Source organism: Coregonus clupeaformis, chromosome 8 (assembly GCF_020615455.1).
Source record: "Coregonus clupeaformis isolate EN_2021a chromosome 8, ASM2061545v1, whole genome shotgun sequence".
Classification (NCBI taxonomy): Eukaryota; Metazoa; Chordata; class Actinopteri; order Salmoniformes; family Salmonidae; genus Coregonus; species Coregonus clupeaformis.
Window position 1 is genome coordinate 48,253,620 of NC_059199.1, and position 72,089 is coordinate 48,325,708.

Genomic DNA, 72,089 nt, shown 5'->3' on the forward strand with positions numbered 1-72,089 from the left:
ACATTTTAAACCTAGCCCTAACCTTTACCACACTGCTAACCTTATGCTAAGACCAAAAAGCAACAAAAAAAATAGCACATTTTGACTGTGGCTGTGGAATCTGACTTTGTGATTATGGAAGCTAGTTTAAACCATGTTACAGCTACAGCTAGCATAATCCCCTCCCCAGTGATGTGTGATCCTCAGCACTCCCACACTGATATGCTTGATACATACGGCCCAAGAGCTCCGCAGATAGACAATAAATATATAGGCTAACTCTAGCTCTGGCTAGCTTGCCTCCCACTAGAGGTGCTACATGGGCTCTATGCTACAGCAGAGCATAATGCCCTCCCCAATGGTGTGCCCTTACCTGTGCCTCTGTACCAGTGCCTGTCTAGATGGCATCCTTCCCTGTAGTTCGTTACATGGCCTCTGATCCAGCTATAAGCCTATAGCCGCCTGACATTGTAAAACATGTACATTCTCTATGTAATGGTTTTACATGTGATTGTCCAGATTTCAAGTTTGTTTTGGGCTATTGCTGTAATTTACATTCAGAATAAATATATTTCTTAACTCTCTGTATAGAAATACATTTATTGTAATTGCATTGTTGCAAAGCTGATAGCTGGTCTTTCATGCATTGCCATAGGGAGTACTGGGGGGGAGGGGGGGAAGCATTGTTTTTTTTACTGCAGGTTCAATTTGATGTCACAACACAGACACATTTTAAGGCTTGTAAAGCTTTTTGAGTGTATTATTTTGTCTTGCACATGTATAGCCAGACTTCTGACATTATGGCCCTAACATGCTGACCACACCGCTCGCGCGTGTGCGTGCATGTTGATTTTGTCCACCCACACCAGACACGATCAGGACGCGCAGGTTGAAATATCAAAACAAACTATATTAATTTGGGGACAGGTCGAAAAGCATTAAATATTTATGGCAATTTAGCTAGCTAGCTTGCTGTTGCTAGCTAATTTGTCCTGGGATATAAACATTGGGTTGTTATTTTACCTGAAATGCACAAGATCCTCTACTCCGACAATTAATCAACATGCGCACGATGGTGGAAGCACGTGCGCGAGTGGTGTGGTCAGCATGTTATACTTTTGAAAGTGAGCCTTCCTTTATCCTAGAAACCCTAGACCCACTCCAATTTGCATACCGCCCCAACAGATCCACAGATGATGCAATCTCTATTGCACTCCACGCTGCCCTTTCACACCTGGACAAAAGGAACACCTATTTGAGAATGCTATTCATTGACTACAGCTTTGTGTTCAAACCCATAGTGCCCTCAAAGCTCATCACTAAGCTAAGGACCCTGGGACTAAACACCTTTCTCTGCAACTGGATCCTGGACTTCCTGACGGGCTGCCCCCAGGTGGTAAGGGTAGGTAACAACACATCTGCCACACTGATCCTCAACACGGGGGCCCCTCGGGTGCGTGCTCAGTCCCCTCCTGTACTCCCTGTTCACCCATGACTGCATGGCCAGGTACGACTCCAACACCATCATTAAGTTTGCCGATGACACAACAGTGGTAGGCCTGATCACCGACAACGACGAGACAGCCTATAGGGAGGAGATCAGAGACCTGGCCGTGTGGTGCCAGGACAACAACCTCTTCCTCAACGTGATCAAGACAAAGGAGATGATTGTGGACTACAGGAAAAAGAAGAGGACCGAGCATGCCCCCATTCTCATCGACAGGGCTGTAGTGGAGCAGGTTGAGAGCTTCAAGTTCCTTGGTGTCCACATCACCAACAAACTAACATGGTCCAAGCACACCAAGACAGTCGTGAAGAGGGCACGACAAAACCTATTCCCCCTAAGGAGACTGAAAAGATTTGGCATGGGTCCTCAGATCCTCAAAAGGTTCTACAGCTGCACCATCAAGAGCATCCTGACTGGATGCATCATCGCCTGGTATGGCAGCTGCTCAGCCTCCGACCGCAAAGCACTACAAAGGGTAGTGCGTACGGCCCAGTACATCACTGGGGCCAAGCTTCCTGCCATCCAGGACCTCTATACTAGGCGGTGTCAGAGGAAGGCCCTAAAAATTGTCAAAGACTCCAGCCACCCTAGTCATAGACTGTTCTCTCTGCTACCGCATGGCAAGCATTACCGGAGCGCCAAGTCTAGGTCCTATAGGCTTCTAAACAGCTTCTACCCCCAAACTATAAGACTCCTGAACATCTAATTAAATGGCTACCCAGACTATTTGCATGATTGGTGTGCTTGGACCATGTTAGTTTGTTGGTGATGTGGACACCAAGGAACTTGAAGCTCTCAACCTGCTCCACTACAGCCCTGTCGATGATTTTTTTGTGTGCTATTTTTTTGGTATTCTTTCTTAAAACAGCATTGTTGGTTAAGGGCTTGTAAGTAAGCATTTCACTATAAGGTCTACCTACACCTGTTGTATTCAGTGCATGTGACAAATAAGATTTGATTTGATTTGACCCGCCCCAGTCACTCTGTCATATCTGCTTACAGTGACTGAACAACAGGGGACAGTGTTGCCCAACATGAAGCAGTGATGGAGTAAATCAGTGTTTTCCAAACTGTAGTCAAAGGGAGTCTTTAAAGAGTTTGAAACCAGCCAGTTAACATTTCAGATGTAGCTGTATTTCAGTGTATCAAGACATATGTTGTGACTGTTGTGTAATCCCGGTTAACCCAGAACTGAAATCTAGAATTTAGTCAGATTGGTAGTCTGTCTACGAGAGATTAGTGACTGTATTGTTGGGGAAAAAAAGCCAAGTCCTCTTGCTATCATTTGCTTCATTTGGAGGAGAGATGAGCATCCCTGGCAGTTATATGGCCAATGGTGAAAATGTTTGAAAATAATTTTGAAGCCATTTTAATATTAGAGGGCGTGAAACTTTAGGAAACCCTATATATACTGAACAAAAATATAAACACAACATGTAAAGTGTTGATCCCATGTTTCATGAGCTGAAATAAAATATCCTAGAAATGTTCCATACACACAAAAAGCTTATTCCTCTCAAATTTGGAACACAAATTTGTTTACATCCCTGTTAGTGAGCATCTCTCCTTTGCCAAGATAATTCAACCACCTGACAGGTGTGGCATATCAAGCTGATTAAACAGCCTGATCATTACACAGGTGCACCTTGTGTTGGGGACAATAAAAGGCCACCCTAAAATGTGCAGTTTTGTCACACAACACAATGCCACAGATGTCTCAAGTTTTGAGGGAGCGTGCAATTGGCATGCTGACTGCAGGAATGTCCACCAGAGCTGTTGCCAGAGAATTGAATGTTAATTTCTCTACCATAAGCCGCCTCCAACGTTGTTTTAGAGAATTTGGCAGTACGTCCAACCGGCCTCACAACCGCAGACCACGTGTATGGCATTGTGTGGGCGAGTGGTTTGCTGATGTCAACTTGGTGAACAGAGTGCCCCATGGTGGCGGTGGGGTTATGGTATGGGCAGGCATAAGCTACGGACAACGAACACAATTGCATTTTATCAATGGCAATTTGAATGCACAGAGATCCTGAGGCCCATTGTCGTGCCATTCATCCGCTGGCATCACCTCATGTTTCAGCATGATAATGCACGGCCCCATGTCGCAAGGATCTGTACACAATTCCTGGAAGCTGAAAGTGTCCCAGTTCTTCCATGGCCTGTATACTCACCAGACATGTCACCCATTGAGCATGTTTGGGATGCTCTGGATTGACGTGTACGACAGCGTGTTCCAGTTCCCGCTAATATCCAGCAACTTCGCACAGCCATTGAAGGGGAGTGGGACAACATTCCACAGGCCACAATCAACAGCCTGATCAACTCTATGCGAAAGAGATGTGTCGCACTGCATGAGGCAAATGGTGGTCACACCAGATGCTGACTGGTTTTCTGATCCACACCCCTACCTTTTTTTAAAGGTATCTGTGACCAACAGATGCATATCTGTATTCCCAGTCATGTGAAATCCATAGATGAAGGCCTAATGAATTTATTTCAATTGACTGATTTCCTTATATGAACTGTAACTCAGTAAAATCTTTCAAATTGTTGGATGTTGCGTTTATATTTTTGTTTAGTATATCTGCCTTCATGAGCACCTAGCTTGCCTGTGTTACGCACTCTTCCTACACTGTGGGTTAGTGGTGAACCAGAGGCAGGCATTTATGAGTTGTTTGGCAAGCTGCCTCTCTCCCCGTCCCACACAGACAGGAGCGACCAGGGCCCATAAGACTCTGGTCAAAAGTAGTGCACTATATAGGGAATAGGGTGCCATTTGGGATGAGTTCCATAGCACCGACCGACCTCCAGTCCTGAAATAGCTAATTAATTCATCAAGCACTCTCAGTCTCCAGATCTGCAGCGTTAATTCAGCCGAGGGCCATTTCTTTCTATTGTTTGTTTCGGAGCCAACCACTAGATGTTCCTGGATGCCATTATTAGCTAACGATAAATCAGTACAGAATCTTGTCAGGCGGGACCTGAGACTTGGGGAGAATGACACATCCTCCTGATTTACTGTGTTAATCCGCAGTCTGGGTTAAATTAAAATCCTTTTAAAAGTCATTCCAGAGCGGATTCCGTTTTCTCTTCTCTTCCCCTGGGATAGCAGTGAATGGAATGCAGCAGGTGATAAAACCACTGATGGCTTGTTAAGAGTCAGGCTCTGTGTGTTCAGTTTTCTGATTGGGAGCTGATAGGGGGTTGGTATAGGGGCTATAGGCATCTCCTCTATACCCCTTTACCAGTCCCTTACAGCCACAGGCCCACCTCTCCACAGGGAGAAACAACAATATATATAAAGTATATCTCAGTCAGGCTGTAATGAAAAGGAGGGACAAGAGGGGTAGAGGTAAAATAAACAATATATGTTTTTGAGCTGTATTTTAAGGCCCTGTGTGCATATCCAATGCCTTTCATTAGATGCTTGCACTATACAGTATGTCATGCCATAATACATGGTTCATCTGTGTACTGTGCATCAACAACTATGTTATTACCCTTAACCACTGTGTTATGACATTTTCTAGATGAAAGGAGAGAATGCTAAAGATAGTTTCCAGATCAAGACCAGTAGGACGTGATGTTCTGTCCCCCTATAACCCCACTCCCACCTCCCTAACCACACCATAAAGGATGTTCCACAGGCTAACTAAGACTGATCATTTGGCATGGATGGGCTCCTTTGCACTGGCCCTGCCCCGCTTACCGTGAAATCCTTTTAGTCCTGTCTTTCATCGTCCCCTCTGAGGCTTAGATGGTATTAAAAAATCCTCTTTGAATATGACATGGAATGGAATCTGGGAGGATAAGAGCGAAGGTGAGGCGACTTATCTTGATGTTAACACATGATCGACTGCATCTACTACTAAGTATTCTAAGAATACCAAGTCTACTTCAACATACCGTACATTTCTGTTGTTGTTACATTCTCATTTACAGTGGCTTGCAAAGGTATTCACCCCCCTTGGCATTTTTCCTATGTTGTTGCCTTACAACCTGGAATTAAAATGGATTTTTTGGGGGTTTGTATCATTTGATTTACACAACATGCCTACCACTTTGAAGATGCAAAATATGTTTTATTGTGAAACAAACAAGAAATAAGAAAAAAAACAGAACTTGAGCGTGCATAACTATTCACCCCCCCAAAGTCAATACTTTGTAGAGCCATCTTTTGCAGCAATTACAGCTGCAAGTCTCTTGGGGTATGTCTCTATAAGCTTGGCACATCTAGCCACTGGGATTTTTGCCTATTCTTCAAGGCAAAACTGCCCCAGCTCCTTCAAGTTGGATGGGTTCCGCCTGTGTACAGCAATCTTTAAGTCATACCACAGATTGTCAATTGGATTGAGGTCTGGGCTTTGACTAGGCCATTCCAAGACATTTAAATGTTTCCCCTTAAACCACTTTTGTGTTGCTTTAGCAGTATGCTTAAGGTCATTGTCCTGCTGGAAGGTGAACCTCCGTCCCAGTCTCAAATCTCTGGAAGACTGAAACAGGTTTCCCTCAAGACTTTCCCTGTATTTAGCGCCATCCATCATTCCTTCAATTCTGACCAGTTTCCCAGTCCCTGCCGATGAAAAACATCCCCACAGCATGATGCTGCCACCACCATGCTTCACTGTGGGGATGGTGTTCTCAGGGTGATGAGAGGTGTTGGATTTGCGCCAGCGTTTTCCTTGATAGCCAAAAAGCTCAATTTTAGTCTCATCTGACCAGAATACCTTCTTCCATAAGTTTGGGGAGTCTCCCACATGCCTTTTGGCAAACACTAAACGTGTTTGCTTATTTTTTTCTTTAAGCAATGGCTTTTTTCTGGCCACTCTTCCGTAAAGCCCAGCTTTGTGGAGTGTACGGCTTAAAGTGGTCCTATGGACAGATACTCCAATCTCCGCTGTGGAGCTTTGCAGCTCCTTCAGGGTTATCTTTGGTCTCTTTGTTGCCTCTCTGATTAATGCCCTCCTTGCCTGGTCCGCGAGTTTTGGTGGGCGGCCCTCTCTTGGCAGGTTTGTTTTGGTGCCATATTCTTTCCTTTTTTTATATAATGGATTTAATGGTGCTTCGTGGGATGTTAAAAGTTTCGGATATTTTTTTATAACCCAACCCTGATCTGTACTTCTCCACAACTTTGTCCCCGACCTGTTTGGAGAGCTCCTTGGTCTTCATGGTGCCGCTTGCTTGGTGGTGCCCCTTGCTTAGTGGTGTTGCAGACTAAAGGGCCTTTCAGAACAGGTGTATATATACTGAGATCATGTGACAGATCATGTGACACTTAGATTGCACACAGGTGGACTTTATTGAACTAATTATGTGACTTCTGAAGGTAATTGGTTGCATCAGGTCTTATTTAGGGGCATCATAGCAAAGGGGGTGAATACATATGCACGCACCACTTTTACGTTATTTATTTTTTTGAATTTTCATTTCACTTCACAAATGTTGACTATTTTGTATGTCCTTTACATGAAATCCAAATAAAAATCCATTTAAATTACAGGTTGTAATGCAACAAAATAGGAAAAACGCCAAGGGGGGTGAATACTTTTGCAAGGCACATTCAAACATGACTAGTATCTTTGTTCATACAGTGGGGAGAACAAGTATTTGATACACTGCCGATTTTGCAGGTTTTCCTACTTACAAAGCATGTAGAGGTCTGTATGTAGAGGTCTGTTTGGCCCACTCCTCCATACAGACCTTCTCCAGATCCTTCATGTTTTGGGGCTGTCGCTGAGCAATACGGACTTTCAGCTCCCTCCAAAGATTTTCTATTGGGTTCAGGTCTGGAGACTGGCTAGGCCACTCCAGGACCTTGAGATGCTTCTTACGGAGCCACTCCTTAGTTGCCCTGGCTGTGTGTTTCGTGTCGTTGTCATGCTGGAAGACCCAGCCACGACCCATCTTCAATGCTCTTACTGAGGGAAGGAGGTTGTTGGCCAAGATCTCGCGATACATGGCCCCATCCATCCTCCCCTCAATACGGTGCAGTCGTCCTGTCCCCCTTTGCAGAAAAGCATCCCCAAAGAATGATGTTTCCACCTCCATGCTTCACGGTTGGGATGGTGTTCTTGGGGTTGTACTCATCCTTCTTCTTCCTCCAAACACGGCGAGTGGGGTTTAGACCAAAAAGCTCTATTTTTGTCTCATCAGACCACATGACCTTCTCCCATTCCTCCTCTGGATCATCCAGATGGTCATTGGCAAACTTCAGACGGGCCTGGACATGTGCTGGCTTGAGCAGGGGGACCTTGCGTGCGCTGCAGGATTTTAATCCATGACGGCGTAGTGTGTTACTAATGGTTTTCTTTGAGACTGTGGTCCCAGCTCTCTTCAGGTCATTGAACAGGTCCTGCCGTGTAGTTCTGGGCTGATCCCTCATCTTCTTCATGATCATTGATGCCCCACGAGTTGAGATCTTGCATGGAGCCCCAGACCGAGGGTGATTGACCATCATCTTGAACTTCTTCCATTTCTAATAATTGCGCCAACAGTTGTTGCCTTCTCACCAAGCTGCTTGCCTATTGTCCTGTAGCCCATCCCAGCCTTGTGCAGGTCTACAATTGTATCCCTGATGTTCTTACACAGCTCTCTGGTCTTGGCCATTGTGGAGATGTTGGAGTCTGTTTGATTGAGTGTGTGGACAGGTGTCTTTTATACAGGTAATGAGTTCAAACAGGTGCAGTTAACACAGGTAATGAGTGGAGAACAGGAGGGCTTCTTAAAGAAAAACTAACAGGTCTGTGAGAGCCGGAATTCTTACTGGTTGGTAGGTGATCAAATACTTATGTCATGCAATAAAATGCAAATTAATTACTTAAAAATAATACAATGTGATTTTCTGGATTTTTGTTTTAGATTTTGTTTTGTTTTAGATAAAAATTACAGACCTCTACATGCTTTGTAAGTAGGAAAACCTGCAAAATCGTCAGTGTATCAAATACTTGTTCTCCCCACTGTATATGAAAACGTGAGCTGTTTACCATCCGGTCGTTATAATATCTATTTTATTTATTTCCACCACACCCAGCACTGGGTGAATGTAAGAGATGAATACCAGGCTTTGGCTGTGAGTTTCATTGTTGGTGCCAATATTGTGTACCAGTCCAGCCTATTTGGTCTCTAGTTACTGCTGTATAGTATCCAATTAATACAAATATATCTGGCTGGTCCACCTGTTGTGTGTATGTGTGTGTGTGTGCGTGCTTCTGTGTGGGCAATAACATCGTTCGGTGAGCTTTAACAACGCATGGTTATGTCATGTCATGTGCACTGTCTAAAAACAAAATGGCGCCTTCTAGTCTTCTAGCAGTTAACAAACTTGATAAAAAGACACAGTCATATGGGTAAGAACAGTCCTTTACTTTGTCTGTTGAGAACCCTACCACCTTCAATAAAAGAAGTAAGACATCAAACGATTTACACAAAGTACTACTGTCATTTCCAGCAGTAGGGTGCGTCAACAATCTACAGGTGAAAATGAAAAAAATTGACATGTCATCATCAAGTTGCTTTATAATATATTGAAACGGGAATGTTACGAAAATATGTCCAAGTAACCCTAAAAAGCCACGGATATCATATCTATATATTCATATCATAATTAATTATATAAAACAATCTACACAAAAATAGAGCAAATATTTACAGAACAGAGAAAACAATACTATTTACAACAGCCAAAACATTTTCTTTTAAGATTAACAACGAGCAATAGCTCTCTCTCTCTCTCTCTCTCTCTCTATCTCTCTATCTCTCTCTCTCTCTCAAAATATATATATATATATATATATATATATATATATATATATATATATATTAGATACTGTATAGCAACACATAGGTTGCTGTGGTGAAATAGGTGGGACCAGGAAGTGACAATTGACAACACAAACTATCACAAAGCAGCCATCTGCAGCAGCTGTTCTTTGAACTGTTGAGCGTGGTGTGAGAGATCTGTGACTTTGTCCACCATGTCCTGCACGGCGGCTGTGTTGGGGTAGTGCAGCGCGGCCGTCTTGGTAGCTCCCACCACTGTCTTCAACAGGTCACACAGCACGTTGCTGGAGTTCATCACCCGGTTGGCCACTTCGGGTGTGGCTGCCTGCCTGGACAAGGTGTCCCCGATGAACACCAGTTTGTGGGCGCTGAGGATGACGAACTTGCTGTGCGCCACGAAGATGCGCGGCGGCTGGCCGGCGCCCACGCAGCCGAAGAAAGCGTCCACGGCATTGAGCAACGTGACAAAGTGCAGCTGGCACTGCTCCGCATAGAAGCCCAGCAGCTGACGGTCCCGCCCACACAGCTGGGCCCCGCCTCCTGCCAAGGAAGGGGAGGGAGAGGAGGAGGAGTCTGATGGGGAGGAGGAGGGGCCTGTCGGATGCTGGTGGGAGATCCACTGTGTGATGTCATTCTCCACCGGTTTGATCACCTCTTGCTCCAACTGCTTGAACTGGTTAATCTGTGAAGGTGAAAGAGTAAAGTCTGATTCATATTTTTGTTTCCATTTCTCAATTCTCTTAAATGTACACAACTAGATAAACTGTGTGGTATTATAGAGACAGACATCTCTCATATAAACAATAAACATGATGAAAATACATCCTACATATCAATTTCATCATATTAGTAGAAGTCTACATGGAATTCTCATTCTTTTTCCATAGAGAGCATAACATAATTGGTGCAGGATTACAGGAGTGAAAAGGTGAATCTCCTGTTTTTCATTTTTAGCAGACGCTCTTATCCAGAGCGACTTACAGTTAGTGAGTGCATACATTATTTTTATTTGTCATACTGGCCCCCCGTGGGAATCGAACCCACAACCCTGGCATTGCAAACACCATGCTCTACCAACTGAGCTACATCCCTGCCGGCCGTTCCCTCCCCTACCCTGGATGACAATTGTGCACCGCCCCATGGGTCTCCCGGTCGCTTACAACAGGCCTTAGACCACTGCGCCACTCGGGAGGGTATACATACTGTTCTATGCTAGTATGTTTGACTGCTCTGTCAGAGTGGGCCAGATGTGTTCTCCTGGCTCTGCTCTATTCTAGGAGGTAGGCACTGTCTCTGAACCCATGCTCGAAAGGTCACCCACTGTGAGTGTTTGAATAATATTGTATGTTCGATCAATTATGTGAACAGTATGACAAGTCTTTTTGAGAGTGGATACATTTCTCTGCCCACATCTTTCAGCTTTATAGAAAACCAATGTGGCAGAGCTACCATTTTGTTGTTTTTCAAATTGAGGAGTGGGCCTTTAACACTGTAAATGTAATGTATAGAAAAAATACTAAGACATGAATATGCATGACTAAGTATGGTGGCCCAGACTGGCCAAAAGAGGAGAGAAGGCTTTACCTGTTCCTGTCCCAGCTGCACCTTGCTCTGCTTAATGATGTTCTCTTTCTCCAGGAGCTCCTTCTGCTGCCGCTCAAAGTCCTCTTTTCCCTGAGGAGAAACAAGAGTGTGACTGAGGAGAAGACCAACCAAGGCAGCAGATTCAAACAGCAGAGGGTAGGTACACGTGTAATTCAAAATGCATAATTTTAATTAAACCTGTGCTACTATTCCTGTGCTGTCCCCCATAGGAGAACCCTTTTTGGTTCCAGGTAGGAACCTTTTTGGTTCCAGGTATAACTCTTTTGGGTTCCATGTAGAACCCTCTGTGGAAAGGGTCCTACATGAAACCCAAAAAGGTTCTACCTGGAATCAAAAGGGTTCCACTTGGAACCAAAAAGGGTTCTCCTATGGGGGACAGCCGAAGAACCCTTTTAGGTTGTAGATAGCACCTATTTTTCTAAGAGTGTACTATTAATGCAGCTAGCATGCTCAACACCACCTGATCAGCGTTTCCCTCAAAGGTTAAATATTGTGTCAACACACCTAAGACACTGTATAGGAATGTAGTGATTGACATCTAAGCTCTCACGCATAGATCAGGAATTATATGGTGATGTGAGGGGCTAACATTTTACCTAGCTACCGTTTGTCTTACCTAGCTACCTTAAATTGAATGCTCGACTGTATGTCACTCTGGATAAGTGTCTGCTTAATGACCAACGTTTTATGTACAGTAAATGTAACATCTGTGTGGTATGTCAGACTAGAATCAGAGTCAGAGTGAAACATACCTGCAGATGAACGTAGTCATAGTCCTCCATCCAGCTCTTCACACATTTCTCACTATTGTTCATGTTGCCTTTGTCTTGGTTGGAGGGCACAGGAAAGGGCTTGGTCTGGCCTCCGTAGTTGTCGCTGTCTGAGGACGGGGAGGTGAGAGGGTGGATGATGGCCTCCTCCGGTGTGCTCCCCCTGGGGTAGGAGGACCCTTCCATGGTTGGCGCCCGCCTGAAGAGCAGCTCGGCGTTACCCCCCACGGAGGAGGCCAGCTGTTTGGCGTCATCGGGCACTGTCCTGGACACCATGACGAAGCGGTCCAGGTTGTCACTCTTGATCTGGTGCTTGGTGCTGCTGGAGGTCGCCAGGGCATTGAGGGCCCAGCCGCAGTTTTCCAGGCTCTGGTAGGTCTGCAGGATAATCTGCTGGGAGTCCTCCAGCCTTCCCAGCTGCCTCCTCAGCTTACTGTGCAGGCTGGGGTCCGACAGGGCCGTGGCGTTGGCCACAGCACCCCTGCCGAACACCACAAAGTCCGCCAGGGCTGCCCGCACCCTGTCCAGCACGGTGCGCACCTCGTTGGTGTGGCGCTCCATGAAGGGGTAAGTCCTCCAGTGGGAGGAGGAGGCCAGGGTCTGCAGGGCCCCCACTGAGGCCTCCACGGCCTTCTGCAGGCGGCACAGCCTCTGGACTGCCTGGTCCACATTCAGGGCCAGCCGGCCCTCAGCGCTGGAGACCGTGGAGGTGGAGGTGGAGGAGGTGGACATGGAGCTGCGTGTGGAGCCCGTGCTGGAGATGGACAGGCGGTTCACCCCGTCTGTCACGTCCCCCAGAGCAGGGGGGATGTCATATACGCCCTGGCCCTTCCCCCTGTCCCTGTCCCTCTCCTGGGGGGTTGAGCGGTGCTGGGAGGGGGGCTGCTGCATCCCCCTGGGGATATCATACAGATCGCCACGAGGCCCGGCCCCTGAGAGCTGGTGGGCGGGGGGCGGCACGTCGTAGATGCCTTCGTTGTCGCTGGCAACAGGGCGTTGGAGGTGGTGGGGGCCGATTGGTTCGGAGCTGGGGGGAAAGTCATAGTTGGACTGGGGGGACGGGAAGGGGGAGGGTTTGGTGAGGGCGGGCGGGGGTACGTCGTAGATGCCCTCCTGATGGTTGTGTTGTTTGAGAGGCTGGGGGAAATCGTAGTTCCCCTCCTGGAGGGCTGGGGTGTTCCGGCAGGGAGGCACAGAGTACACCTGTAGGGACAAGACAAGCATTTGGTTGAGTGCCTCATAGACTACAATAAGGAGTGGAGTAGACAGTGCATCAACCAACTTGCAACAATGAGTCATAGCTACAGAAATACAGCTTACCCATATCAATAACAAGCAAGCTTTGCACCACATGATTTCAGTTAGATATTGAGGAACTGACAGAACTGTTTCGGTTTATACTATATTTGCAAACCTCAATGCTCAGCCTCCTATTCCTTCCCCATAACTAAAAGCATAAGCAATAAACATCTGGCATTGTCCAGTGTGGAATATGGATTATGATGTAAATGGCACGTAGCGTGAAAGCGGAGCTGGATAAATAAAAAGAGTGGGCTGTAAGTGATTTCAGTCAGCCTTGAAATCTGTTCCTCTCTGCGAGACGGCCCGACCCCAAACTGTAATTAGGAGCCACGCAAATAACGGGTTCCCACATATTTCACGTTATTACAAACAAACTGATGGCCCTAAGCCTTGGCTGGGTCTGGAACACTGGATCCAGGGTGTAATGTAAGATGGCCCAGTCTGCATCCCAAATGACACCCTATTCTCTACAAAGTGCACTACTTTTGACCAGAGCCCTATGGGGCATGGATAAAAGTAGTGCACTATATAGGGAATAGGGTGCCATTTGGGACATATCCCCAGAGACGTAATAATTTAGTCCTTGACTTTCCCTGCTGGAGTGTTAACAGACAGAGAGAACGCTACTCAGCGAGTTTTGCTCGAACACTATTGGCAGGCAACGCTTTCATTTAGGGAACCGCGAAAATGTCATAAATACGATAATTTGACATATTATTCATTTATTACCAAGCAATTAAGAGGGATACTAAGGCCTGTATCAATAAACAAATAGTAACATTTTCCGGACCAAAACGGCTACAGCTTCCTTGTGACTTTATTAGAATGTAGAATGACCAGGCTATAAACCTTATATATGCGGTCTCAGTGTGGGTAGTGTTTCTCTGTGTAGTTTGAGTGGTCTCAGACATACCCTTTGCATAGAGGGAGGGATATCATAAACCCCTTGTGTCCAGGAGTCCATCTGAGTGGATTGGGGAACATCATAGACTCCTCCTTGGGAGGGAGAATTGTGATGTTGTCCAGGATAAGGCGATCCCATAATTTTCCCAGGAGGAATGTCATACACCTGGAAAACACAGTGACATTCCCAAATCAGGATACCATAGATTACATTAAATGGCAGAATTAGCGAAGTAAAATACTGAGGCTGTGTCTGAAATGGCTCCCTGTTCCTTATATAGTGCACTACTTTTGGCCAAGACCCTGGCCAAAAATAGTGTACTCCATAGGTAATAGGGAGCCATATCAGACACAGCCTCAGTGTTTCATACAAAGTAGCTAACTGCATAGGGAATAGGGTGCCATTTTAGATTTTCCCTGATAGATTTACATAAGGATTGCTATGTTATGTGTAGAAGTAGAGACACTGACCCCCTGTGGTCTCATGGGAGGAACGTCATAGAGGTCCTGTTGGTTGTGCTGACCAGGGCTGTAGGCGTACGACTGTCCCACTCGTGTTGGGGTCACCACCTGTCCACACCAGGGGTACACACAAGAATCAACACTATAAGGACCTCTGTCTTGACAACTGGTTCATGACAGTTCCACAACAATGATAGTCTTACAAATTACACACAGTACATTCACCTCATGCGTCCTATGACTTGTTACTGCAGGCCCTGAGTCATTCTGACTAAACCTGCATATCTCTCTCTCGTAGCTCACATAGCTGGGTTGTATTCATTAGCGCACAATGGAACGGCAAGTGAAAACCAGGGCCCTGGTCAAAAGTAGTGCACTATATAGGTCAATAGGGTGCCATTTGAGACGTATCCTCTGTTCCTCAGTCAGTCCTCATGGCGGTAATTATGTCTCAGAACAAATCAGTTCTGACAACCTATGGGCCCTGGTCAAAAGTAGTGCACTATATAGGGAATGGGATGCTATTTGGGATACAGCCACGGAACCATGAAGTAGGGGACTGAGCTGTCATGAGGTGTGGTGCTGCGAGAGAACAGACGTCCCAGAAACGTGGGTGTCACTTTGGCTCCTCAGGAGAAGGGAGGCGAGAAAGAAAGGAAAATACAAAAAAAATGGGAAAATGCAAAGACAGCTTTTTCCTCCCTTTCCATCACTTTTTCACTCGTAAGTGACCCATTCCTCCACCTCTCTCTTTCCCGTAAGTGTTAATCACCCTCCCCATCTTTCTTTCTCCCTCTTTGTCCCTTCTCTATTCTTCCCCTCTATATCCCAGCATTCCAAGCTCCAGACCTCCTCGCTGCGTCAGACAGGCAGAAGAATGTACGGAATGCTCTTCTCCCTTCCTTGTATCCCGCTACCCCCTCCTCTCTCTCCCTGTCCCTTTCCCCCCCTCCATAGACACACCACCATCACCACACTGGAACACGCAGGGTTCACTGACAGGGCTGGAAAATGGGAAACATACGTATGGCTTCCTGTTCTAAAGCCAGAACGACTCCAGGGCGGTAGCGAGAGGCTGCTTCCCAAATAGAACCCTACTTCATAGGGCTCTGGTTAAAAGTAGTGCACTATATATTGGGAAAAGGGTGCCATTTGGAATGCACATACAGACTACACTGAGATCTCTATGGTCTCTTCTTTAGTCCCTGTGAAGCCATCCTAATACCTCCTCTTTTTGAGAAGTAATGAGCTGAATGATGGCATCCATAACCCAAGCATTAGACCCCATCCATCCACCAGACTAAGATTAATGTCTCAGTGGATATAGAAAGAAAGAGAGAGAGAAAGAAAGAGAGAAATAGAGAGAGAGAAATAAAGAGAGATACCGAGAGAGAGAAAGAAAGAAAGAGAGATACAGAGAGAGACAGAGAGAGAGAAAGAAAGAGATACAGAGAGAGAGAGAAAGAAAGAAAAACATACAGAGAGAGAAAGAAAGAAAGAGAGAGAGCGAGAAAAAAGAGATACAGAGAGCGAAATAAAGAGAGAGATACAGAGAGAGAAAGAAAGAGAGAAATAAAGAGAGATACCGAGAGAGAGAAAGAAAGAAAGAGAGATACAGAGAGAGAGAGAGAAAGAAAGAAAGAGAGATACAGATAGAGGGATGTTGGAGATAGATATGAAAAGACACAGATGGTAGAGAGTGGAGTGTAAAGAGAAAATGTGTGTAGAGAGGAATGCGTTTCAACCCAGAGCCTGAGTGAAGACTGCTATAGAAGAACACCAACGGTGGGGCCATATGGTTCTCATCTAGTCCCATCTGTAAATACCCTCCCTGTGTGATTTAAGGTGCTCATTGTTGGCATTCCTGTCCATACATACATCACCCTGTAGGACCTATAGACTAAACATTTACTCACTACAGGTTAGTGTGAGTCAACCAAGCTATGACTGACTGAAATAAGCCATGATACTATTATTAAGACTAGGCATGGGAACAAAAAGCCCTGCTACATTCTATTCTTCTCACGCACACACGTGTTTCTTTGGTTGGGTACAAGCTCCCAGGCATGTGTAACCAGACACACCAGCATAGCTTCCCTTTACCCAACGACAAAGGAAAGTCCTGGACTAAAAGGTCCTTGTTGCTTTCTCTGTAGTTCCTATACTCCCTGTGGTGTGGCTTTGTGTGGGAAAGTTGCAGCGAATGTGCATTGCACAAAAGGAGATCTCTGTTTTGGAGTTACCCTCTCTCACACTCAGTCCACAGAGATGGCTGCTCATTTATTTCCCATCTTCACCCACTGTTTACCCAGCAGGATTTGCTGCTGCGGCGGGCTCGGCCGGGGTACTTGGCGCTCCTAATGGTGGTTGGGTAAATATTGACCTGACCGGTTCCTTTACGGGGGTGGGCGGGCGGACGGCGGCATCAGAGAATATAGAGTCTTGGTGGGTGAGTGCTGATGACATCATACAGTATATGCCAGGGGACTGCGTAAACACTCATTCCCACTCAGGTGACAGGGGATGTGTCCCAAATGGCATCCTATTCCCTATACAGTACACTGCTTTTGACCAGAGCCCATAGGGAATAGGGTTCAGTTTGGGATGCAGACAGGCTCTTTAGGTGGATTCCATCATGGACGAGTCATACAGGACTGTGGGTGACTACAGAAGGATCAGGTTCAAAATGGTGTCCTCTGGACCCCAAGGTGCTGCCTGCATTGTGGAGATCATACTGGGTTGTTCTGAGTGACTCATTGTTCTTTCAGCACATACCACATTAACTTTAATGTGCTGACAGATTCTAGTTGGGGCAGGTTGTTTTTCCCCCCGCATATGATTTCAATGGTAATCATTGTGTCATGTTGCCAACAATGACCTCATGGGTTTGATAAATGCATACATAGCCTAGTATTTGAAGTAGATTTAAAATGTCATTGTCAACTGTTCACTACGACTTTATGACCTCTATAAGTTAACCATGCGTTGTGATGACAGTGCTGCTTCAGCCCTGAAAGAAAGCTAGTTTGAGTGTGAATGTTTGTGTAGGTTTGTTTGTGTGTGTGGATGCTGGAAGGTGTGAGCGTAGGTGCAGAAAGGTGCACTAGGTTGTCATTTCACACCTTTTCATTGCTCATTCACACGCTGATGACTTGATGACATGTATCAACGATCCCATCAGGCCTGTCAGTGGTGGCCAGATCACCCTAATGGTGACAATGATGTTGCCAGGCAGCCATTGACCCCTGTTAGAACTGGATGGATGGTGATTCCATCCATCTATCCTTTCCATCCATCCATTCCCCCTTATATCTCCATCCTTGTCCTGACAACACCACTGTGCCCTTACCCACTCCTTTACTGTGCTGACACAGTAAAGCCACCATTCTCTCATATAACTGAGTGGTCCTCTGTAGCTCAGCTGGTAGAGCATGGCACTTGTAACGCCAGGGTAGTGGGTTCGATCCCCGGGACCACCCATACGTAAAAATAATAAAATAATGTATGCACGCATGACTGTAAGTCGCTTTGGATAAAAGTGTCTGCTAAATGGCATATTATTAACTTTCCCTCCTTCATCCTCCCCCATCCCTCCTTCCCGCTTTCATCTTCCTTCATCCTCCCCCAATTCTCCTTCATCCCCCCCCAATTCTCCTTCATCCCTCCCCATCCCTCCTTCATCCCCCATCTACTCATTAGCAACAGTCAACACAATGCTGTTGTTTCAGCTTTCAGTCACTGAGGGTGGGCAGGAGCCACACAGGGAACCACTCAAGGATACATGTCAGTACCAAGGAAATTCAATCCGATGCCACCCAATACACATTATTCATGAGATGACTAATAGCGTGTAGGAGAGTGGTGTTAGTGATGTTATTCTTCAGAACTGTCACTCAAAAGGGAAGGGGGGGTGGCAGAGTTCCTATAATAGCCTTTTAAGAGGGCACATTTTACATTTTAGATTTAGCAGACGCTCTTATCCAGAGCGACTTACATGAGCAATTAGGGTTAAGTGCCTTGCTTAAGGGCACATCGACAGATTTTTCACCTAGTCGGCTCGGGGATTAGAACCAGCGACCTTTCGGTTACTGGCACAACGCTCTTACCCACTAAGCTACCTGCCGCCTTGGCACCTTGGTTTACAGAGGGCACCTGCGCTGCTGAATCATGGGCTACGTCCCAAATGACACCCTATTCCCTACATAGTACCCTGCTCAAAAGTAGTGCACTACATAGGGAATAGGGTACCATTTGGGACACTACCCTTGTCCTCTTGGTTTCAAGGGGGTTTCAAGGGGGCACCTGCGGTTGCTGAATCACAGTCGTATAGCTTTACAGTGTTATTATAGGTTATTTCTCATCAACGTTCACTTCAGCTGAACACCAATGTTCCCTTCCACAGCTCGGAACAACGGTGGCCTATATAACATGGCAAACTAATTAATGCAGGTAATTAAGTGGCCAATCCCACGAGGCCTCGATCAGCCGTCTCCATGTGACCATGTGGCCAAAGCCAAGTAAAGATTGGGCATTACCAGGGACGTTAAAAGAGCACTCACACGCACTTACGCACACACGCACACTGATTACATCGCTAATAAGGATAATATTTTATTCCCTCTGATCAAAGACCTTGTTAATCTCAAGATGGGCGGAGATTTAATGTGAATATACTAATAGGGGTTGTTTTAATGATGCCACGGCCATTTTCTGTTTACTTTCCAGGAATGTATTCATTATTAAGATGTCCTTCTTGATTTGTGAGAAAGTGAAAAAGCAGGGAGAGGGGAGATGTAGAATGTGACCTACTAGCTGTCCCCTGTCAGCATAGATTTTAAACAGGGGAAAATGTAAGTTACCTTTCAGACAAGCATTTCCTGTCCTCCCTCCATTCTTTCCCTCCACTTTCTTACTCCTTTGCACTGCAGAAATAGCTTCTTTTTTTTTTATCTGAACTTTTCTGGAAGGATCTCTCTCTCTCTATCTCTATCTCTATCTCTATCTCTCTCTATCTCTGTTGGTGTACGGAGGAAGGACGGGGCCAATGCCTTTTGATACAATGGGTCAAATCGCACAGGCCAGTGATTCGTCACCATGGCGACAATAGAGAGCAGACAAGTGTCTAAAGGAGTGGAGCGCCACAGGAAGGAATAATTCATTTCCCCCACATGATTAGAGGGAGAAAATACAGCTGTGTCCCAAATGGCACCCTATTCCATATATAATGCACTACATTTGATCAGGGCCAATAGGGCTCTGGTCAAAAGTAGTCAAACAATGTCTTGCAAACCTCACAAACAAGCCATTTATTGGAGCTTAACCTGGTTACCTCAAAGAGAAAAATCTTATCAAGGTAGACGCTCTTCACTCTAACGGCCAACTCAGTTACCCAAGCAGTTCACTTCCTCAACCCTCTGTGACTTGTGGGAGTTTATTAACTCAGTCACCCTGTATTTCTTACTGTTTCCTCATGCTATGACCACAGTCCTTATCAGTGAATGATAGGATCTCTACATGGGTATATGACAGAGACAGGAAGTGGCCATAGAAGGAGCTAGCCTTGTCTTGCTGAGGCAGGATGTGAGGAAGAGAAGGCTGGTAGGAGTAGATAAGAGGCTCGGCGGGGCCTTTGAACACAGAGAGAGAAACAGACGCACCTTTGAGAATCAGAAGAACCAGGGCCAGTGACTGACGATAAACTGCAGTCTAACACCAGTGTGACAAAGGGTGGTGCAAGGCAGCTCCTGGCATCTGTGTGAGGGGCTCTTTGTGTGGCCGAGAGCCCCAGAGATGGCTCCCACCAAACGGCCAGCTTTGGGCCAACACTGGGGCCTTGAATGGGGCAGCTGTGGTTGGGGTGCTTTAGCTCACCCTCTCTGAAGGGTTACACAAGGACAGACAGCCAGGGCCGCAGCATCAAACTGAGCAGCCTGAAAGAGCTAGCTAGAGCCAATGCCAAACCTCAGTGTGCATTTATATACCAAAGCCCTACGTCACATGAATAGAAAATAACCAGTCAACAATCTGGAATTTCACTGCGGGGTTGGCATGTTATATAAAGGAAAGATGCCAAGAGACAACAAAAAATACTATTTACATATACATATTCATATTCTTATATAAAGTACAGTTAAATTAGATCTTTAGAAAGAGGAGAGGCGCTGTGATACAAGATGTTTTTTTTAATCCGTTTTTTAAAGCTAACCTTGTTTTTTGACTATGTAACAATGCTGGGTCCTTTCACAGCTGTAACATGTCGACACATGGTGGCTTTGGTGGGATATGAGAGGGGATTCTCAGTATAGGAGGCTGTCTGCCTCAATGCCCATAATCATTTGACTCCTTGGAAGGAGGAAGTGTGTGTGTGAATGTGTGTGTGTGCGTGCGTGTGTGTGTGCTTGGGAACCAGGAAATCCCCCTAACCTCCCTTTTAACCAGAACACCACACCTGAACAGCCCGTAATACAGTAACCACTCAGCCAGTCAACAGCAGAGCTGGCCTGCCTCTTACTTCATCAACCTAGACCAGCGCTACGTCCCAAATGGTACCCTATTCCCTAAGGGCCCTGGTCAAAAGTCGTGCACTATAAAGGGGATAGGGTTAAATTTGGGCCTAGCACAGCTCTGTGTTGGCAAATCAGTGAGTCACTCAGAACTCAGTGGAAAACAACACAGCCCTGTCAGTCTGGACTCCACAGAGCACACAGAGGCATCCATTGCGGCTTTCTTTAATGGCCAGTATTCAGGAACACAGCTGAAATCTGCAGTGGCACCACTTTGCTAAACACAGATTTAACTTTTAGACGTCGACACAGACTCAATTTAATCTCAAACAAGGTGATTATTCATTGTAGAGTGTAGACACGAGGCACATTCATATAGACTAATTTAATTGACCTTTTCACCAAAGCCTTAATTCCGTTCCCTTAGTAAAACTCCCTATCAGTGAGAGAGGAGTGATCGTGATGGTAGGACTGGTCTGTAAGTGTGATTATGATTATGGCTACTCTATCCTACGTAGTGCACTACTTTTGACCAGAGCTCTATGGGCCCTGGTCAAAAGTAGTACACTATATAGTGAATAGGGTGCTCTTTCAGACGGAGACTGCGTGTTTGCACAGTACAGGTGGGATTGATTGACAGGCCTTTCTGTTCTGAGCTAGTGTCTCTGTTCTCGGAGTCTCTCTCTCAGCCCCCTGGTGCCTCCTGATTGGCTGACTGGTTTATCGCAGCTCCGTTCCTGGCCTGTGAATCACACACCTTAGTCAGGCTCCGAATGTGCGTCCCAAATGGCACCCTATTCCCTATATAGTGCAGTACTTTTGACCATGGGCCCTGGTCAAAAGTAGTGCACTATAAATGGAATAGGGTGCCATTTGGGACGCATAGCTAAGCTCCAGGCGCCTGCTCCCTATTTACCCCACAAACACACACCTTAGTTGGGTAAAGTCTCTGTTAACTCAAGCCTTCCTGTTGAAAATACCCCCGGATAGAAGAAATACCACCAGATTATAATTAATTTCTCTCTCCTAAGGGGATGGAATAGAGTGTCTTATCCAGTCAAGCTTTTGAATAAACAAGAAAATATATATTTATTTTACATAACTTCCAGTGATGTACAGTGGCTTGCAAAAGTATTCACCCCCCTTGGCATTTTTCCTATTTTGTTGCTTACAACCTGGAATTAAAATGGATTTTTTGGGGGTATGTATCATTTGATTTACACAACATGCCTACCACTTTGAAGATGCAAAATAAAAAATGTTGTGACACAAACAAGAAATAAGACAAAAAAACCGAAAACTTGAGCGTGCATAACTATTCACCCCCCGAAAGTCAATACTTTGTAGAGCCATCTTTTGCAGCAATTACAGCTGCAAGTATATTGGGGTATGTCTCTATAAGCTTGGCACATCTAGCCACTGGGAGTTTTGCCCATTCTTCAAGGCAAAACTGCTCCAGCTCCTTCAAGTTGGATGGATTCCGCTGGTGTACAGCAATCTTTAAGTCATACCACAGATTCTCAATTGGATTGAGGTCTGGGCTTTGACTAGGCCATTCCAAGACATTTAAATGTTTCCCCTTAAACCACTCGAGTGTTGCTTCAGCAGTATGCTTAAAGTCATTGTCCTGCTGGAAGGTGAACCTCCGTCCCAGTCTCAAATCTCTGGAAGACTGAAACAGGTTTCCCTCAAGACTTTCCCTGTATTTAGCGCCATCCATCATTCCTTCAATTCTGACCAGTTTCCCAGTCCCTGCCGATGAAAAACATCCCCACAGCATAATGCTGCCACCACCATGCTTCACTGTGGGGATGGTGTTCTCGGGGTGATGAGAGGTGTTGGGTTTGTGCCAGACATAGCGTTTCCCTTGATGGCCAAAAAGCTCAATTTTAGTCTCATCTGACCAGAGTACCTTCTTCCATATGTTTGGGGAGTCTCCCACATGGCTTTTGGCGAACACCAAACGTGTTTGCTTATTTGTTTCTTTAAGCAATGGCTTTTTTCTGGCCACTCTTCTGTAAAGCCCAGCTCTGTGGAGTGTACGGCTTAAAGTGGTCCTATGGACAGATACTCCAATCTCCGCTGTGGAGCTTTGCAGCTCCTTCAGGGTTATCTTTGGTCTCTTTGTTGCCTCTCTGATTAATGCCCTCCTTGCCTGGTCCATGAGTTTTGGTGGGCGGCCCTCTCTTGGCAGGTTTGTTGTGGTGCCATATTCTTTCAATTTTTTAATAATGGATTTAATGGTGCTCCGTGGGATGTTCAACGTTTTTGATATTTTTTTATAACCCAACCCTGATCTGTACTTCTCCACAACTTTGTCCCTGACCTGTTTGGAGAGCTCCTTGGTCTTCATGGTGCCGCTTGCTTGGTGGTGCCCCTTGCTTAGTGGTGTTGCAGACTCTGGGGCTTTTCAGAACAGGTGTATATGTACTGAGATCATGTGACAGATCATGTGACACTTAGATTGCACACAGGTGGACTTTATTTAACTAATTATGTGACTTCTGAAGGTAATTGGTGCACCAGATCTTATTTAGGGGCTTCATAGCAAAGGGGGTGAATACATATGCACGCACCACTTTTCCATTATTAATTTTTTAGAATTTTTTGAAACAAGTTATTTTTTTCATTTCACTTCACAAATGTTGACTATTTTGTGTATGTCCATACATGAAATCCAAATAAAAATCCATTTAAATTACAGGTTGTAATGCAACAAAATAGGAAAAATGGCAAGTGGGATGAATACTTTTGCAAGGCACTGTACCTCCGCCACTCCCTTTCCATTGACTTCCATATGTTGTAATTATTTTTCTGTCCCTGGCTAAAACACAATGTGAAACTTCTTGGAAACTACCTCAGAGAAACAGCCAGATACAGTGCATTCGGAAAGTATTCAGACCCCTCAACCTTTTCCACATTTTGTTACGTTACAGCCTTATTCTAAAATGGATTAAATAAATAAAAATCCTCATCAATCTACACACAATACCCCATAACGACAAAGCGAAAACAGGTTTTTAGAAATGTTTGCAAATTATATATATATATAAAAATGTATTTACATAAGTATTCAGACCCTTTTCTATGACACTCGAAATTGAGCTCAGGTGTATCCTGTTTCCATTGATCATGCTTGAGATGTTTCTACAACTTGATTGGAGTCCACTTGTGGTAAATTCAATTGATTGGACATGATTTGAAAAGGCACAGACTTGTATATATAAGGTCCCACAGTTGACGGTGCATGTCAGAGCAAAAACCAAGCCATGAGGTCGAAGGAATTGTCCGTAGAGCTCCGAGACAGGATTGTGTCGATGCACAGATCTGGGGAAGGGTACCAAAAACATTCTGCAGCATTGAAGGTCCCCAAGAACACAGTGGCCCCCATCATTCTTAGCTTGAGAGGATCTGCAGAGAAGAATAGGAAAAACTCCCCAAATACAGGTGTGCCAAGCTTGTAGCGTCATACCCAAGAAGACTCGAGGCTGTAATCACTGCCAAAGGTGCTTCAACAAAGTACTAAGTAAAGGGTCTGAATACTTATGTAAATGTGATATTTCCGTTTTTTATTTTCAAACATTTGCAAAAATGTCTAAAAACCTGTTTTTGCTTTGTCATTATGGGGTATTGTGTGTAGAATGATGAGGGGAAAAAACTATTTGATCCAATTTAGAATAAGGCTGTAACGTAACAAAAGGTGGAAAATGTCAAGGGGTCTGAATACTTTCCGAATGCCCTGTATGTATTTATGTGCTTTTATTTATATACTGTAGCGTATAGGTTATTACACTACAGAAATACACAGGCTATACTGTACCGCATGGAACATAAATAGACATATAGACGACTGATGAATCCATTTGCACTGGGCTTGGTTGTTGTCTGTGACCTGAGTATCGTATTTGAGTGCAGAGACCTAAGTACAGGCAGCTGGTGCTGCACTGTTTGCTTTTCCATGAGTTGTGCCCCTGTTCAGTGCCCTGCTGTAGCTTCCCTGGCCCTACACACAGCTCGCCAACACACAAATAAGCCAAATGGGAGTCTCGCTCTCTCTATGCATAAAAACACTGACCTGTTCTGTGGTGAACTAACATCAGGGCACACCCTGTCCACATTTCATTTCACATTGCAGCCCTGCAATCCCTCTGGCCTGTGACTGTGTCTTTGTAATGACTCTCATAAGACTGGTCTGTGGCCAGTGGCGTGGCAGTAGCCTCACAAGGCAGGAGAACAGAACAGCCCATGGTTTAAACTGGAGTAGTAACTCGGTCTCTCTCTCTCTCCCCCCCAACCCTCTGTCTCTCCAGGTCTCTTACCTTGCTGGGGGTGTTGTCTGCAGCCAGGGCGCTCCTCTGTGGGGGGACCTGGTACACATCCTGCCCTGGAGGCACCTGGTAGATGCCCTGCTGACCCGGGCTCTGGGAGGGCGGCACCTGGTACAGCCCCTGGGACGACAACATGCACCCCTGCTGCTGGTAGGCTGAGCCCGTATGTGACGATTGGGTGGGCGACGATTGGGCGGCCGGGGACTGGGCGTCGAACATGGGACCAATCAGCAGCTTGAGGCGGTTGCCGGGGGCGATGCCCTGGCGTCCATGCAGCGAGCATAGCCACCAGCCCTCCAGGCCGCCCGTGTTCTGCTCGATGATCGTTAGGATGTCTCCCTTCCGGAAGGCCAGCTCCTCTGGGGACTCTGGGACATTGTCGTACAATGCCTTGGCCATCAGGTTCTACAGAGAGAAGAGAGAAGAGAGGAAGTCAGTCTTCATTGAGCAACATACAGTTTATAGTCTTTTGGCCTGCCACTGCTTAAAGAAAAAGACTGTAGGTTGGACTATATGCTAGTCTACAGTGAGCATTGAGCAACATACAGATGAGTTTATAGCCTAGTTGTAGCCCGTCACTGTTTTTAGCAACACGTCATAGGGCTAGAGCACATGTACTGAACATTACCTTAAGCCTAATGCTATCTAACACATGTAACATGATGGTCTTCTAGTTCCCAAACCTTTTCACTCGGGCCGCCCTTACAACATTGGGGAACATCCCGCACCCCAATCCCAATGCAGTTTTAACACACATTTTCTTGCAGTTCTATACATGTCTAATGTGTATTCATATGATATTTGAGTGACTAAAAAATTACAACAATATATATGGGCTAAAAAAACTAAATAAAAAAACGTTAGCTGACATGGGCTAGTTGATCTGGACATTTCTGACAAGTTATAAATAGCTCTCTAAGGTATGCAATGACTAACATGACGAGGAACTGATGATGCACTACCCTATTTCTAAATTGCACCTTGTGCATTCTACTATTACAACATTCTACTATTACAACTTAGGGAGCATGCCCCACAGTTTGGGAACCACTGTTCTAATCCATGGGGTTGTTATCTAAAGTAAGTCCTAGGGTGAACTGTCACAACTGTGCAATGTGCAACTTGCAATTACCACGCAAAATTCTATAAGCGCCCATGCCAGATGTCTTTTTGACTGATTTGAACTTGATAGGATTTTCTCAGTCTTTGCTGTGTGTGCTCCAGGGCACGGTTACCCAACCGGTTGGTTGGTGTGCAGTGGTTAAGGATAATGGTTCCCAACCACAGCACTTGAGATACGAAACCCCTAGGGGATGCCACTATTGTGTCTATAGGGGACAGGAACTTAGCCCAAATTGCCTTGGTAAAAACATCCATCTGAGTAAACCGACATGTAGTGCAAAATAAATACATCATATAGATATCCTCTGTGCTAGCAAAGCCACTGCAGGGCATTACTATAATATAATATTATTATCTCAACATACTCTTATCATCACATCTCAACCAGAGATAAACTGCCACAGAGCGACTGTCAGGAATGAGGTCACTGTGTAACACACGTCCACCAGACTTACTGTTAATTTTATTTCAGTCAGTGTGCTTTACATAGTGTGCTTCTGCGTTTCACTCGCTACGACACCAGAGAACACTGAGCTGGGTTGGGCATAAAATCTGACACAAAATCTGATACAGTACAACACCATTCACTGCAGTAACAAACAACTCGTTCTACAGAGCAATGAATAGAACACAAACACATATAGACAGTTTTCAGGAAACACTGTCTTTATATGCTGTTCCTGCATATAGCCTCTCATTTGAGAATTCAGGCTAAGCCCCCTCTCTCTCACACACTCTTTTTTTCTCTCGCCCTCTCAAGCACACGTTATCGGACCGCTTGCTCTGTCACTCAGGAAGCCTTCCTCTCAGCCTGACCGTTCCCCGACCGCTCCCCGACCGTTCCTCGACCGCTCCCTGACCGTTCCTCGACCGTTCCATGGCCTTTTCCTTTTTCCCACCCACTCTGATTCACAGGGTTCCCATGTGAACCTTTACTAGACCGGTGGAATCGTTATCTCTTACTGGGCGTCTGGCTTCACTAACCATTGTGTCAGTGCTCTGTCAGAGCCACCAACACCCACTGCACCGTGCACTCTCTGCACAATTACAGACCACAATTACCCCCCACCACCCGGCTGCTTGCCTGCACGCCTGAAGCTCGCTTCTACTTGACCCCAAAGGTCACGGCATGCTGCTGGCCAATGGGAGAGGATCTGCTGGGATCTGTTCTTGTTCATTGATAATCTGATGATGAACGTATTAGTCATACTGTTTTAGGAGTAGGAGGAAGAAAAATGCTGATTATTTTGAGTTGAACTGCCTTGTTAACCCCTGATACGAATATAGACATCTATATCCATCCAATCTCATTTATGGATGAAGGTTTGGTCAATTGCTGAGACAACAGTTCTATAAGTAAATCCTCTGCTATAGTGGTGTTCACGCTGCATTTCAATATTTAGTGGGTGTGGAAGACTGGAGAGGTGTCATTAGTCACTGCCACAGCAGACATGATAACATCATCATCCTTTGCAGACTGTTGATCTTCTACTAATTACACAGATTATTGCTATCATCTGCCAACACAAATGACCAGAAAGTTCATTTTAGCACAAACACAAACATCCACACACACAGTGAGAGAGCTTTGCTCAGCTTTCAGAGTGTGAAAATAAGAGCAGTAAGACACTGATGAAAAACGCTAAACTAACACTTCCAAAAAACAATGGATAGAGAACTTTTGATGGTGAGGAAATACAACACATGTTCAGTGCGGCCCTTTGGTGCAAAGTTTGACACCCCTGCCCTAGTGTCAACTGCTCAGCCTCACACACATTGAAAACACACTCACACCTCTGTTCTTTGCAGGTCTGAAGCACCAAGGGACTTACCCTGACATGACATGCTTTAAACTTATTTTCAATAGTTTTTGGCCTACTATTTCATCTGAACAAGTGATCCCTTATATGAGTGATTCCATAAACCTCAATCTGTTCAAAACACTTGATCTAGATACAGTCTCTCCCTGCTGTTTGATGAAGGTAAGAGGTCTTGATGAAGGTCTTGATGAAGATAAGAGGTCTTGATGAAGGTAAGAGGTGAATAATCTCAAAGGTTAGACTTCTTAGGAGGTCTGACAACTGGTTCAGTGAGCGTGTGGAGAAATGCTGTGACAAACACTAGGCCTAACTAACTAACACACATCAACTGTTGGGGTCCCTGGAACACAGAGAACATGGTGAAACATACAGACACACACACACACTCACACAAATTCACACTACTACTACTGATCTGTAATTGGAGCAGGTGTGACTGACCAATCAGCGCATGTGTACATATATCCCTGGTATAAACATTGGTTAGTCATAACGAGGTGACTCAGCTGGCTGCTGACTGGTGATCCTCCAGTAAACACGTGTTTGCCATTTGTCAGAGGGCTGGGAGGACCCGGCTCTTAGGCTGCGACGTAGCCTTACTCTACTGATGAGAACCAATGGGCTTACTGGCACTTGGTAGTTATCTTTAAACTAGCTGTTAAGTAGCTTGGTGAGAGAGGCATTCCACCGCCTCTCACCACACCAACCATGACCAAGGGCTTTCTGGTCTTTATCTTACCTAACGTCCCTAATGGCATGATAACACAGGGTGACCAAGGCTTACTAGAGTTGGCGAGAGACAATGACTCACCTAGGTTTCCCACCAGGTATCTACAACAAACATTCTTCAGTGTGTTGACTGTGACTGTGTTCGTTGCTTGGCAGGTGGCTTCATCACAAACTGATAACAATAGTTACTATCCAGCACCAGTACTTAGATACGAGTTTTAAGATACGAAGTAAACACACACAGAAACAGTTTGTGTGTCTAGAGACACGTACGCTAATAACTGAAGGGAAAGAAAACCCTGATACACACACGACCTAGTTGGAGATGTGCCTCACGTTTCTCTGTCCTTGGCTAGTTATATCTGGCTAGTGATATTTAGCCTTGGCCTCATGCTGTTGTCAGTAGAAAGTGTGGAATAGTGCTGCGTAGCGCTATCCAGACCCACACCTGGAGGCTGGAGCACACACACACACACACATATCTAGCTGTCTAGTCCCCTTTCATTCCCCTTAACTTAGACCTAACACTTTTCCATCCATGACTCACACACTTCTATATCAACAGGGGTATTTTTCACCGGTGTGTCTCGCCAAAGCACAAATAACAGTTCTCTCATTTGAGTGTGGGAACACGTATACTGAGTTGCTGACCAACCAAAAATAAAAAGCCCTTACGTAACGTTACCACTGAACGGGGCCCCAGCTTCCCTCCCAGTCAATAAGTGTTCAGGAAGGGCTCACTGGGTGGTTCTGGCTCTGCTTCCAGAGTACACATCAACCTAATGAAGGTGGCTTTGGGTATATGAGCTCACAAATACGACAGTCCAAATTCCCCCTCTGCCGCAGCCAACTTCACCACCACGACCACACCGCAGCACAGCACAGATCTGTGTCCCAGGGCAATGGGAAGGAGGGAGTCGTAAATACCAGTTGGACCATTCACGTGCTTTCGAACTCATTGAGAAACACCAGAATGGCTAATGGCCAACATGCTGTGTCAACCATAAACTAAAAGTGCAGCTATCATACTTGTAAACAAATTATAGTGTTCAAAAACCATATTAATAGATAGCTTTTTATAAATAATGTTTTGTTGTTGCATTTAACTACTGGAAATGCTCTTATCGAGGTAATTTCCTTAGTAGGTGATGTCAGAGGTCAGCATGTGAGAGAAGTCGGAGCTCAGGGATGATAGACGAGTTTCCCACTAGCAATTACCAGTTGGAGGGGAATTCAAGTGGATTTTTCCCAGTCGTATGTGGTATATACCAACTTCCCACTTAGTTATGAACGCAGGGTTAGCTGCATTTAAAGAGACAATGATTTAAACCTCTCCCAAGTCCCAACAACGAGTGCCACCCCCCCACAAAAAAAAGTGGTAGGCTCCAACTGTGAGAACACCACGATGTTCCCATAAAGTGCAGATGCGGTACCCCAACCCCAGCAATGGGCTGCTAGTGTGAAAATTAGGGCCATCCCACTGTAACACATGCCCCCGGGGGTGATGGTGGCACATACTGCATAAGAACGGGTGAACCAGCACATCTCATTTGGCCTCATTACCATAGGTAAATATAGAAAATAATTATAGTAATGACGGTAATGAGGACCTGATGACTATGAACGGCCTGTTCCTCTGAGTGTAGCCTGCTGCTGAGGCTGAGGGTGAGAGCCAGTTCAAGGCTGTGTCCCAAATGGCACCCCCTTCCCTATATAGTGCACTACTTTTGACCAGGGCACATAGGGTTCTGGTCAAAAGTAATGCACTATACAGGGAATAGGGTGCCATTTGGGACGCAGGGCGAATAAATGGGCCGTGTGAAGGGTTCTAGGTAAAACAGACTCATGGGACTGGAAGGAAGTTCAGAGATCAGGGTACATGGTAATTTCTTCATTTGGACTGATCCTAGAGCACACTGCTGACCCTCTGATTACTAAGGCTGTTTAAACGCGAGCCAATGTGCTTGTAATAACATAATTACACAGGGAGACTGGGTAAAACCTCACATCCTGAGATTCTCAGATTCTCTCAATACCAGTAAGGCCTATACCACGTCACAACTTAGACTTTTCCATTTTTATTGTAGCCTACAAACCGTACCAGTCTGTATGTAGGCATTACCAACCATCTATCATGGCATGCCAAGTTTCCTTTCCCCTTGCATTAGTGCATTAGTGTATGATGCCACGTGTACAGTACAGTAGTGAATCAATACTACAGTCCAGTTACAGACTACAGTACAGTAGTGAATCAATACTACAGTCCAGTTACAGACTACAGTACAGTAGTGAATCAATACTACTGTCCAGTTACAGACTACAGTACAGTAGTGAATCAATACTACAGTCCAGTTACAGACTACAGTACAGTAGTGAATCAATACTACAGTCCAGTTACAGACTACAGTACAGTAGTGAATCAATACTACAGTCCAGTTACAGACTACAGTACAGTAGTGAATCAATACTACAGTCCAGTTACAGACTACAGTACAGTAGTGAATCAATACTACAGTCCAGTTACAGACTACAGTACAGTAGTGAATCAATACTACAGTCCAGTTACAGACTACAGTGCAGTAGTGAATCAATACTACAGTCCGGTTACAGACTACAGTGCAGTAGTGAATCAATACTACAGTCCAGTTACAGACTACAGTACAGTAGTGAATCAATACTACAGTCCAGTTACAGACTACAGTACAGTAGTGAATCAATACTACAGTCCAGTTACAGACTACAGTACAGTAGTGAATCAATACTACAGTCCAGTTACAGACTACAGTACAGACGCCCTTCCCCTATCTGACCTAAATAACTTGTATGTATATGTCAACTGATATGTATGTATACAAGCATGAAATTGCTAGATGTGACTGTAGGCCTATGGTATAGGTATCTCTGTCAGTACAGGACCTTTTGTATTTCTATATTTATTTTAAATGTATGTAGCTCTGTCCTTGAGCTGTTCTTGTCTATTGTTGTTCTGTATTATGTCATGTTTCATGTTTTGTGTGGACCCCAGGAAGCGTAGCTGCTGCTTTCACAACAACTAATGGGGATCCTAATAAAAATACAATAACAAAACGCATAGTTCAGACGTCGAATTTATGACGAGTCGAACTAAATAGAAATTAAGAGCGGGCTGGCACGGTTACGAGCTTTGCTTTGCGTACTGATTGGTTTCATACAACTGCTCTCAACACTGCAGCAGACTTCCTCATTGGTTTTGTGTCGAATTCAGGCATAACAGCGACCTCTCACAGAAGTCCTCCACCTGCGAATCCGAGTCCATGATTGTACTGCTGTTGTAGGAGTGGTAGCAAAGCAACCTTTATTTGCATGCAATTAACATACATTAATATGCATTGCCATTTCTCCTGACAGTGTAAGAACTGCTCTGGCACGCTCCATGAAAAGGCGTACATTACCCACACCGCGCCGAAAGAGCGGCAGAGTCTGCCGAACTATCGTCAAAAGTCTGACGAGGTGTACTTAATAGTTTCAGATGATACTTTATCCCCAAAGACAAAGTGAAGTATTTTTTAGTTCAGTGTGGCGATAGAGTGGTGTTTGAACAAACAGTATTGAGATAATCCATAAATGACACACTCCAGGCTGAATCTAGCATCTCTGTCAAACTAAGACAATAGTCTATGGGAGGTGGGTACAGCCACAGTCATGGTACTGAACTAGCAAGCTAAAGGGAAACAGATTAACCACAGCCAAACAAACCATGTTCTGTTAAATCATGATTTGAGGGACTCCAGCCCGAATATAGATGTCACACACCAACTTCCTCCACTCATCTGTGATTCACTCTATTCCACCACACAAAGGGCCATGACACCTAGAGATACTATCACTGAGATCCCCACCACACCACCCCCACATATAACAGTCAGTCACATCATGGCAACTGTACCTTCAACAGGATATGCCATGTTGTGTCTAACTGCAATGCATGCTGGGACAAACCACACGCCCTACATTTCACCTTGATATTTGGGCATGATGTCTTCTAGCACCAAACTGAAGTCCTCAGTTTATACAGCCTCTGTGGGTCAAGTTTCAGAAGAGATGTTGGTCTATCCAATTTTAGTCTTCCATGAGATCATTTCACATATCAAAGGTCAAATCTACTATTGTTGATAGAACCCTTCCAATTTGCTGTATCAGGTATTTCACATCACCAACTTCCACCAAACTAATGTTCAACCAAGACAGACATAAAAGTCCAGATGAAAGCTGTAGGTTGTGGGCAGGGCCAGAATGACAAGTAAAACAACATCTAAAGACCTTCACTGACCCAAATCACAGAGTACAGTCAGACTGCCTATTACGTAAAACAAACGTCTTCCAGAGCCTTAGGCCAGCCCTCAGTTAATTAGTGTTCGGTTTTATTGTCATATTGAGGTAACTTGATGTCCACCGCTCTCCTCTCTATTTCCTCCCATCTCCTCCTTTAACCTGCAGCAGTACTGAGGGATCTACTGCTGTCAGACAAGGCCACCTTGCGAAGTCATCTCACGACAACACCAGCTGCCCTGCTCTCTCTCTGTCTGGACACGTAGTCAAAAGACACCCTCTACTACAGAAAACAAGATAAGATAGTTAAACTGGAGTATATTCTTTCATATGTATCGAGTGGCCTTCTCCGGAAGGACTTAGCCTAGTAGTATATTGTGTAATGCAGTCCTTGACATAATTGCAAGTCATGCCAGAACTATTTCTACTCTCAACTAATGTTACAGTATTCATGGGTTCAACGATAGGTCTCAGCTCTGGAGAGGGAGGGGGTTCTATTGAGAGGAATGGGGGGTGTAGTAGGATTATGTCTCCCTGTTACCCTTGGAGACATAATCCTTCAAAGCTATTGGCTAAGACGTACGATACGTTTATGGTATCTCTACAGGACCACATTTCATGGCTTTACATAGAAAGCTATAGATTCACTTCACACTGTCTGATCAATTTCACACTTCTCAAAGGGGTCACAAAAATATAAAACGTCCTCCTCCGCCATAAACGGCCCAGAGCATTTACTCTGTGACAAAACAAGATATTTGCTCGTTTGCCAAGTTAAACCAGTAGAAATTATGCAAACAATTAATTTGATAGAACCCAAAATCTATCTGCAATATTAAAACTGTATAAAAGGCATTGTTGTGTTGTGAAAGCTGAGATTGAAGAATGCCAGCAGCATGGGGACTACTTGGCTGGACCCCCGTGTTCACAGCTGACAAGGTCCTTGTAGTTTGACATCAGGACAGAGTCACAAATGGCTCCCTGTTCCCTATATAGTGCACTACTTTTGACCAGGGCCCATTTTCACAAAGTGTCTCAGAGTAGGAGTACTGATCTAGGATCAGTTTTGCCTTGTAAGTCATAATTAATAAGAGCGGGGACCTTATCCTAGATCAGCACTCCTACATGGCGGCGCTTTGTGAATATGGGCCCTGGGCCTATAGGGCTCTGGTCAAAAGTAGTGCACTATAGAGGGAATAAGGAGCCATTTGGGACACACCAAAATGGCTGTCCAATCTCCACAGGGATGAACTAAGCTGACAGGGGCCTAGCTAGCTAGACTACCTCTGAAACGATCACCCTGTGAAATGCCTGGCATTCTTAAGGGAGGGGGGGCAAAACGTATTTACGCCGATGGTTAATCATGGAAAAGATTGGTCTTGTATTGTGGCTTATGTAAGACAGGGAACTCTAGGGCGCCGCAGCCCATAATGCAGTCTGCCTCTCCCCGCTGGCTGTTCAAATGGTAATGCTCGGTCCAGGGTGCGAGGACACAGAAGGGGGTGGGAACCTTTGTCCATTCATAGCAGGGGAATTTGCTCTTCACACTCACAGTGGAAAATGTTGACGGGGGTGGAGTGGGGTCAACGAGAGGGAGAATCCTCAAATAGGTCCAGAGAGATGTAGAGTCTCAGTGCACACACACATGCATATAAACACACTCTCTCTCAAATGTTTCCCAAAGTTTCCACCACCTTATGAAAACAAAATAGCTAGTCTGTTGTGTGGGGTCTTATATTGTAAGGACAGAGAATACTTTTTTATTGATAGTAAGAACATTGAGATACATCGCTGCATGGTCGTGCCTGCATAACAATGTCTTTGTAATTACAAGGGAACTGGACTCCCTCAGTAAAAGGTTGATTTGTGGGAGAAAGGCCTTGTCCGACAGTAAAGTACTGTATGGTTCACCGGTGGCTGAAATCTGCTCCATGAATATACACCGTTCTTCTACTGGAGAATACAAATGCCTGTGTGGAGAAGTGCTCTTTCTGCACAATGCCACACACACACACACCACACACACACCACACACACTGAAAAGACTGTGAACTCTTGGTATGCCCCCTGGCAGGGGACAACCCTCGTAGCCGAAGAGGGGGCACCTTGAAACAATCAAGTGCATCTTTTAACTAACCTTTCCTCCATGAACAATTGCACATTCCTCCAGAATGTTTGTTCTCATAGGAAGCTCCTTGACCCAACCACCCCACCCCACCCCACCCCCATCCCTCTATACACCCAACTCTATTTACCCTCCCTCCGCCTCCGCCTCCCCACTTCCTATTTCTTTCATTTTCTTTCCCTTTCAATATTAGAACCCCCCCCTCTCCCTCCTCAATCACTCTCTCGCAGAACAATGTCTGCTCTGCGCTCTCCTCCGCCCCACTCTCTTTGGACCACTGCCTGGAACCTGAGTCCGTAAAAAAGAGAGAGAGAGACAGAAAAAACACCCCAGAAGAACTTTGGTTCACCTAATCACTCTTCACTGGTTTTGGAGCTATTTCTGCCACGGTTATGTAAGTCTCAAAAGAACCAGTGAAAAGGGGGTGGAAGGTGTAAGACTATGGGACGGGTGTATACTGTGTATATGTCAGTGTGTTTTGGATAGGGGGAAAGGGGTCTCCTTTCCTCTCATCCCAGAAAATAAAACTTGTGTTGTAACACCCTTTAATGCCAAGGGCCACATCATTCAAGCTCTCTTTAGCATGGGAAACAAATGTTTACATTGCCAAAGCAAATTAAATTAAAATAAACAATCAGAAATTAACAGTAAACGTTACATTGTCTCTCGCTCTCTCATTCTCTCTGTCATACAAAAACACCCCCCCCTCTCTCTCTCTGTCCTCTCTCCCCCCCTGTTTCTGTGTTATGATTCCCTTAACCCTACTCACTCAGTCAGTGAGGCAGCCAGTCTCTGTCTGTACAGACTCGTCCTGGGGGGATTACATGCATTAGAGGACCTATGGAAACCGAGCCCTTCCCTTCACACCTGCCCACCTGTTGGAAATCATTTCTGATGTCACAAACAGAGGCTACTGCCGGATACACCGACCAGTAGCGGTGCGTGGGTAAAATCACTGGGGAAGCTAAGTCAGGAGGAAAAGACATATTACAACCTGTGTTGTGATAATTGCGTTGTTTGCTCTGCAGTCGCCGTAGCTCAGTTGGTAGAGCATGCCGCTTGCAACGCCAGGGTTGTGGCTTCGTTTCTCACGGGGGGCCAGTATGAAAATGTATGCACTCACTAACTGTAAGTCGCTCTGGATAAGAGCGTCTGCTAAATGACTAAAATGTAAAATAACCTGTTAGTTCATATGCCTTGTCACCGTGATATATATAGGCCTAAGGCAGAGACAATAAGAACATACAACCACTAATAACAACAAGATAACTCATGTAAAGCATACTGTGTCCATTATAGGTTATAGGTTGAGAGCTTTTGTGAAAGAGCACAGTTAGAAAGATATGGCATATAGAAGCAAACCGGATGGACATCATGAAAATGATTGGAGAGGTTGAGGGTAGAGGAAGTTCAGGAGTAAAAACAAACAAAATAGAATGTAGAAAGTATGTATAAGCTGGAAGTAGAGGCCTAAGCATTGTTGTTCACTAGTTTACTCCAAGTAGGGAAGGGGTGGTGGGGTTGGAAAGTGATAAAAATAAATAAATAAAAAACATACAACCACACCTTTGTTTCATCACAAAACCGGAGAGCAACATCTGTCTAGTGGAGTCCACAAAGCATATTGCATGTAACAAATAGTTATATATTTTATTTTACCTTTATTTAACTAGGCAAGTCAGTTAAGAACAAATTCTTATTTACAATGACGTCCTACACCGGCCAAACCCGGACGACGCTGGGCCAATTGTGCGCCGCCCTATGGGACTCCCAATCACGGCCGGTTGTGATACAGCCTGGAATCAAACCAGGGGGTCTGTAGTGACGCCTCAAGCACTGAGTTGCAGTGCCTTAGACCGCTGCGCCACTCGGGAGCCCACAGTTGACCTACAGCATGGTCAAACAAGTTAATGTTTCCGACATTTTCGGACTACTAAACAACTATTGATTTAAAACACCGGAGAGTTACTGCAAATTGCAAGGAAAACAGGAGCTGCCTCCACTATTCCAGCACCGTTTCAACTTCAACATTTCAACATTATCAAATCACCTATGCTTAGTCTAATACAGTGACAACTAAAAGATTCCAAAAAACGATTATGTCCAAACAACGTAAGCTAAATACCATATGTGTGTGTGTGAGCGTGCGTAAGTAGAAAAAACATGTTGACTCACCCTACTTGTATAGAAACGTCAATGCCATCCTCCTCTCTTTCATGTTGCTGAAACGGTCTATGACATTCAGTACACACTTGTAGTTTTTGTTGTCCTAGGCTACCTGGCTAAAATACTTGCTCGCTAGCCTAACTTCCTTTCATGGGCAACGATTAGCCAGCTAGTTAACATTAGCCTAATAGATATTGCTACATATTGAACTTCCATCCGCTCAGGCCAGGGGCACAATGTATGAATTTATGGTTGAATCAGAATCGACGTTATAATCACTGGCCAGTACGGAGAATTAAGTAAAACCACAAGTCCAAATCCCTATCTCCATCCATGGCTAATTTTCCTTCAATTCGCAAGAGGCTGAATGCATCTCACCGGAGGACAACAACACAACGAGATGCATCAATTCAAGTTTTGTTCTGTCAATGACATTTGGCTTTTGATGTGATCTGATTGATGTGATCTGATTGGCTTCCCTTTACACGTTTTGGTTGTTGTGCCAGGACCATTCACATTTGAGCTCATTCAGTTTAGCTCAACGCTGATTGGCTATTCTTGTATAAAAAAAAATATAAAGGGAGGCCAAATGCTCGCTGGCTTCCCTTGCAATATAATACTATTTTTGGCCAGACAGCATCAGATACATGGGCTAATAATAATAATAATATGCCATTTAGCAGACGCTTTTATCCAAAGCGACTTACAGACATGTGTGCATACATTTTTACGTATGGGTGGTCCCGGGGATCGAACCCACTACCCTGGCGTTACAAGCGCCATGCTCTACCAATTGAGCTACAGAGGACCACATACAGAGACAGAGGGGCGCTGTTTCATTCGCTCAAATGCTTTCTCCGGTGAGATACATTCAGTCTCTTGCGAATTGAAGGAAAATTATGAAACACAGAGAGACGGAAGATACATTTTCTGTATTTCTTTAATTTTTTTGGTATATTTTTTGTGGAAGACTGGCTTCCCTTGGCATCCATGAATACACACCACTGACACCGACTGACCTCTGTGACTATCCAGTGGCGTTGTGCATTAGAACGTGATCCAGTCACTTAAGCTCTACTTGGACACATAGGATGCATTCCAAAATAGCACCATATTCCCTATATAGTGCTCTACTTTTGATCAGAGCCCTATTCCATATATCGAGAGCTTGGGAATATAAGGTTCTAGCTGCATTTTTGTCAAAATTGAGTTGGCGACATAGCCTCGTTCTGTTCAATGTTCTCTACTCATATAGTACTCTAAATAACCCAATTAATGTTGTTAAGTTCAAAAGAAAACTAGTTAAAGATTGCTGACACCAAACCAATGAGGGTTCGGAACTTTAAAGTCAATTATTTCAGAATCATCTTTTTGCAGATAGAACCTTATAGTCCCAAGCTCTCGATACAGTGCACTACTTGTGACTGGCCCCTGTCAGCCCCTGGCTTGCGAAAGTATTCACCCCCCCTTGGCATTTTTCCTATGTTGTTGCCTTACAACCTGGAATTAAAATAGATTTTTGGGGGGTTTGTATCATTTGATTTACACAACATGCCTACCACTTTGAAGACACAAAATATTTTTTGGGGTGAAACAAACAAGAAATAAGACAAAAAAACAGAAAACTTGAGTGTGCATAAATATTCACCCCCCCAAAGTCAATACTTTGTAGAGCCACCTTTTGCAGCAATTACAGCTGCAAGTCTCTTGGGGTATGTCTCTATAAGCTTGGCACATCTAGCCACTGGGATTTTTGTCCATTCTTCAAGGCAAAACTGCTCCAGCTCCTTCAAGTTGGATGGGTTCCGCTGGTGTACAGCAATCTTTAAGTCATACCACAGATTGTAAATTGGATTGAGGTCTGGGCTTTGACTAGGCCATTCCAAGGCATTTAAATGTTTCCCCTTAAACCACTCGTGTTGCTTTAGCAGTATGCTTAGGGTCATTGTCCTGCTGGAAGGTGAACCTCCGTCCCAGTCTCAAATCTCTGGAACACTGAAACAGGTTTGCCTTAAGAATTTCCCTGTATTTAGCACCATCCATCATTCCTTCAATTCTGACCAGTTTCCCAGTCCCTGCCGATGAAAAACATGTGGTGTTACTCGGGGTGATGAGAGGTGTTTTCGCCAGACATAGCGTTTTCCTTGATGTCCAAAAAGCTCAATTTTAGTCTCATCTGACCAGAGTACCTTCTTACATATGTTTGGGGAGTCTTCCACATGCCTTTTGGCGAACATCAACGTGTTTGCTTATTTTTTTCTTTAAGCAATGGCTTTTTTCTGGCCACTCTTCCGTAAATCCCAGCTCTGTGGCGTGTACGGCTTAAAGTGGTCCTATGGACAGATACTCCAATCTCCGCTGTGGAGCTTTGCAGCTCCTTCAGGGTTATCTTTGGTCTCTTTGTTGCCTCTGATTAATGCCCTCCTTGCCTGGTCCGTGAGTTTTGGTGGGCGGCCCTCTCTTGGCAGGTTTGTTGTGGTGCCATATTATTTCAATTTTTTTATAATGGATTTAATGGTGCTCCGTGGGATGTTCAAAGTTTTTGATATTTTTTTATAACCCAACCCTGATCTGTACTTCTCCACAACTTTGTCCCTGACCTGTTTGGAGAGCTCCTTGGTCTTCATGGTGCCGCTAGCTTGGTGGTGCCCCTTGCTTAGTGGTGTTGCAGACTCTGGGGCCTTTCAGAACAGGTGTATATATACTGAGATCATGTGACACTTAGATTGCACACAGGTGGACTTTATTTAACTAATTATGTGACTTCTGAAGGTAATTGGTTGCACCAGTTCTTATTTAGGAGCTTCATAGCAAAGGGTGTGAATACATATGCACGCACCACTTCTCCGTTATTTATTTTTTAGAATGTTTTGAATCAAGTAATTTTTTTCATTTAATTTCACTTCACCAATTTGGACTATTTTGTGTATATCCATTACATGAAATCCAAATAAAAATCAATTTCAATTACAGCTTACAACCTGTAATGCAACAAAATAGGAAAAACACCAAGGGGGATGAATACTTTTGCAAGGCACTGTATAGGGAATAGGGTGCCATTTGGGACACATCCATAACCATTCCAGGATGAATTTAATACTTAATACTTAATTTCAGCGCTATGAATAATCCACCCTCAGTAAGAGTGTATAGGGACATCTGATAGAGGGGACAAACTTCCTGTAAATATTTAACTGAAATAAAGTGGGCTACATCAGAAGACAAAGGCTGTAAACTGTAAACTTAAGTGGCTGACTCAGGAGCGGAGAGCAGATACATTATGTCTACGTCCCAAATGTGCACCCTATTCACTATATAGTGCACTTCAAAGGGATTAGGGTGCCATTTGGGACACAGACTGTGAAGTGTAACCAGAGGTCAGGTCCGCGACTGCCTGACCTATCCCAGCCTGGCGTGCATCCGCCCTTCCCATTCCTTGCACTGTTGGAGATACAGCGAGGTTATCGCAGACTGGTGTCGGTTGTGGCAAGCTGACTGTGTTATTGCTAAGCTCTTTCAGACAGAAGTGGGAGAGTGGAGAGGCAACATACCGATCCAAGCCCAAAAGGGCCTGATACCAAACCCTGTAGCCCTGACCTACACAGCCCTATATTACTCTAGGTAACTTGTGGAATAAACACAGGCTGGAATACGGTTTTAACCAATCAGCATTCAGGATTATACCCACCCGTTGTATGAAGCCCTATATTACTCTGGGAATGAGGAAACCAGGTTAGAAGAACAGACCAATAAGGCAACATACTGTACATAGGCATGCCGCAAACACACATAGCACACATGACGACGCAATCACTAAACCCTTGGGGAAAGCCTCCATGTGCCATGCGCTCAGAAGTGTGAAGTGGAATTCAGCCAAGTGAGTGAACATCTACTACTAATCTAGATTTGGGGGCTTTTCACAGTGATTAAGGCCAAGCCAAGCCTCTAGAGCATTGTGTTAACTTTACACTGAAGTCGTTGGCCCTTGATACTACTGAATCACTAGAAAACTGCTTCACAGCTTTGCAAGAGAGAGCTGTGAGTTCTGGCTTTCCTAATATGGTAGGATGACACAGACTTCAGACACAAGCACATGTCTCCAAAAAAGAAGAAAAGAGGAGGTAGTGAAATAACACTTAGCTGGGAAAGCACATGGGTGGTTATTTCAGTAAGTACAGTACCATAGAGGAATCCAAACAGCACGGCCAGTCGGTTCCATAACCATTTGCCAGCTCTCTTGCCAAGTGCCCTACATTCCCCAGATAGTGTGAAGTAGACAAAAGCATTCCATTCAAGAAGAGTTGTGAACCTCATACCATAGTAGGAAGTGGATCTTCCCATAAGCTCCAGACAGTGCCAGTGTTAATGGTGAATGAAAGGGCTAGAACTATATCAGAGGCCAGGTTTCCTTGGCTTGAGAGTTGAGAGACAGACAGCCCCATGCCTTCAGCAGGGTTTTATGTTGATGCTGACACAGGCCCTGATTGCCAGAGCAATCTCAGTTACTCCTTACTTTACAGAGCTCATGGACAGTGCAGCCTATTCATTTCTAGAACATTTATGAATTATGACTGGTTTGCATGTTACAACAGGCTGAGGCCAGTCCAGCATACAAGGCAGAATTGAACACATATGATGTCAGTGGTAGGACTCACAGGTCACACGCTCAAAGTAGAAAGGTTAAATCCACTCCACTGAATGTCTCGTTTGTTCGTCAGTCCTTGAGTGTAAACAAAATGTATTGCCCAAACAAAGCTACAGCCAAGGTCGAATGGGCAGCAGGGAGAAAACGCAGCGAGAGAATGAATGCGCCAATGTATCCTTTAAGTGCTACTAAGTAACCTGAGTCGATGCAATTATTTATTACCCGTGAGGAAGGTACAATAGGGTTCACTGTCAACGCATGGTCATTTGATTACCCCATAATAAATCATTACCCACCCTTCAGAATAAGCATAGGAGAGATTATTCTTACATAGGCTGCTGCTATTCATTTCCCGCGTCACTTCACAAGTTCTATAGTGTGGCTTTAAATCCCACATAGCCTACGCACAGAGAAAGTAATTTGACCTATATGTTTGCCAATTTAGTTCACAATATCCTTGTGTATGACTTGTGGAGACCAAAGAACGAACCCAGAGTAGACCATCTGCGTTGACAGCCCAAGGCTGCGATGGGCTAAATGCAATCTACTTATGTACCATTGTTACAACATAAGATTAATACAAAGGTGTAACATTGTTACAACTATGTTGTTACAACAATGTAATGTTACAGTATCATTTCACATCATTAGTCCATCATTTCAACGCTCTGTTTATCTTCAAATAAACTATAATTTGATGATTGCTATTGTATTCACTCTAGGGAACATTGCTTTGTGGTTAAAAACCTATTACTTTTTCCAATAAAGTTTAGTAGAGAAGAGACAAAATATTGTTGTTACGCCAGGTTATGGACAAACCCAATACATTCATTACACTCTCATCATATATAATTTCTGGAGAAGTCATTTCATTGCATTGAGGCCAGTCACTTACTTTGTACTTCATTTTGAGCGCCTACACCTCGTCTTCTCTCTGACTCCGGGAAAGTGTAAAATATCCGCTTTCGCGTCAAAGAGAACACATCTGAATGTTGCAACGAAACGTTTTCTTTGCGATCAAACAGCCATGAAGAGTTGGTAAATGGTAAAGACAATAAAAAGCGAATGTTTCCTTCAATGATTTTCAATCCAGTTGCGCGTATCACTGTGGTTCTGCAATATACTTCTGCCAGCCCGCTGTAGGAGAATGCGTTTACTTACTACATGACACCCTCTTAGATCATTTACATAATGTGGTTCTCATTGGTCAAATTCGTCCCTCCGTCCCACTTGAGAAGGACAACGAACGTCATAAAATGAATGGTCTGCTATAATTATAATTTGCATGTCTATTGACTAGAAGCAAGGACCACTGCATGAAATAATTTATAAAATGTATTGTATTATAAATCAAGGTCTTATGGGACTTTGCTTGGTTGAGCCCAGAAATGTAGATTGAGCCCAGAAATGCAGTGCGACCAGTAGAGCTCACCCGAAGCTCCCGAGCTGGGAATTAAAAATGTCTCTCTAATCCTTTGATTAAGAGCAACATTTTACACATCTGAAACCTGAAACATCAAGACATTTATATATGCCGCATAAATGAGCAACGTCTTACTGAGCAAAGGGCCTGTCAAAGAGTCAAGTGATATACCTGAGGAAAGCACCCACTGCCTTGTCATCCACGCCAAATAGGTTTAACGCCTCGTGTTAACTGGTTCCGATAGAGGGCGATGAAACAACAGAAGCCATTAATTTTCAATGAGAGAGAAGCAAAGTGGGTTGTGGACCGTTGGGTGACGTGAGCATGGGCGAGGGAGCGTGAACAAGGCGGGACCTAAATTGGGGATATGCAAATATTCCACGATATCGCAGCGCTATTGACCAATCGAAGCTCACTATAGCTTCCAGCCCCTACAGGATTGGCTGTTGATACCTAACAAGACCTAGGTGCTTGCTAGCACCCACACGAGCGAGAAGCTAGCATGGCGAGGCGAATACGAGTGCTAGTTAATCAAGGCAGTAACCAACCCAACTAATACAGCTCAAGCGAAACCATGGTCAACCATACAATAAGAATAGTTGCCATCAGGGGCGTAGGCATGGGTGGCGACCCTGCCAGGCCCACCCAATCAAACTGAGCAAAAACGAATAAATAATACTCCGGATTTCTGGATACCCCCTGGTTGCCATGCTAAACTCTGTCTCTGCAGTAAGTAGGCTAGGCCTACTATGTTCGTTCTACAGTCTCACAAGAGAGGTCAGACCGTTGGAGAGCTTAGGGGACAGGAACAAGAACTAGGCTTACTTGTTTGATTTCATCATCATTGATTTCATCATCATTGAACAACATGCAGTGGCTTTGAAACCAAAGTAAAATGTTGACATGATAGAGATGGTTAAGGGGATCTTGTGCAAGCAGGACATGAGTGGAGAAAGAGTGGGTGAAGTTGGTGCAAGACATCACCAAATGCTCTAGGTATTGTGCGTTCCTGTCCATCATGTACAGGGTTTCATCATAGAGCTAGTGTCGTAGTAAATATGACCCATTTTAATGTTAGGAGCTTGTTTTCAATCAATGCTGTTCCTATGCAAGAACAATGGACAGAGCCAATATCTTCTCAAGGACAACACCCACGCCACAGGCCACAATCTGGTTGCTCCCCACAAGTCTTTCCTTTGAGAACATACACACATTCACACACACATCCTCATGCCTCACGAGTTACGCACACACACAAACTGCACTTCTTTCTACTGGTCGGGTGCCAAGGGCAGAGGACTCTGCCGTGCACCAAAGGGGCTTCTACTCTGGACAGAGCAGACCCGCCTCCTACGCCTCGGGAACCAATCAAGGGACTAGAAGAAGGACCCCTTCCTTTGTGTTACATTGTATAAAGTAATGCTGTAAACTCTGTTTTTGATCCCTTTTCAACTGTCTCCATAAGAGGCAACTGAATGGGTCCATGCATGTAGCTTGAGCAGTACCAGCTATCTCTGTTGTTTAATAAACTGCCTTTTGCTTAAGCATATTCCTCTCTGTCTAGCGTCGTTGGTTTGTACTTCCTCTCCTTATGGTTCCACCAACACTAGCTAAGCCAACATGACACATTCACACACGCACACACAAACACACACACACACACACACACACACACACGTGTATTTGAGTATCAGTCAGAAGAGCATTTAGGCCTACCAGTTTTGAGGTTCATGTGATGGAGGGATGAAAAGGAAGAAGTATGATTGTATGATGCTTTTTTAAAGATCAGGCTTCGACAGAGTTTCAGTTTCTATTGTTATTCAGAAATACTTAGAAACATGTTTCTGAACTATTTCCAGTGAATTAGACATTGTCCATGTCAAAAAAGTGATAGGCTTAGTTGTTTATCAGTAGCTTCTACTTTTTGTCTTGACATTGAGTGGACTTTAACCCATAATATTCATGATAACTTATCTTTTTCCCCTGATAGACCCACACATGGACCTTGATCATGCTGTTTTGTTGTTTTCCCAACCAGTAAGTTAAACAACCAGAAAGCATCTGCTAAGAAAACTCTTAATCAGCCCCCCAAAACAAATGTTCTGCCTAACCACTTACTTTTCTCAAGATGTAATGGTAAATGTATTCTTCAATTATAGACATAATATGATGCGTTATTGTGCTCATAACGGAGTAATCAAGAAAACGCAACCTAAACAACTTTAAATCAAGTGGACTTACCCAGTCGTTGTGTGTGCAGTGTAGTAGTGTAACAGTGCAGATGAGACTAAAGATATGTCTTAGAGCATGGGGTACATACATACAGTAAGAAAAGAGAGGTGAGAAACAACGCCCTAGTTAGCATCTATCTGAGCTGAGAGAGAGCCTGGCAGGAAGGCCTTCGTTTCAACAGCCTGTGTGTGTGTGTGTGTGTGTGTGTGTGTGTGTGTGTGTGTGTGTCATCCCTAACAGCACTGTACAGTTTTTTTGTTAAGATGACGTTGTAACAACGTTGATTCAACTAGTTTTTGACCAGGGGTTCCATGTCTGAAAATATCTGGGTATCTATGCTGCAGTTGTCATATCTCTAACACTTTTCATAGCCTGAGTCTGACTAGTTTGTCTCTGTGGTGGTTTCCGTTGTCTATACACTACCGTTCAAAAGTTTGGGGTCACTTAGAAGTGTACTTGTTTTCGAAAGAAAAGCAATTTTTTTGTCCATTTAAAATAACATAAAATTGATCAGAAATACAGTGTAGACATTGTTAATGTTCTAAATGGCTATTGTAGCTGGAAACGGCTGATTTTTAATGGAATATCTACATAGGCGTACAGAGGCCCATTATTAGCAACCATCAGTTCTGTGTTCCAATGGCACGTTGTGTTTGCTAATCCAAGTTTATCATTTTAAAAGGCTAATTGATCATTAGAAAACCCTTTTGTAATTATGTTTGCACAGCTGAAAACTGTTGTGCTGATTAAAGAAGCAATAAAACTGTCCTTCTTGAGACTAGTTGAGTATCTGGAGCATCAGCAATTGTGGGTTCGATTACAGGCTCCAAATGGCCAGAAACAAAGAACTTTCTTCTGAAACTCGTCAGTCTATTCTTGTTCTGAGAAATGAAGGCTATTCCATGCGAGAAATTGCCAAGAAACTGAAGATCTCGTACAACGCTGTGTACTACTCCCTTCACAGAACAGCGCAAACTGGCTCTGACCAGAATAGAAAGAGGAGTGGGAGGCCCCGGTGCACAACTGAGCAAGAGGACAAATACATTAGAGTGTCTAGTTTGAGAAACAGACGTCTCACAGGTCCTCAACTGGCAGCTTCATTAAAAAGTACCCGCAAAACACCAGTCTCAACGTCAACAGTGAAGAGGCGACTCTGGGATGCTGACCTTCTAGGCAGAGCTGCAAAGAAAAAGCCATATCTCAGACTGGCCAAAGAAAGAAAATATTAAGATGGGCAGTCTGAGATATGGCTTTTTCTTTGCAACTCTGCCTAGAAGGTCAGCATCCCAGAGCCGGAGTAATACACAGCGTTGTATGAGATCTTCAGTTTCTTGGCAATTTCTCGCATAGAATAGCCTTCATTTCTCAGAACATGAATAGACTGACGAGTTTCAGAAGAAAGTTATTTCTTTCTGGCCATTTTGAGACTGTAATCGAACCCACAATTGCTGATGCTCCAGATACTCAACTTGTCCCATCGTCTCTTATAACCAAAAAGAGCTTCTGGATATCAGGACAGCGATTACTCGCCTCGTATTGGACGAAGATTTTTTCTTCAACGAGGTGGCCGCGAAGGATATCCTACAGACACCCGACAAGGCCCAAATCCCTGTCATTTGCATGAGGAAGAGACGGAGATATCGTGGACGTAGGTCGGGGTGCCTTGTAAGGATCCGACGGCGAGCGAGTAAACTGCCACTCCCATCAATCCTATTTTGCCAATCTTCAATCATTTGAGAATAAATTGGATGACCTAAGATTACGGTTATCCTACCAACGGGACATTAAAAACTGTAATATCTTGTGTTTCACCGAGTCGTGGCTGAACGACGACATGGACAACATACAGCTAGCGGGCTATACGCTACATCGGCAGGATAGAACGGCTGACTCCGGTAAGACAAGGGGTGGCGGTCTGTGTATATTTGTAAACAACAGCTGGTGCACAAAATCAAATAATAAGGAAGTCTCGAGGTTTTGCTCGCCTGAGGTAGAGTATCTTATGATAAGCTGTAGACCACACTATTTACCAAGAGAGTTTTCGACTATATTTTTCATAGCTGTCTATTTACCACCACAAACCAATGCTGGCATTAAGATTGCACTGAATGAGCTGTATAAGGCCATAAGTCAACAGGAAAATGCTCATCCAGAGGCAGCGCTCCTAGTGGCCGGGGACTTTAATGCAGGGAAACTTAAATCCATTCTACCTAATTTCTACCAGCATGTTAAATGTGCAACCAGAGGAAAAAAAACTCTAGACCACCTTTACTCCACACACAGAGACGCATACAAAGCTCTCCCTCGCCCTCCATTTGGCAAATCTGACCATAACTCTATCCTCCTGATTCCTGCTTATAAGCAAAAACTAAAGCAGGAAGCACCAGTGACTCGGTTAATAAAAAAGTGGTCAGATGACGCAGATGCTAAGCTACAGGACTGTTTTGCTAGCACAGACTGGAACATGTTCCGGGATTCTTCAGATAGCATTGAGGAGTACACCACATCAGTCACTGGCTTCATCAATAAGTGCATCGATGATGTCGTCCCCACAGTGACCGTACGTACATACCCCAACCAGAAGCCATGGATTACAGGAAACATCTGCACTGAGCTAAAGGGTAGAGCTGCCGCTTTCAAGGAGCGGGACTCTAACCCGGACGCTTATAAGAAGTCCCGCTATGCCCTCCGACGAACCATCAAACAGGCAAAGAGTCAATACAGGACTAAGATTGAATCGTACTACACCGGCTCTGACGCTCGTCGGATGTGGCAGGGCTTGAAAACTATTACAGACTACAAAGGGAAGCACAGCCGCGAGCTGCCCAGTGACACAAGACTTCCAGACGAGCTAAACCACTTCTATGCTCGCTTCGAGGCAAGCAACACTGAAGCATGCATGAGAGCACCAGCTGTTCCGGATGACTATGTGATCACGCTCTCCGTAGCCGATGTGAGTAAGACTTTTAAGCAGGTCAACATTCACAAGGCCGCAGGGCCAGACGGATTACCAGGACATGTACTCCGAGCATGTGCTGACCAACTGGCAAGTGTCTTCACTGACATTTTCAACATGTCCCTGACTGAGTCTGTAATACCAACATGTTTCAAGCAGACCACCATAGTCCCCGTGCCCAAGGACTCTAAGATAACCTGCCTAAATGACTACCGACCCGTAGCACTGACGTCTGTAGCCATGAAGTGCTTTGAAAGGCTGGTCATGGCTCACATCAACACCATTATCCCAGAAACCCTAGACCCACTCCAATATGCATACCGCCCCAACAGATCCACAGATGATGCAATCTCTATTGCACTCCACACTGCCCTTTCCCACCTGGACAAGAGGAACACCTACGTGAGAATGCTATTCATTGACTACAGCTCAGCATTGAACACCATAGTGCCCTCAAAGCTCATCACTAAGCTAAGGATCCTGGGACTAAACACCTCCCTCTGCAACTGGATCCTGGACTTCCTGAAGGGCCGCCCCCCAGGTGGTAAGGGTAGGTAACAACACATCTGCCACACTGATCCTCAACACGGGGGCCCCTCAGGGGTGCGTGCTCAGTCCCCTCCTGTACTCCCTGTTCACCCATGACTGCATGGCCAGGCACGACTCCAACACCATCATTAAGTTTGCCGACGACACAACAGTGGTAGGCCTGATCACCGACAACGATGAGACAGCCTATAGGGAGGAGGTCAGAGACCTGGCCGTGTGGTGCCAGGATAACAACCTCTCCCTCAACGTGACCAAGACAAAGGAGATGATTGTGGACTACAGGAAAAAAAAAGAGGACTGAGCACGCCCCCATTCTCATCGACGAGGCTGTAGTGGAACAGGTTGAGAGCTTCAAGTTCCTTGTTGTCCACATCACCAACGAACTATCATGGTCCAAACACACCAAGACAGTCGTGAAGAGGGCACGACAAAGCCTATTCCCCCACAGGAGACTGAAAAGATTTGGCATGGGTCCTCAGATCCTCAAAAAATTATACAGCTGCACCATCGAGAGCATCCTGACTGGTTGCATCACCGCCTGGTATGGCAACTTCTTGGCCTCCGACCGCAAGGCACTACAGAGGGTAGTGCGTACGGCCCAGTATATCACTGGGGCCAAGCTTCCTGCCATCCAGGACCTCTATACCAGGCGGTGTCAGAGGAAGGCCCTCAAAATTGTCAAAGACTCCAGCCACCCTAGTCATAGACTGTTCTCTCTGCTACCGCACGGCAAGCGGTACCGGAGTACCAAGTCTAGGTCCAAAATACTTCTCAACAGCTTCTACCCCCAAGCCATAAGACTCCTGAACAGCTAATCATGACTATTTGCACTGCCCCCCCACCCCATCTTTTTACGCTGCTGCTACTCTGTTAATTATTTATGCATAGTCACTTTAACTCTACCCACATGTACATATTACTTCAACTACCTCAACTAGCCGGTGCCCCCGCACATTGACTCTGCACCGGTACCCCCCTGTATATATATTCTCCCTACTGTTATTTTATTTTACTTCTGCTCTTTTCTTCTCAACACTTTTTTGTTGTTTTATTCTACTTTTTTATTAAAAATAAATGCACTGTTGGTTAAGGGCTGTAAGTAAGCATTTCACTGTAATGTCTGCACCTGTTGTATTCGGCGCATGTGGCCAATAAAATTTGATTTGATTTGATTAGATTAGTCTCAAGAAGGACAGTTTTATTGCTTCTTTAATCAGCACAACAGTTTTCAGCTGTGCTAACATCATTGCAAAAGGGTTTTCTAATGATCATTTAGCCTTTTAAAATGATAAACTTGGATTAGCAAACACAACGTGCCATTGGAACACAGGACTGATGGTTGCTGATAATGGGCCTCTGTATGCCTATGTAGATATTCCATTAAAAATCAGCCGTTTCCAGCTACAATAGCCATTTACAACATTAACAATGTCTACACTGTATTTCTGATCAATTTTATGTTATTTTAATGGACAAAAAATTTGCTTCTATGTGACCCTAAACTTTTGAACGGTAGTGTATATCCGCAGTCACAATGTGACTGGAAAGAGGGAGAAAAAACCAGTAATTAACCACCTTTCATGTGTTCGTTCTCAAATCTAAACTCTCCAATTACTGTCAGCTCGTTTGTCACAATCACCGGCTCACAGGCCCTCAGATCACTCTCATTGTCTGTGCTGCACAGTCATATCCTCCATTAGAATACTTCTTATGGAAACACTCAAAACAGTCACTTGTGTTGCGTGCACCATGCCCAGCTGGAGACCATTCTCTTGGGCTCAACATAGTCAGAAAGGCCTTCTCTCTCTGTACAGGATAATAGCGTGTGGTTGTGTCTAGAATATGCACCTGTTTCCTATGACAAACACAGCCCTCATTTCCCTCTGTTTATAAGTCACAACATTGAGAAAAACAGCCTGAAACACACTAAAAGTTTGCACGACCTTCAGCTTGATTGAATGAGCTGTCAGAGACTGCCAAGCAGCAGTGGACCTCTATGTGTCAGTTTATGCAAGAATGTCTTCGTTTTTGATACTATTTGTAGATAAGATGGAAATGATAAGGATCCAGAAAGCCACTAGCATGGAGGTCCTGCATTGCATTCTCTGCTAGATTGTGTATCCAACCAAAATCCTCTGTTTGAAGTGTCTGCAGACAAACCAAACAATCAACGGCCAGAGAAAGATTAGCTTTTAGCATTCAGGCTCACAGTATTCCTTCCCTACCATGACAACAAGTCACCACAGCCATAGCATTTTGTTCTAGTTCTACTGTAGTGTGGTGGCAGAAGAGTCAATGCAATCTTCTTATAGGCACACAGCTCCCAGATCTGTTTGTGCGGTCTTGCCAACTCCATTGCTCTATTATCATGCCAAACAATGACAGCAAAACAGCACAAACCAATCTGGGACTCAGCCTACACTATCAACGGTATTGCACTACTTTTTTTCAGCACGGACTGAAATAGCCCTACAAATAGCCTGAAATGAAAAATGAGCAGTCACCCTTTCATATTTGTGTCTGGTTATGGGTTCTGTGAAGTTTGGGTTGCATAAGAGCCCTGTAGGGTTGACCTTTGTATAACAGGGCCAGATGGGCCATACGTCTCCCATACATGTTCCATAAGAAGTTCACAGGGTCCTGTGAGGCAAACCAGAACTTGGGCTTATTCACTAGGAAGCAAACAGGCCGAAACGGGGAGGGACTAACCTGAACTTGTCCAATAAGAACACTTGTTTTTGCTAAATATTTTGCTACAGTGTGCACTAATGAATACACCCCTGGACTGACGGAGGCAGGAGGTAGGGTCTCCAGGCAGTGTACCCTGACAACAGCCTCTCTGTGCTGGGTAGAAGAGGGTAGAGGTGGCCCTTCAACGATTACAGGCCCCTCTGTGTATAAGGAGCTTTCACACTCTCCCCAAACCACCTCAGGCAGATTTATAGGTCTCCCTCCCTACCCTACCCTACCCTGGCTGCCTCCCACCTCGTCCAACAGGGCCCAGACAGGTACTGCATCCCAAATGGCACCCTATTCCCTATATAGTGCACTACTTGCTCTGGTCAGAAGTAGTGCACTATATAGGGAATAGGGTGCTATTTGGGACTCAGATAGGGTGAGGCCTCCCGCTCAACCCCCCCGCTCATCCTCACTGTGTCTCCTCTTTGCGGGCTGTGACCCCTAGTGACCTCATGGCCTGGCATCAGTGTGATGGAATGCACGGCACACTAAGGGCGTCGGAATAAGGAGTTATGAGCCTGCCTGGCACACAATGTTCCTTGCTAGGTGCCATTTTGAATTGACATTGAATATATCTTCTCCCCATGTGATTGGATATGCACAAACAGGACCCCCAACTGAGTTAAAGAGGTTTCTCTAGAGAACATTTTAAGGATCATGGGCTGCGTTCCAAATGGGAGCCCTATGTTCCCTGGTCAAAAGTAGTGCACTAAATGGGAAATAGTGTGCCATTTGGGATGCAGTCATCTTGGTCTAGCTGTGTGTACCTGAGACAGAGGAGAGCTGAAAACATGCCGGTCTGGGACTAGCCGGTCTGGGACTAGCCGGTCTGGGACTAGCCGGTCTGGGACTAGCCGTTCTGGGACTAGCCGGTCTGGGACTAGCCGGTCTGGGACTAGCCGTTCTGGGACTAGCCGGTCTGGGACTAGCCGGTCTGGGACTAGCCGGTCTGGGACTAGCCGGTCTGGGACTAGCCGTTCTGGGACTAGCCCGGTCCTCCCTCCTCAACTGTCAAAGCTGTTTACCTTTCCTTGGGTTGTAAAATCTGGCTATTTTTGTGGCACATCCACTGCTCTGCTGTCTTCTTTGAAACTGCAGTGCAGACAACCCTCCTTTTTGTCCTTTATTTCCCGGCTTATTCTGAAGTCAGTCGGGATAAATGACAAAAACACTGCATGGGTTGTTCTTGAATAATGATCCTATATTGTCTTAAAGCGCTTCTGGTTCATTACGTTTCCAAGGACCGATGCAATTGAAAGCACTTTCTTTTCATGCACAAATGTGATATATCCTTGTGATTAATTATATAGTTATTCGATGTCGGCATGCACAATGACAAAGTACCTTGGATTTATGGAATGGAATTTTCTCAGCATCATTAGCTGAATTACTTGTAGATCAGAGTGAATAATAATGGCCCCAAGATTAGACCCTGTGGCGCACAGGAACTCCCAGTTGACTCCCAGTTGACTCCCGTTTTACTAGCCCAGCCAATGTGAAGGTTCCATTTAGGTCGTTTGTCACAGCTATAACTCAAGGAGCTGAATAGATCTCCTTGTCCCAGGCTAACCGCTCGTCTTTATTTGAGCTTTCAGACTGAGGTGGTTTAAATGATACACAACCACCCAAAACAAGGTAATAAAAACCAGTCTGAGAGTTGGATTGCGCTTGATTAAGTAAACATTCAGAATATTTTCAAATTATGCTCTATAAATGTATGACTCCAAGGTGAGCTTTTATGGCGTTTTATGGCATTTAAATTCAGGTCTAGCCTTCTCTCCTGTTTATTTCTTATTTCTTACCCAGTCTCTCATTGTACATTATTATGACAAAGCTTCTCGTGTGAATAATTTGTTTCTGTATAACTCTCCATTTCTAGTACAGAGCCAACTGTTTATCATCTTGTCACCAGCCACAGCCAGCCACTGCAGAACCATACTTCAGTGTCAACTAGAGTTTTACAATTTAAAGTCTTCACATCTCATACATTTGGAATAGGTATAGGAGTAAGGATTCCATTGTGCTCTAGCAGGAAAAGCTAGGTATCTAATTCTGAACAAATCCTTGATCATGCAAGTGCATCAGGATAACATACCCCACCTTGGAAGTGTTATCAAGGCCCTATATCTCAGGCAATCATTCAGTCCATTGAACAGAACAGCAAGTCCATACCACTGCTCAAATCATCTACCCAATCACCTCAATACATTTCACAAACACTACTTCTTCTGTCTGGCATTAGCATGGTCTGTGATAAGGTCTGCATCTCAAATGGCACCCTATGCCCTACAGTGCACCCATAGGGCTGTGGTCAAAAGTAGTGCACTATATAGGGAATAGGGTGCCATTTGGGACACCTCCAAGGTGCCTGAGGGTATTAAGGTAGGGGGTGTTGGGGTAGCGGGGGGTTCAGTTATACAGCCCAGTGAGTGATGAGGGCTGATAACATGTTGACACTTACATTTCCAAGCGCGAGACACCCCGTCTGTTTGGGAGCGCGATAAGACCCTCAGTTGGCACGGTGACAGACTGTGTGATGGTGATGCGAAGGACCCCCTCCCTTTGTGTGTGATGAGGTTGGGGGATGGTGGGGAAGAGGTGGAGGGATCTGTGAGTGCTGCGTGCAGCTTTTAATCAGGCCACTAATCCCACAGGGTTTTAAAGCAACACCATTGTTAGAGTGAGGGTGTGAGTGAAATGAGACGGTTTAAGCTGATCTTGAGACGATGTGTGGGAGGTCATAATTGTGGGTCTACAAGGGTGTATATGGATATGTGTGTTATCAATTTCATCCAATAGTATTTGCAGTGTGTTCCTTAAAGTCCCAGTACATTTAAAAACGTGAATGTCCTGTGTTGTGTATATATACAGTATTTCCACACTATGAGGTTGGAGTAATGTGAAAATGATGATAATGCCCTTTTAGTGTAAGAGCTGTTAGTGTAAGAGCCTGTTTTGGTGGGATGGAATTTTGCCCTAACTGGTGACATCACTGGGCGGTAAATTTGTTAATAGACCAATAAGAAAGAGAGTTCCGAACCTCTCTGCCAATAACAGCTAGTTTTCAGTTTTCTTCTTCCCACTCTGTACCAGACAGTCCTAGCTAAATTCTTTCTTGAGAAATTGCTCTTTAATAAGAAGCTATTTATGTTTAGTTTTGACCCTTTTAATTGAAAACAATCACAGTAAGGTACTTAATTGTTATCCAGAAATGATTTGATATTGAGACAGTATGAAAAATGTATGCACTCACTAACTGTAAGTCGCTCTGTATAAGAGCGTCTGCTAAATGACTCAAATGTAAATGTAAACATAAAAATGGCTGCATTGGACCTTTAACCATGTTTAAAAGCAAGATGCAGCATTATTTAGCCTGCATAGGAAGTCTGCTCAGTCTCATCTACTTTACCACTCATCTGTCCTTCCCACTTCTAAGTATGCAGATTTCTTCCTCCTTCATTCTTTTTGTCCGTCCATGTCTGCCGATCAATTCTCCCTGTATATTTTACAGCCAGATCCAGTTCATGTGGACAGCTACTTTCAGTCAGGGCCAAAGCTATGAAACAAAGCCTTGAGAGGAAAACATAGTGGTTGTGGCTGGCCTCTCCTAGTTATTTATGGACAGTATCCATCCACTCTTTTTTTGTGTGGCCAGGGGCGGAGGGGGCGGTGCGGGTGGAACTTCTAGGAACTAGGGTCTATAAACTAAGCATCCCCCCAATAGACTCTGGATAGTGTGGACACAGAGTTGAGATGGTGCCCCTGGCCTTCAAAACACACACAGACAGACACACACACTCACAAATAAATGCATGCAAACAGGCACACACACACGCATACGTGCACATTCTCACACGTGTAAATGCACACACACACTACCAGTCAAAAGTTTGGACACCTACTCATTCAAGAGTTTTTCTTTATTTCTACATTGTAGAATAATAGTAAAGACATCAAAACTATGAAATAACACATGGAATCATGTAGTAACCAAAAAAGTGTTAAACAAATCAAAATATATTTTATATTTGAGATTCTTCAAATAGCCACCCTTTGCCTTGATGACAGCTTTGCAAACTCTTGGCATTCTCTCAGCCAGCTTCATGAGGTAGTCATCTGGAATGCATTTCAATTAACAGGTATGCCTTCTTAAAAGTTAATTTGTGGAATTTCTTTCCTTAATGCGTTTGAGCCAATCAGTTGTGTTGTGACAAGGTGGGGGGGTATACAGAAGATTGCCCTATTTGGTAAAAGACCAAGTCCATATTATATCAAGAACAGCTCAAATAAGCAAAGAGAAACGACAGTCCATCATTACTTTAAGACATGAAGGTCAGTCAATACAGAACATTTCAAGAACTTTGAAAGTTTCTTCAAGTGCAGTCGCAAAAACCATCAAGCGCTATGATGAAACTGGCTCTCATGAGGACCGCCACAGGAAAGGAAGACCCAGAGTTACCTCTGCTGCAGAGGATAAGTTCATTAGAGTTACCAGCCTCAGAAATTGCAGCCCAAATAAATGCTTCACAGAGTTCAAGTCACAGACACATCTCAACATCAACTGTTCAGAGGGGACTGTGTGAATCAGGCCTTCATGGTCGAATTGCTGCAAAGAAACCACTACTAAAGGACACCAATAAGAAGAAGAGACCTGCTTGGGCCAAGAAACACGAGCAATGGACATTAGACCGGTGGAAATGTGTCCTTTGGTCTGGAGTCCAAATTTGAGATTTTTGGTTCCAACCGCCGTGTCTTTGTGAGACGCGGTGTGGGTGAACGGATGATCTCTGCATGTTTATTTCCCACCGTAAAGCATGGAGGAGGGGGTGTTATGGTGTGGGGGTGCTTTGCTGGTGACACTGTCTGTGATTTATTTAGAATTCAAGGCACACTTAACCAGCATGGCTACCACAGCATTTTGCAGCGATACGCCATCCCATCTGGTTTGGGCTTAGTGGGACTATCATTTGTTTTTCAACAGGACAATGACCCAACACACCTCCAGGCTGTGTAAGGGCTATTTGACCAAGAAGGAGAGTGATGGAGTGCTGCATCAGATGACCTGGCCTCCACAATCCCCCGACCTCAACCCAATTGAGATGGTTTGAGATGAGTCGGACGGCAGAGTGAAGGAAAAGCAGCCAACAAGTGCTCAGCATATGTGAGAACTCCTTCAAGACTGTTGGAAAAGCATTCCAGATGAATCTGGTTGAGAGAATGCCAAGAGCTGTCATCAAGGCAAAGGGTGGCTATTTGAAGAATCTCAAATGTAAAATATATTTTGATTTGTTTAACACTTTTTTGTTTACTACATGACTCCATATATGTTATTTCATAGTTTTGATGTCTTCACTATTATTCTACAATGTAGAAAATAGTAAAAATTAAGAAAACCCTTTGAATGAGTAGGTGTGTCCAAACTTTTGACTGGTACTGTACATGCGCACACACACACACACACGCACACACACACACACACACACACACACACACACACACACACACACACACACACACACACACACACACACACACACACACACAGACACACACACACACACAGTAAATCGAACCTCTCCCGGGTCCAGTCCAATTTTCTTTGGAGACAAACAGCCTTCAGCCAAGTGACCTACTTAAGGGTCTTACTACACCACTACATACTAACCTTCTCCTTCTCCCTTTATTTAGCTATCCCTTTCCGTGTTCCTCTTCTATATGTCCATGGCTTTACCAGCCTCAGGCTATATCTACATACAGTACACGCTAGACCCAGGCATGTTTTGTTAGCTTAATCTTACCAAAACACGAGGAGGAACAATAGAAGCTTGTACAAAGACCCGGGACAAAATATCAGAAAGTATGCAAGGAAAAGCAGTAAAAAGCAAAGCAGTGATACCATACAAACCATCCGTGCTGCTAGGCTCATTGTGCTGTCTCTGGTGTGAGTGGCAGTCTGGTCGGTCGGTGGAAACAGGGATCTGGGCTCTGGTTTCCTGCGTACTCTGGTGTGCGGAGTTGAGCGGTTGGAAATCCCGCTCATCGCTCATGCTCCACATCTTTTCCAATCGCTCCACTAAAAACTGCCACTCCAAATTCGCTCCATTCATTAAAATCACAATTTAACAAACACCCATCTATTTTTGTGTTTACCTGGTATTTTAATAAACATGAAAAGGTGAATGTAAGAAGCGCTCATCATTTCAAATAGGCTACATGTCATATTAAACAGCATATAAACACTCTAAATAGGTCAGGAGCCAGACAGGGAGCCTAAGAAGGAATGGAAATTAATTATTTAGGCTATATTATTTCAATTATTTCAAGGCTATAGCTTACAAAGAAATATATTGTGAAGCATTTGCGAGTGCAACACAGTAGGCTGGTAGGAGTCAGGGACATAAAGAGCTCAGCATTTAAACAACATTTAGTTATATTAAATTATTATAGTCTATATATTGTGCAGATAGGCTGTGACTGACTTAGAATTAAATACAAATGAAACGAAAAATGCCTTATTAGTGCTTTTGAATAAATGTTTAGAAGAAAAAAGTGTTTTAGGCAAAATAACCCAGTCAAAACGGAAACCTCCTTGAAAGTTGGAATATGCCAGGCGTATTGGGCCTAAATCAATTATGGCCTATTATATAGATAATAGAACAAAAATGAAGGAACTTCGTTATTTTCTTTTAGCATGTGCAGATAGAAAGTACACCATCTTGCTTTCGGGATTTGTGTTTTTTCAGGTTCCACAATTATTATTTATTTGTGGACACTACATCACCGCACTCCCTCTCTTGCTCTTGGTCCTCATCTTTGTAAGTCACCTTGATTTAGCACCTGTGTGTTTTATCAGTTTCTTTTTGAAAATATGTAGTGAACTCCATGACAGTAGCTAAAGCAAGGGGCTATAGCAGCATACAAGTAGACTACAAATGCATGCTGGGCTGGGCATTCCCTGAGCTTGTGAAGTGAGCGCTGCTGGAGCAAAATTAGAGCGGGCGAGAAGGCAGACGCTCCAGCCTTTGGGAATCTCGCTCCGCGCTCCAGTCAAATTGGGCACGCTCCGCTCACATACTCTGACTCTGATGAATGGGTGTAGTCTGGGGTTCTTCATGAACTCATTGAGTGTAGTCTGGCTCTCTAGAAAACCAGGACTGCTTTCCAAATGGCACCCTTTTCCCGGGCCGTGGTCGAAAGTACTATATAGGGAATAGAGTGCCGTTTGGGACGAAAGACAGAATGACTATTGCTCAAGACCGTGTCTGTGAAACCATCACTGAAAACCAAACTGTGGATCTGGTGAAAGAGACTGTTGTCATTGTCTTTTATGTTGTTGCTGTTGTTGTTATGAGCCTTCCCCGATTGGGGCCTGTGGGATTTAGTAATGGCACAACCCTATTGTTTGCGTCCCTGTTTACTGGTGTGGTGTATTTTGAGGAGATGGTGGTGAGAGGAACATCTCTGGCTGGGATTACTGAGGCAGTGTTTTATCAATGTGCTAAAAACAAACAGGTGACAGCAAACTTTCCAGTTGTGGGAGCATACTCTCTCCCTCTCTTTATCTCTCTCTTTCTCTTTCACTCACTCACTCACACACACCCAGACACACAGCACACACACACACACACACACACACACACACACATTTGTTTTACTATCCTTGTGGGGACCAAACAATTGATTCCCATTCAAAATCCTATTTTCTCTAAACCTAAACCTAAACCTAACCCTTACCTTAACACTAACATTAACCCCTAAACCTAACCCTAACTCCTAACCCTAAACTCTAAGCCTAATTATAAACCTAAGCCTAATTGTAACCCTAACCCTAACCCCTAAGCCTAAAATAGCAATTTTCCTTGTGGGGACTGGGGAAAATGTCCCCAATTGTCCTTGTTTTACTATTCTGTGAGGACTTCTGGTCCCCAACACACACACACACACACACACACACACACACACACACACACACAGCCGGTCTAATAATTGAGTTACTTCTCCCTGCCATCCGGAGTGGTTTCGTCTTGCTGCCGTATTCCAATCCAGTCAAAGTCAATCACTGCAGAGAGAAAGCTTCCCTGGTACAGCACTATGAGCACTCTCTCTCTCTCTCTCTCTCTCTCTCTCTCTCTCTCTCTCTCTCTCTCTCTCTCTCTCTCTCTCTCTCTCTCTCTCTCTCTCTCTCTCTCTCTCCCCTGTATCGTTCTATCTCTCCCTTACCTGAATGTCAACCAACCTTATCATAGTTAGGGGTGGTACCATTCTGTGCATAGCAACGTTTAAACCCCATTCAGCCATAACATTGACTTGGTTTCTGTTTGGTCTGTTATTTTCCAAAACCGAGTTGTAAATAGGACACTTTGATACAGAGGCGTGGAAGCAGATCCAACCTATTTTAAAAACATGGAAAAGCAAATAGCATTGCTTCTGACTGCTGGAATCAATACGAGATAAAGGAACAACAACAGACAGGGGTTCGAAACATTCCCTCCCTGACAACAACATTACATATAGATACGATTACAGTTCCCTGGGAACTATGTTATAGACATATGAAGTTACAGTTCAGAAGTAGCTCAATTGGCCCTCTGTAGCTCAATTGGTAGAGCATGGCGCTTGTAACGCCAGGGTAGTGGGTTTGATACCCGGGACCACCCATACGTAAAAAATTTATGCACACATGACTGTAAGTTGCTTTGGATAAAAGTGTCTGCTAAATGGCATATTATTATAAGTACAGTACAGTTAAAGCCCCTGTAACTCTGGGGGGGGGAGGGATCATTTAGCTATTTGATATATACAGTGCCTTCGGAAAGTATTCAGACCCCTTGACTTTTTCCACATTTTGTTAGGTTACAGCCTTATTCTAAAATTTATTAAATTGTATTTTTTCCTCATCAATCTACACACAATACCCCATAATGACAAAGCAAAAACAGGATTTTATGTATTTTTGCTAATTTATTAAAAATAAATAACGGAAATATTACATTTACATAAGTATTCAGACCCTTTACTCAGTACTTTGTTGAAGCACCTTTGTCAGCAATTACAGCCTCGACTCTTCTTGGGTATGACGCTACAAGCTTGGCACACCTGTATTTGGGGAGTTTCTCCCATTCTTTTCTGCAGATCCTTTCAAGCTCTGTCAGGTTGGATGGGGAGCGTTGCTGCACAGCTATTTTCAGGTCTCAAGAGATATTCGATTGCGTACAAGTCCGGGCTCTGGCTGGGCCACTCAAGGACATTCAGTGACTTGTCCCGAAGCCACTCCTGCAATGTGCTTAGGGTCATTGTCCTGTTGGAAGGTGAACCTTCGCCCCAGTCTGAGGCCCTGAGCGCTCTGGAGCGGGTTTCCATCAAGGATCTCTCTGTACTTTGCTCCGTTCATCTTTGCCTCGATCCTGACTAGTCACCCAGTCTCTGTCGCTGAAAAACACCCCACAGCATGATGCTGCCACCACCATGCTTCAACGTAGGGATGGTGCCAGGTTTCCTCCAGACGTGTGGGGGCCAAACAGTTCAATCAGGCCAAACAGGCCAAACAGTTGAGGCCAAACAGATGAATCTTGTTTTCATCAGACCAGAGAATCTTGTTTTTCATGGTCTGAGAGTCTTTAGGTGCCTTTTGGCAAACTGCAAGCGGGCTGTCATGTGTCTTTTACTGAGGAGTGACTTCCGTCTGGCCACTCTACCATTAAGGCCTGATTGGTGGAGTGCTGCAGAGATGGTTGTCCTTCTGGAAGGTTCTCCCATCTCCACAGAGGAACTTTAGAGCTCTGTCAGAGTGACCATCAGGTTCTTGGTCACCTCCCTGACCAAGACCCTTCTGCCCCATGGGGCTCTGGTCAAAAGTAGTGGACTATAAAGGGAATAAGGTGCCATTTGGGACACAGCATTCATTTACAATCTTAATCCCCAACAAGTTGCTGTACACTGACACCACAACTTTCCAGACATATGCTCTGGAGTAGAGAGAGTGTTCCAAGTAACAAAAGCTATAAAATAGACAAAACTTTATAGCAGATGAAAAAGCCATGCGGAATAGAATTCATATTATATCAGGCTTAGTGCCAACCATTTGTTTTTGCTATTGAATATATCTGGGCACAGGAACATCATATGATGTTTATGTTTGAATGCTTCTGGCCACGGAAAGGGATCAGCCTTGAGTGTTTCCTTTCAGAAAACGTGTCTGTCATCAGAAATCACTTTATATGACCAAATCACGGACAAAAACCAGTGGAGATTTCGAGCCAGAGCTGTGGGTTAGATTCCGGGAAGCAATGCTTAATATTTATTCATATCAAATATATACGTATTTGAAATTCAGAAACACATCATACCAACATCATTACATTGACTTTCTATTTCTCTTTATGCTGTATGATCTATTATGAAGATCCATTGCTGTGTGTTATGGCAAACCTCAACACAACCCTCATCTCTAATGAAGAAATCACAGTATCCAAAGTCCGTATTCATAAATCATCTCAGAGTATAAGTGCTGATCTAGGATCAGTCCCCCCCTGTCCATGTAATCTTATTTCATTGTTATCTAATTTCTTATTATATCTCCATTATTATATAAAAGGCTATATCTGATCCTAGATCAGCACTCCTACTTTATGAATATGGGCCCTGATCGGTTTCTTCCCAGCGTAACCCAGTAGCGGAAACATCATTATTCGCTGTGACTGGCTGACTGCATCGCCTCATCAACTAACTCGAGGAGATGTCATTAAATTGTAGAGCGCCCTGACTTCTCCCCAGTCAGCAAAAAATATGGAATCCTCATAAAACGCTACTGAACGCTGGCTGAACCAATTCCACAAAGAACTGAGGGTTGCTCCCTACATGGATAGCTGGGTTATAGGCTGTGTCCCAAATAAAACCGTATTTCCTATGGGCCCTGGTCAAAAGTAGTGCACTATATAGTGAATAGGGTGCAATTTGGGACTTAGCCATAGAAGTGGAATGAAAACAGGGCGCGGTACCAGCTGTAAAACCCCTGAGCAATGTCTGTCAGACAGACACACACACACACACACACACACACACACACACACACACACACACACACACACACACACACACACACACACACACACACACACACATTCACCCTCAAGTCCGCACTCAGACTCCGACCAGACTTCTTCTACACAGTCTACACAAATGCCTGGGGGGCTACAACATAAGGAAGCCATGCTGCAGCATAAGCCAAAAAGAGAAAGAAAAATACATTTGTTTTGGATGCATTTTAGGAATGCCACAATGATAAGAGCCTTTAGGGTAAACTAGGGTATTCTCTTGAGGATTTTAGATTTGTAGATTCAAAGAGAGCCCCAGGGCAATCTCTAGTTTATTTTATTACATATTCACATCTGTGAACATTTCACTCACGGACATTCATTCTGCAAATTACTCCTTATGTTTGATGTTACACAAAAACCTCTCAAACCTTTGACATACAGTGAGTGTACAAAACATTAGGAACATAGATTGACCAGGTGAATCCAGGTGAAAGCTATGATCTCTTTATTGATGTCACCTGTTAAATTCACTTAAATCAGTGTAGCTGAAGTGGAGGAGTCAGTTTAAAGAATGATTTTTAAACCTTGAGACAATTGAGACATGGATTGTGTATGTATGCCATTCAGAGGGTGAATGGGCAAGACAAAATATTTTGAATGGGGTATGGTAGTAGGTGCCAAACGCACCGGTTTGAGTGTGTCAACAGTTTCCCGTGAGTATCAAGAATGGTCCACCACCCAAAGGACATCCAGCCAACTTGACACAACTGTGGGAAGCATTGGAGTCATCATTGGCCAGCATCCCTGTGGAATGCTTTCGACACCTTGTAGAGTCCATGCACCGACGAATTAAGGCTGTTCTGAGGGCAGAAGGGGGTGCAACTCAATATTAGGAAGTTGTTCCTAATGTTTTGGACACTCAGTGTCGAAGCTCCTTTAAGCTCCTGCTTGCCTTGGCTAGCCTTTCAGGCAGATGTATGCAGTGTACAGTTTATAGAAGGTATGACCTGATTTGACCCATCTTTGTAGTTGCCAAAAGATGGACAAAGTCTGACCCCAGCCAATTCATCTGATTCATAACTCACTGATAGAATTGTCCCTGCTATAACTATTGATATTATTTTCAGTGTGACATTGTTGTTTGGACTGCCCAGTAGACCATCCATTGTTCATATTGTTGGTTTTAGTGCGCTGGGTGCATTGGAACGATAGAGAGTTTATCAGAAAAACATTTCTCATAGAGGTTCTGCAATCTTGGTGCTGTGTCAAACCAAGCCACAAATGGCCATGTCATTTCATAACAAGATGGAACTTGGCATGTTCTACTCTCTCACATATCAGTGCCTAATGCCATTCTAGTTCCCCTGTAAAGTAAGGATGCGTCCCAAATGGCACCCTATTCCCTATATAATGCACTACTTAAAGGTGGTAGGGAATAGGGTGCCATTTGGGACGTAGACCTTGAACTTGTTGTTTCCAGTCGGAGGGGGCATATTTATCATTATCATGCAGAGCTCAGATGCCTCTGTCATTTTGGAAAAGCATTCCACATCATGATATGCCCTGGTTTCATTGAGGGGCACAAATACAATTTTAGTGTGCCATCATCCATAAGCCTTCAACCCCTGCACTAAACAGGACAATTACCTTCTCAGTCAAGCAGCTTTGCTTCCTCCACGCATACCTATAAGCCTACTGCTATCTTATAATATATTGTAATGCGTTTTTATTGCAAATAAAACATCTCTTCACCCAATAATACTGCATGTACCTTGTCCTGCACATGCTCTCCTGTGGTGATCTACCACTCCTCTGCTTGTTTTCTATAGTGGAACGTGGTGGCAGTTATGTTGTCCACCTGACTCCATGTTATAGTACACCACAGTAATAGTACAGTACAGTAACCTCACCCCACCCTGCAGTCAGGGCAGAATAGGCCCGGTACACAAAGGCCTCTCCATTAGGAATGTACTGTACAGGATGTAACTCGTTCTCTCCCAACAACACGGCTAGCATTTCACTCTCCTTTGTTTACCTGTGTGTCTCTGGTGAATGAACACCATGCACACACACACACACACACACACACACACACACACACACACACACACACACACACACACACACACACACACACACACATACACACATATCACATAGAGAAAACATCTGTTAAAGCCAAGTCTAACCTGGCTACTGTTTCGGTTATGTGTCTGCTCAGCTCATTTGAGACAGTGACCTTCTATGAGGAGCAGAAAAGTGGGTCACTGCGGCCGTGCTGCTCTCTCTTTTAGCCGGTCTTTACCTCTCGCAGCGAGGCTCCAGCCAAACTTTACTACCCCGTACTATTGAACCTCAGGCCTTTTCCGGCCATGCTACATTTAGGTTAGAACTCAGAGGACAAGCTTGCTTTGAAATGCCTCCTTGTCATAGAAATGAAGAAACTTTGGTAAAATAATTTCCAGGTCTTGAGTGAACTGTGCAAATGGAATCCTCCGAATTCTCTATCCCAGCTGTCAGGATGTCTCTATAACAGAAAAAACTATTCTAGAAAGCCAACCTGCTATGAACCCATGGTCGGTTTGCCTTTGTGATTGTTTGGGTTGAAAATTAGCTGGTTGGCTATATTTTGCACCTTTGCAGTAATGCTCATTATGAGACACACATTGTCCCTGTCCCTAAAGTTTCACTTCACACTATGTTAGGATGTTGTCCATTAAAAGCAGACTTAGTGCAATGACGACAGGGGGCAACTGGACATTGAGTGATGGGTGATGTTTTCCTGCTACTCTCAGTTCAATTTTCCTGTGTCGGGGGCTCCTTCATCTAGCCTGGGGGTTACGTCATTACTCTCTTCCAGACAAGGGGAAATCCCCCAGCCTCAGGCCCACGGTCTGGTCCACCAACCCAGCCTGCGTCCAAAATGACACTCTATTATACCAGAGCCCTATTGGCCCTGTTCAAAAGTAGTGCCCTACAAAGGGAATAGAGTTCCATGCAGACACCCATGGGAGACCAGAGGTTAACTATGTGTGGTCACAAGCAGAGACGTATATATGAATCCACAGACATTTAAATGAATGGTTCTGGCCACAAGCTTTGGCTGTCAACAAGTGTTGTCCTGTGGGTCTCTGAGTCACAATGAACAGACACTGGTTTTTAAACTGGAACTAAGAGTCTTTTACTAGTTTTGATTTATAATGCATCTATCCCATTGGAGTGAATCGGAGGATAAGTAATCACTTACATCTGTTTTTTTGTCCTAGTATGCTCAAACATATCAGTTTATCAGTGTTGTTCTGGCAAAGCACCAAGGTTGTCAAGGTTAAAGGTGTGTCCTGAGGCAGATGAAGGATGTGTCTGTGTCCGTCTTAGCTCTAGCGCCTCACGCACTTGTGCTTGTTTGTTATTTAGGCAACATGCAGAAGATGTTTGCATTGATAGTGTTCAGGTGAACTTCAGGGCAAAAGTGTGATTTCTCTTGGCCTTCTGAGCAGGTTGAATCTTTACACTTCCTTTTGTTTTGAGTGTAAATCACTCACATGCTGTAGGTCAGGGATCATCAACTAGATTCAGCCGCGGGCCAATTTTTTCTTGAGCGGATGGCGGGGGGGCCAGGACATAATGACAAATAATTTGTAGATTGCAAATTGACCGCAAGAAGCCCAAACAGCTATAATATTTCATACCTTGCTTACATTTGTATACGATCACGTCTCTCTATTATGCGTGGGAATACTTGGGAACAGATTTCCCAAATTAAAATCACTTGGAGCTGATTTCCTGGTGGTTTCACAGTCTTTTATATCCAACAAAATGTTCAGGGATTCATCCGATGGCATTGAGGAGTTTACCACATCAGTCACCGGCTTCATTAAAAAGTACATTGACGACGTCGTCCCCACAGTGACCGTACGTACATATCCCAGCCATAAATCCAGCCGCACAGGCAACATCTGCACTGAGCTAAAGGCTAGAGCTGCTGCATTCAAGGAGCGGGAAACTAATCCGGACGCTTATAAGAAAAACCGCTACACCCTCCGACGAACCATCAAACAAGCAAAGCATCAATACAGGACTAAGATCCAATCCTACTATACCGGCTCTGACGCTCGTCGGATGTGGCAGGGCTTGCAAACTATCACGGATTACAAAGGGAGCCAACCAAACGAGCTAAATGCCTTCTATGCTCGCTTTGAGGCAAGTAACACAGCACCAGCTGTTCCGGACGACTGTGTGGTCACACTCTCCTGTAGCTCAATTGGTAGAGCATGGCGCTTGCAACGCCAGGGTTGTGGGTTCGATTCCCATGGGGGCCAGTATGAAAAATGTATGCACTCACGAACTGTAAGTCGCTCTGGATAAGAGCGTCTGCTAAATGACTAAAATGTTTTTAAAAAATGGTCACACTCTCCGTAGCCGATGTGATTAAGACGGGTTAACATTCACAAGACTGCAGGGCCAGACGGATTACCAGGACGCGTACTCAGACCATGCGCTGACCAGCTGGCAAGTGTCTTCAATTACATGTTCAACCTCTCCCTGACCCAGTCTGTAATACCTACATGTTTCAAGCAGACCACCATAGTCCCTGTGCTCAAGAACGCCAAGGTAACCTGTCTAAATGCCTACCATCCCGTAGCACTCACATCTGTAGCCATGAAATGCTTTGAAAGGCTGGTAATGACTCACATCAACACCATCATCACAGAAACCCTAGACCACTCCGATTCACATACCGCCCCAACAGAGTCACAGATGATCTCACATACACAATTCTACAACAGAGTACACCCACCTGGCTTGGGAGAAGCCTGTGCTGCCTTTACTATAGCATTAGGCTGATGGGCGTAATACAACAACAGCTCAACGTCCTGGTCAAACTGATGACCTGCAGCCAAGCTGACCTGTAGTCAGAACAACATTAAGATGAAGACAGAGCAGTCTGAGAGGGAATTGAACAACTATGGAGGATTCTGATGGTTCATGGCGCTAGTAAGAATGCATACACACAGACATACTGTACACACACAGACATTGATACGTACGTACAGTACCAGTCAAAAGTTTGGACACACCTACTCATTCAGGGGTTTTTCTTTATTTTGACTATTTTCTACATTGTAGAATAATAGTGAAGACATCAAAACTATGAAATAACACATATGGAATCATGTAGTAACCAAAAAAGTGTTAAACAAATGAAAATTTATTTGAGATTTGAGATTCTTCAAAGTAGCCACCCTTTGCCTTGATGACAGCTTTGCACACTCTTGGCATTCTCTCAACCAGCTTCATGAGATAGTCACCTGGAATGCATTTCAATTAACAGGTGTGCCTTGTTAATTTGTGGAATTTCTTTCCTTCTTAATGCATTTGAGCCAATCAGTTGTGTTGTGACAAGGTAGAGGTGGTATACAGAAGATAGCACTATTTGGTAAAAGACCAAGTCCATATTATGGTAAGAACAGCTCAAACAAGCAAAGAGAAACGACAGTCCATTATTACTTTAAGACATGAAGGTCAGTCAATATGGAACATTTCAAGAACTTTGAAAGTTTCTTCAAGTGCAGTCGCAAAAACCATATTATGGTAAGAACAGCTCAAACAAGCAAAGAGAAACGACAGTCCATCATTACTTTAAGACATGAAGGTCAGTCAATACGGAACATTTCAAGAACTTCGAAAGTTTCTTCAAGTGCAGTCGCAAAAACCATCAAGAGCTATGATGAAACTGGCTCTCATGAGGACCGCCACAGGAAAGGAAGACCCAGTGTTACCTCTGCTGCAGAGGATAAGTTCATTAGAGTTACCAGCCTCAGAAATTGCAGCCCAAATAAATGCTTCACAGAGTTCAAGTAACATACACATCTCAACTGTTCAGAGGAGACTGCGTGAATCAGGCCTTCATGGTCGAATTGCTTCACAGAAACCACTACTAAAGGACACCAATAGGAAGGAGACTTGCTTGGGCCAAGAAACATGAACAATGGACATTAGACCGGTGGAAATCTGTTGTTTGGTCTGATGAGTCCAAATTGGAGATTTTTGGTTCCAACCTATCATTTGTTTTTTCACAGGACAATGACCCAACACACCTCCAGGCTGTGTAAGGGCTATTTGACCAAGAAGGAGAGTGATGGAGTGCTGCATCAGATGACCTGGCCTCCACAATCACCCGACCGCAACCCAATTGAGATGGTTTGGGACGAGTTGGACCTCAGAGTGAAGGAAAAGCAGTCAACAAGTGCCAAGCATATGTGGGAACTCCTTCAAGACTGTTGGAAAAGCATTCCAGGTTAAGCTGGTTGAGAGAATGCCAAGAGTGTGCAAAGCTGTCATAAAGGCAAAGGGTGGCTACTTTGAAGAATCTCAAATGTAAAATATATTTTCATTTGTTTAACACTTTTTTGGTTACTACAAGACTCCATATATGTTATTTCATAGTTTTGATGTCTTCACTATTATTCTACAATGTAGAATAATAGTAAAAATAAAGAAAAACCCTTGAATGAGTATGTGTGTCCAAACCTTTGACTGGTACTGTGTATATTTAAAGAAACTCACACATGCATATGAACACACACATGCATACAGACAGACATGGCTTGGGTTTTCTCTCTGTTGAAGTATTTGAGGGGACAGTTGGACTCTACTTTAGAGATGGGATGAGGGGACGACACGCGGGCACAGTTCACCTGGGCACTGCCACCACTACCACTTAGAGAGAGATGGTGTGAGGGATGGAGGAAGAAGGAGAGAGACAGGGAGAGAAGAAAGGAGGGAGAGACCCACAGATTATGATGTTTTTGTTCCAGCCCAGCACTAACACACCTTTCAACTCGTCTGTCACATAGTCCAGGCTGACAGAGGCCTTCCCCCCTGGAGGCAGACTACCTACACTCAGCTGGAACACGTCTGGACTCTCATTAGTCTCCTCCAATGGGACGGCCTGCTGGCCGGAGCGCAACGCATCATCATGCAGCTCCCGTGCCTGAGGAGGGACAGAGGAACACAGGGACTCATCAGCCTTAGACACAACGTAGTACAGTAGCATACATCCAGGGGAGGGTGTCGTCTGACTGACACTCTAGTCAGGTCAATGGGGTTCATTGGGCTTTTGACAAAGCAGTGGGTGGGGAATAGAGGAGGCTGATGGGAGGAGCTATAGGAGGACAGGCTAATTGTAATGCCTGGAATGGAATCAGTGGAATGGTATCAAACACATAGAAATGACGTGCTTGACTCGGTTCCATTGATTCCATTCCGCATGCTGCCCGTCCGAAACAGTTCGGAACAGTTTGTGCATATATTATGATGACATTTTGTGACGTTTTTGTTCATTTTGGTGTTCAGCAAGGGTTTTTTCAACAGTTCGTGCACACCCCAAAAAATTCTCGAGGCAAGCTGAAGTTGGTGTCAAAGTCTACGCCCCTTTGTCGATGATTGGTCAACAGTAGGGATTTTTCAATGAAGTGTTTGTTGTCATTCAACGAGAGAGGCACATTTTTTCACTTGAGAAATACTGCACCAACAATTTAGCGAGATCTCCTAGGCAAAAACGTCAAAATGAATGACAGATTTCTTGAGTTATCTTCTATTAATTCGGACTATTTTGAGGAAGGGTATACTGGCTACGGCGTCTCAAGGTGGAAAAACAGTACTGTTGATGCTTTCTTCTCATTTTTAAAGCGAAGGTCTTTTAAGGGAGTATGCGAGTACACTCATTCAGTTTGCCTAGTGTTGCAAGCTCGCCTCTGTCCTGCACAGCAACATCTGGGCCCATATCCACAAAGCATCTCAGAGTAGGAGTGCTGACCTAGTAGCAGTTTTGCTTTTTCGATCATAATGAATAAGATTATATGTACAGATCCTACATCAGCACTCATTCTTACATTTACATTTTAGTAATTTAGTAGACGCTCTTATCCAGAGCGACTTACAGTAGTGAGTGCATACATTTTAATACTTTTACTCTGAGATTCTTTGTTAGATACTACTGCACTGTTGGCGCTAGGAACACAAGCATTTCGCTACACCAGCAATACCATCTGATAAATATGTGTATGTGACCAATAACATTTTATTTTATTTGGATATGTGTGAAACACACACACAATGCAAACACTGGAACACTTTAGAAACAAATGAGTAATGGCCACAGGAATTTGATGGCCTCCCAGCGGAAAACTAATTTGAAATATGGCACAAACAGGACACAGTTGCATAGGCCTATACTGTATTCTATACTAGAAGTCCAAAACACAAAAAAGAAGACCCCAACTATATAATAAAACTACATTACTGTAATGTAAAAGCAATATACTAGCCTATACAAAGCAAACAGTGGGACACCGCTAGCCTACCTTTAGAGACAAAGTAACAATGGCCATGAGAATTTGGTGGCCTCTCCAAATTTACACATAATATATCAAACTTTTACAAACAAACAGTGGAAAACTAGTATGAAATATACTGAACAAAAATATAAACGCAACATGCAACAATTTCAACGATTTTACTGAGTTACAGTTCATATAAGGACATCAGTCAATTGAAATAAATTAATTTGGCCCTAATCTATGGATTTCACATGACTGTGTCTGGTAGGGCATAGGCCCACCCACTGGGGAGCCAGGCCCACCCACTGGGGAGCTAGGCCCAGCCAATCAGAATGAATCTTTCCCCAAAAAAGGGCTTTATTACAGACAGAAATACTCCTCCGTTTCATCAGCTGTCCATGTAGTTGGTCCCATGTAGCTCAGTTGGTAGAGCATGGCGCTTGCAATGCCAGGGTTGTGGGTTCGTTTCCCACAGGGGCCAGTGTGAAAATGTATGCACTCACTAACTGTAAGTCGCTCTGGATAAGAGTGTCTGCTAAATGACTAAAATGTAAATGTCTCAGATGATCCTGCAGGTAAAGAAGCTGGATGTGGAGGTTATGGGCTGGAGTGGATACACGTGGTTGTGAGGCCGGTTGGATGTACTGCCAAATTCTCTAAAACTATGTTGGAGGTGGCTTATGGTAGAGAAATTAATATTAAATTCTCTGGCAACAGTCCCGTGTAGCTCAGTTGGTAGAGAATGGCGCTTGCAAC

The 72,089-nt window shown here is 44.3% G+C and overlaps 2 protein-coding genes across 4 annotated transcripts in view; one reads left to right on the forward strand and one right to left on the reverse strand.

Annotated features, from left to right (window-relative positions):
* LOC121571869 (small integral membrane protein 13) overlaps positions 1-563 on the forward strand; it is a 3,213-nt gene extending 2,650 nt beyond the window's left edge. The window contains exon 2 of the mRNA XM_041883634.2: positions 1-563. This exon is cut by the window's left edge and continues 1,493 nt beyond it. The gene's annotated coding sequence lies outside the window, so the exon portion shown is untranslated.
* Positions 564-8,830: 8,267 nt separating this feature from the next.
* LOC121571870 (enhancer of filamentation 1-like) lies at positions 8,831-43,201 on the reverse strand. 3 transcript variants are annotated; one of them, XM_041883635.2, is made up of 7 exons: positions 42,952-43,201; positions 25,133-25,546; positions 14,320-14,418; positions 13,859-14,014; positions 11,626-12,846; positions 10,853-10,942; positions 8,831-9,950 (listed from the first exon to the last, which is right to left on the reverse strand). In XM_041883635.2, the coding sequence occupies exons 1-7, from the start codon at positions 42,961-42,963 to the stop codon at positions 9,387-9,389; spliced, it is 2,556 nt and encodes an 851-aa protein (XP_041739569.2). In that variant the 5' UTR covers positions 42,964-43,201; the 3' UTR covers positions 8,831-9,386. The 3 variants fall into 3 exon arrangements, with proteins under 3 accessions (XP_041739569.2, XP_041739570.2, XP_041739571.2); XM_041883636.2 differs by lacking the exon at positions 14,320-14,418; XM_041883637.2 differs by lacking the exons at positions 13,859-14,014; positions 14,320-14,418.
* Positions 43,202-72,089: the final 28,888 nt, after the last annotated feature.

Excerpts from the sequence above, each read along its gene's own strand:
- LOC121571870 (XM_041883635.2), bottom strand. Across the intron at positions 14,419-25,132 it reads CAGACAACACCCCCAGCAAG|GTGGTGACCCCAACACGAGT; the intron begins GTAAGAGACCTG and ends TGGTGTGGACAG. Across the intron at positions 10,943-11,625 it reads ATGACTACGTTCATCTGCAG|GGAAAAGAGGACTTTGAGCG; the intron begins GTATGTTTCACT and ends GTTTCTCCTCAG.